The sequence below is a fragment of the Salmo trutta genome, chromosome 1, assembly GCF_901001165.1.
Source record: "Salmo trutta chromosome 1, fSalTru1.1, whole genome shotgun sequence".
Taxonomy (NCBI): domain Eukaryota; kingdom Metazoa; phylum Chordata; class Actinopteri; order Salmoniformes; family Salmonidae; genus Salmo; species Salmo trutta.
In genome coordinates this window covers 41,521,300-41,593,388 of record NC_042957.1, presented here as the reverse complement: position 1 = coordinate 41,593,388, position 72,089 = coordinate 41,521,300, and the positions used below count along the sequence as shown (strand labels likewise).

General features: G+C 43.3%; 2 protein-coding genes, 3 long non-coding RNA genes and 1 other non-coding gene across 7 annotated transcripts in view; 4 read left to right on the top strand and 2 right to left on the bottom strand.

Moving 5' to 3' along the window:
* The window catches only part of LOC115196028 (heat shock protein HSP 90-beta-like), an 11,445-nt gene extending 1,282 nt beyond the window's left edge, over positions 1-10,163 (bottom strand). Inside the window, exons 1-10 of one of the 2 annotated variants that reach the window (XM_029756502.1) lie at positions 10,009-10,163; positions 8,632-8,775; positions 8,179-8,385; positions 7,927-8,086; positions 7,017-7,150; positions 6,571-6,870; positions 5,873-6,038; positions 5,456-5,646; positions 3,431-3,578; positions 3,052-3,320 (exon numbers count right to left, since the gene is read on the bottom strand). In XM_029756502.1, coding sequence (XP_029612362.1) covers positions 3,052-3,320; positions 3,431-3,578; positions 5,456-5,646; positions 5,873-6,038; positions 6,571-6,870; positions 7,017-7,150; positions 7,927-8,086; positions 8,179-8,385; positions 8,632-8,775 — 1,719 coding nt within the window. In that variant the 5' untranslated portion in view covers positions 10,009-10,163. Of the gene's footprint in view, positions 1-3,051; positions 3,321-3,430; positions 3,579-5,455; positions 5,647-5,872; positions 6,039-6,570; positions 6,871-7,016; positions 7,151-7,926; positions 8,087-8,178; positions 8,386-8,631; positions 8,776-10,008 lie in introns of those variants that run through there. The other variant, XM_029756494.1, reaches the window with a different exon arrangement.
* A 15,158-nt stretch (positions 10,164-25,321) lies between these two features.
* LOC115196038 (uncharacterized) lies at positions 25,322-28,500 on the top strand. The gene is made up of 3 exons (XR_003878796.1): positions 25,322-26,150; positions 26,249-26,346; positions 28,062-28,500. It is a non-coding gene; the product is annotated as an uncharacterized LOC115196038 (long non-coding RNA).
* Positions 28,501-36,521: 8,021 nt separating this feature from the next.
* Positions 36,522-39,885, top strand: LOC115196017 (piggyBac transposable element-derived protein 4). Its single transcript, XM_029756472.1, has 2 exons — positions 36,522-37,376; positions 38,043-39,885. The coding sequence occupies exons 1-2, from the start codon at positions 37,192-37,194 to the stop codon at positions 39,772-39,774; spliced, it is 1,917 nt and encodes a 638-aa protein (XP_029612332.1). The 5' UTR covers positions 36,522-37,191; the 3' UTR covers positions 39,775-39,885.
* On the bottom strand, positions 37,863-38,079 carry LOC115196023 (uncharacterized). Its single transcript, XR_003878795.1, has 2 exons — positions 38,022-38,079; positions 37,863-37,933 (listed from the first exon to the last, which is right to left on the bottom strand). It is a non-coding gene; the product is annotated as an uncharacterized LOC115196023 (long non-coding RNA).
* Positions 39,886-40,192: 307 nt separating the features above from the next.
* On the top strand, positions 40,193-41,062 carry LOC115196016 (uncharacterized). The gene is made up of 2 exons (XR_003878794.1): positions 40,193-40,442; positions 40,766-41,062. It is a non-coding gene; the product is annotated as an uncharacterized LOC115196016 (long non-coding RNA).
* Positions 41,063-58,099: 17,037 nt separating this feature from the next.
* On the top strand, positions 58,100-58,171 carry trnag-ucc (transfer RNA glycine (anticodon UCC)). Its single transcript has one exon. It is a non-coding gene; the product is annotated as a tRNA-Gly (tRNA).
* Positions 58,172-72,089: the final 13,918 nt, after the last annotated feature.

The window sequence follows — 72,089 nt, the reverse complement described above, 5'->3', positions numbered from 1 at the left end:
GAAACGCTGCGTCAAACTCACAAGGTCTTCTAGTCGCTAGGTAATGGCATAACCTCCTGGGGACGAAAACTACATTGACACACTGGACAGCGTCACAACCACACGAGCCTAACAGGACACTTCAATCTACATGGTCAAAGGACTCACCAGGGTCAATATTAGCTTATGATGAACTATGGCACCTGTTCACAACCAGAAATAAAACGTCAAATTGTCAATCACCAAAATTCCAGAGCACAGAAAGAGATTAACCTCTCTAGGGCCGGCGGGACGAAATCGTCCCACCTACGTAACAGCCAGTGGAATCCTGTGGCGCGTTATTCAAATACCTTAGAAATGCTATTACTTCAATTTCTCAAACATATGACTATTTTACAGCATTTTAAAGACTCTCGTTAATCTAACCACACTGTCCGATTTCAAAAAGGCTTTACAACGAAAGCAAAACATTAGATTATGTCAGCAGAGTACCCAGCCAGAAATAATCAGACACCCATTTTTCAAGCTAGCATATAATGTCACGAAAACCCAGACAGCTAAATGCAGCACTAACCTTTCATGATCTTCATCAGATGACAACCCTAGGGCATTATGTTATACAATACATGCATGTTTTGTTCAATCAAGTTCATATTTATATCAAAAACCAGCTTTTTACATTAGCATGTGACGTTCAGAACTAGCATACCCCCCGCAAACTTCCGGCGAATTTACTAAATTACTCACGATAAACGTTCACGAAAAGCATACATTATTTTAAGAATTAGATACAGAACTCCTCTATGCACTCGATATGTCCGATTTTAAAATCGCTTTTTGGTGAAAGCACATTTTGCAATATTCTAAGTAGATAGCCCGGCATCACAGGGCTAGCTATTTAGACACCCAGCAAGTTTAGCCTTCACCAAACTCCGATTTACTATTAGAAAAGTTTGATTACCTTTCCTGTTCTTCGTCAGAATGCACTTCCAGGACTTCTACTTCAATAACAAATGTTGGTTTGGTCCCAAATAATCCATAGTTATGTTCAAACAGCAGCGTTTTGTTCGTGCGTTCAAGACACTATCCCAATGGTAAATAAGGATTACGAGCACGGCGCATTTCGTGACAAAAAAATTCTAAATATTCCATTACCGTACTTCGAAGCATGTCAACCGCTGTTTAAAATCAATTTTTATGCCATTTTTCTCGTAAAAAAGCGATAATATTCCGACCGGGAATCTGCAATTAGGTAAACAGACTAAAGAAAATAAAGCATGGGGTCGACTCTGGCACGCGCCTAAGCCCATTGTCCTCTGATCGGCCACTTGTCAAAAGCGATAATGTTTCAGCCTGGGGCTGCCTCGATATCGTTCAGCTTTTTCCCGGGCTCAGAGCCGTAGGAAGTGTCACGTTACAGCAAAGATCCTCAGTCTTCAATAAACAGAGGCAAGAACAACAACAACTTGTCAGACAGGCCACTTCCTGCATGGAATCTTCAGGTTTTTGCCTGCCTTATGAGTTCTGTTATACTCACAGACACCATTCAAACAGTTTTAGAAACTTAAGGGTGTTTTCTATCCAAAGCCAATAATTATATGCATATTCTAGTTACTGGGCAGGAGTAGTAACCAGATTAAAATCGGGTACGTTTTTTTATCCGGCCGTGTAAATACTGCCCCTTACCTTGAAAGGTTAACCTGTTAGGGCTATAGGGGGCAGTATTTTTGATTTCAGATGAAAAGCGTGCCCAGAGTAAACAGCCTAATACTCAGGCCCAGAGGCAAATATTTGCATATTATTAGTAGATTTGGATAGAAAACTCTGAAGTTTAAAACGGTTTGAATGGTGTCTGAGTATAACAGAACTCATATGGCAGGCAAAAACCTGAGAAAATTCCAAGCAGGAAGTGGCCTGTCTGCAAATTTGTAGTTTTGGTTCTCTATTGAAACTACAGTATTCTTCTCTGGGCAGAGTACAGGAGCACAGTTTGTCAGTGGCCTGCCTGGTGACTAAGAGATTGGAGATGCGCATTCACGAGACCACGCCGTTTTTTTCTTTTCGTCTTTGAATGAATACACTATTGTCCGGTTGGAATATTATCGCTATTTTACAAGAAAAATACCATAAAAATGTATTTTAAACAGCGTTTGACATGCTTCTAAGTACGGTAATGGAACATAGAATTTTTTTGTCTCGATATGCACTCATGCAGTACCCTTTGGATAGTGACCTGAACGCATGAACAAAACAGATATTTGGACATAAATACAGATTATTTGTAACAAAAACAACATTGTGTGGAAGTAGCAGTCCTGAGAGTGCATTCTGACGAAGATCAGCAAAGGTAATACAATTTTTATTATAGTAATTCTGAGTTTAGTGAGCCCCGAACTTGGCAGGTGTCAAAATAGCTAGCCTTGATGGCTGAGCTATGTACTCAGAATATTGCAAAATGTGCTTTCGACGAAAAGCTATTTTAAAATCTGACATAGCGATTGCGTAAAGGAGTTCTGTATCTATAATTCTTAAAATAATTATGTATTTTGTCAATGTTTGAGTAATTTAGTAAATTCACGGTGGGGATACATTTTCTGAACATCACACGCCAATGTAAAAAGCTGTTTGATATAAATATGAACTTGATTGAACAAAAAACATGCATGTATTGTATAACATAATGTCCTAGGGGTATCATCTGATGAAGATCAAAGGTTAGTGCTGCATTTAGCTGTGTTTTGGGTTTGTGACATACATGCTTGCTTGAAAAATGGCTGTGTGGTTATTTGTGTCTATGTACTCTCCTAACATAATCTAATGTTTTGCTTTCGCTGTAAAGCCTTTTTGAAATCGGACAATGTGGTTAGAATAACGAGAGTCTTATCTTTCAAATGGTGTAAATTAGTCATGTTTGAAAAATTGAAATTGCATTTGAGGTTTTGCATTTCGCGCCACGCGGTTCCACTGGCTGTTGAATAGAGTGGGACGGTGACGTCCCACCTAGCCCATAGAGGTTAAAGTCATGGGCATTTTTGTTATCGCAGAAAGCACAGGTTGGTTCCCCTCATTTACCTTCTCTACTTTCTTGTCCAGGATCTCCTTCATGAGCTTGCAGAGGTTCTCAAACCTTGTCTTGTCCTCCTCCATCTTCTTCTTCTCCTCCTCATCTTCAGGCAGCTCCAAGCCCTCCTTGGTTACAGAGACCAGGGTTTTACCATCAAACTCCTTCAGCTGCTGGACGCAGTACTCATCGATGGGCTCCGTCATGTACAGGACCTCGAAGCCACGCTTGCGCACACGTTCCACAAAGGCGGAGTTGGCCACCTGGTCCTTGCTCTCACCTTAAGAAAAATTACATCAGTCAACTTCTGTGTCTAAGTGATTAAATTCAATGACTGCTATTGGGCTTGGAGCTCAATGTTATGTTGACTGAATGTGTAACTAGACACACCGGTTATATAGTAGATGGATTTTTGATTGTCCTTCATGCGGGTGAGGTACTCTGTGAGGGAGGTCAGCTCATCTCCGGACTGGGAGCTGTGGTAGCGCAGCAGCTCGGACAGCTTCTTGCGGTTTTGGGAGTCCTCGTGGATCCCCAGCTGCAGAGAAACAATTACCATTAGTATAACTTGGTAGTCAATAGGATTTACTACACATTCAACTTTTGCCTGGGGAACTGTTCTATGTAATCATTTAGCTACTGAAGTTTAAGGTTGTGGCTCTTGAAGCCAGTCTAAATATATAGTCAATAGTTCTTCGAAACACTAAATAGGGATGATACTGGTTTGGAACCGCACAATGACTAGCCCCACTGGGTATGTGGAGAGCTTATAATATTTAAGAAATTGGGCAAACTACTAGGGATTGCTTGATTAGTCTGGGAACATGTCGGCCAATATTAGCCAAAAATGCCAATGCCCAGTTTAACGCCAACGTGCAAAACCAATGTAGGTATGCATGTCAGCTTTTGACATAACAAAAAAAAAAAAAAACAGCGCTTCACAGGACAAAAGCAGAAATACTAAGCGCACACTTCCAACAACTAAACAACTTCAAGTCAAGCAGTCATTTGAAAGACTGAACATTTCAGCGAGACCACTAAAAACGGCAAGACAATGGAATTCATTGCCCTTGACAAGCAACCGTCTTCTGTTGTGGATGTTGGCTTTCGTCGACTGGCCGAGCCCCCGGTACACACAATTTCTCAGATGTTGCTCTACCAGAGTTAGTTTTGTCAAAACGTACATCTATGAGCGTCACGACTGACATTTGGCCCAGTGATGTCAGCCTCATGAGCATGCCGAGTCTGACAGCACAGTGGGTCGATGAGGATTTAGTACTGAGGAAGCCATATTGCATGCTCAAGAATGTGCTGGATCTCAAACCGCTGCTGCCATTCGAGAACATGAACACTCCTAGCACCATTCGAACAACTGACTCGACAAGTGCATTCTTCAGAATGCACTCCCACTTGTGCATTCAGAATGCACAAGTGGGAGTGCATTCTGAAGAATGCACTTGTCGAGTCAGTTGTTCGAATGGTGCTAGGAGTGTTCATGTTCTTATAGTAAATCTGAGTTTGGTGAGGGCCAAACTTGGTGGGCGTCAAATTAGCTAGCCGTGATATCTACTCAGAATATTGCAAAATGTGCTTTTGCCGAAAAGCCATTTTAAAATCTGACACCGCGATTGCATAAAGGAGTTCTGTATCTAGAATTCTTAAAATAATTATGTTTTTTGTCAACGTTTATTGTGAGTAATTTAGTAAATTCACCAGAAGTTTGCGGTGGGTATGCTAGTTCTGAACATCACATGCTAATGTAAAAAGCTGTTTTTTTTATATATAAATATGAACTTGATTGAACAAAACATGCATGTATTGTATAACATAATGTCCTAGGAGTGTCATCTGATAAAGATCAAAGGTTAGTGCTGCATTTAGCTGTGGTTTGGGTTTTTGTGACATATATGCTTGCTTTGAAAATGGCTGTGATTATTTTTTGCTGGGTACTCTCCTGACAAAATCTAATGTTTTGCTTTCGCTGTAAAGCCTTTGAAATCGGACAATGTGGTTAGATAAAGGAGAGTCTTGTCTTTAAAATGGTGTAAAATAGTCTATTGTTTGAGAAATTGAAGTATTTGTATTTCGCGCCACACTATACAATTGGATATTGGTGAGGCGTTCCGCTCCCTAACAGGTTAGTATAGTTTTCTTTGGCAAGGAAAATATCGGTATGGACAAAAATGTCTTATCGGTGCATCCCTACAAACTACATCGCTAGACTTTTTTTACGAAAATCAAAAGGCATCTAAGTCCATGCGCCACTTTAGGTAAACTTTGGTTTAATCACATTTATGCATTGAAGAATACCAGATGAGAGCAAATGTGGCAGAGGACAAGTTTGATACTAGTAGCAAAACAATCTTTGCTCAAGAAATTCTGATCCCCAAGTTCCTACCCATCTCCCAAAGTTACCTTGAGGTTCTTGGAGAAGCCATCGTAAAACTTTTTGTAGTTTTCCTTGTCCTCTGCCAGCTCACCGAACAGCTCCATACACTTCTTGACGATGTTCTTGCGGATGACCTTGAGGATCTTGCTCTGTTGCAGCATCTCTCGGGAGATGTTCAGGGGGAGATCCTCAGAGTCCACCACACCACGCACAAAGTCTGCAGGGGGAGAAAGAAGTAATTCAACTTCTTTATCGATTTCCATTACAGAAATTGCTGTATATAAACACACGGCTACAGAGAAGACAAGCAGCCAACCATTTCAGAGGGGCATTATCTGCGCTTGCCATTAGCCTACATGTGAAGAAACAATGCTGCATTTGCAGTTGGTGGCATTGAAATTATACATGGCCAGGGGGGCAAAGTGGCAGCCTAGGCTACTTACTCAGGTACTCCGGGATGAGCTCTTCACAGCTGTCCATGATGAAGACCCTCCTGACATACAGCTTGATGTTATTCTTCTTCTTCTTGTTCTCAAAGAGGTCAAAGGGCGCGCGGCGTGGGATAAAGAGCAGGGCGCGGAACTCCAGCTGGCCCTCCACTGAGAAGTGCTGCAAAGGGGAAGAAGCAGGTGAGGGTTACTACACACCCATCAGCTTATCCTGCACTTAGACCTGTTTGTGCTGTGTAGCCAACTCCCACAATCATAGGAGTTACCCAAACCCCCCCCCACAAAATTGTCACATGCACCAAATACAACTGTTGTAGACAACCATGAAACGCTTGCTTACTTCAACAATAGAGTTTAAAATTAAAACACTAACAAGAGGAATACAATACTCCCTGTATAATGCTCATTCTTGTGTATGAGACCAATGTGCAGAGGTAAGAGGTAGATATGTACATGAAGGCAGGGTGAAGTGACTAGGCATCAGGATAGTAAAATAAAACAGTAGCACCAGCAAATGTGTAAAAGTGTGAGTGTGTATGTAATGTGTATGCATGCGTGTTTGTTGGGTCAATATGCGTGTTACACGAGTGTGTATGTAGTGAATGTGTAAATAGTACAAACAGATCTGGAACCAGGCCATCATTTAGGAATACCATTTTGACATCGTAATTTATACATGTTAGTGATAGTACCTTGACTGCAAGGTGGTCCTCCCAGTCATTGGTCAGGCTCTTGTAGAACTCCCCGTACTCCTCCATGGTGATGTCATCAGGGTTCCTGGTCCAGATGGGCTTGGTCTTGTTCAGCTCCTCCTGGTCAATGTACTTCTCCTTGATCTTCTTAGTCTTCTTCTTGTCCTTGGAATCCTCCTCATCATCTGAGCCCACGTCCTCAATTTTGGGCTTGTCCTCAGCCTCCACCTTTTCCTCCTTCTCCTCCTCCTCCTCCTCAGCCTCATCATCACTGATCTCTTTTTCACGCTCCTTTTCAACCTGCACACACACACGAGCAATTTTGTTTATTTAAAGCCTATAATAAAAGGGAAAACTTCCCCTTACTTTAGTGCCCTCAACCAGTCCTACATAAAATGTCACCAATCACACTTTAGTTATAAATACTCCCATAATTATATACTCACGAAAAGTGTGATGGGATATCCAATGAACTGAGAGTGCTTCTTGACCACCTCCTTGACCCTCTTCTCCTCAACATACTCAGTCTGGTCCTCCTTCATGTGCAGAATCACCTTAGTTCCACGCAACATGGGCTCCCCTGAAAATGAATTAAACAACCACCATTTGCCCATTTCAGCATCACTACAATAGACATACTTTAATAACACCTATTATTAGGGCTGGCACAATAACAGTCATGTATATACTTTTACTGGCATTTTATTTGCATGACTGTCTTAGATATTTTTGGGGTGGAACAAACAGCTGACTGAAGCCAGGGCGGCCGGGCATTTGTGCGGTTGAGTTTGTTTCTGCTGTAACATGGACTTCACAACATGATGAAACTGTTGATCCTTGCTGAAACACAAGGTGATGTAGCAAACAAGTATCTGGTTTCCTATGCAATAGAATGGTCCTGGAACCTCTAACCCTGGCAATTTGACTCACGGGTACACTCGCAATCATTTCCATGGTAAATGTAGAACACTTGCTCAAATTATGTTATCTGAGGGGGCTCATGCAACAGAATGTATTTTTGTCATGTCAGTTGAATCAAGTCACAGCACCTATTGATGGGTAAAGTCTGTGCTTTCATTTCCTGCTTTTCACCTATGGGTACACTCGCAATGGTTGCCAGTCCACCCATTATGCCATCATTGACTTGCATGGGGAAACCCATTCTATTTCTAGGGAAGCACATGCATTCTAGAGGAGAAATGTGTGACCGTGGTCATTTGGCTGACCAATTAGTCAGCTGAAATTACATGACCCAATGATCCAATCTCAAAACAATGCAGAGGCAATTTATGTTTTTCATGGTTTTGTACATTTTGCAAACCCACCCGCATACCCTTCATTGGGTGAGACACATACCACTGTCGACCTTGACTGTGAATGAGCCTCCGGCTGAAGACTCCCAGATGTACTGCTCGTCATCATTGTGCTTGGTGATGACGGTCACTCTTTCTGCCACCAGGTAGGCGGAGTAGAATCCCACACCGAACTGCCCAATCATGGAGATGTCAGCTCCAGCCTAGCAAAGACAGAAAAAAATGGATGACTCAAACATTCAACTGAATAGTATGAGGCATATTATTGAATATTGCTGTAATGCAATGGACATACTTGCAGGGCCTCCATGAAGGCCTTGGTGCCAGACTTGGCAATAGTTCCCAGGTTGTTGATGAGGTCAGCTTTGGTCATGCCAATTCCAGTGTCGATGAGGGTCAGGGTACGGTCCTCCACATTGGGGATGATGTCGATCTTCAATTCCTTGCCATTGTCCAGCTTGGTGGGGTCCGTCAGACTTTCATAGCGGATTTTGTCCAAAGCCTGAAAGATATTGAACAAAGCAGACGACAGCATCTAAGTATCTGGAAAAGTCCAAAGGGGTATTTTATTACATACGCAACCTCCATCACACATCTTTTTCAAAGTTGTAATCATCCTTATGCACTGAAATGTGTTTATTGTATGGATGCTCTTGCTGGATGCTAAAGTATTACAAAGTCACTGTACAGTTAGTGTCAACAATTAGACTGATTGAACAGCATGATGGATCCCTAATAAAACTCTTACATCTGAGGCGTTGGAGATCAACTCCCTGAGAAAGATTTCCTTGTTGGAATAAAAGGTGTTGATGATCAGGGACATGAGCTGAGCAATCTCTGCCTGGAAGGCAAAGGTCTCAGCCTCCTCCTCTTGGCGCATTTCTTCAGGCATCTGGGGGCAAAAGCAATGTTAAGAAATTCCCAAATGACCATATATCACAAGTACAGAATTAAATTAAGCACATGCATTCTAGTGATTGTTGTTAACAACAAGTTGAGTGAATTGCTTTCAGTAGAAATGTCCCCCATAGTTCAGTCATCAAATCCCAACAGTTAATTGTCATGCCAATCTGGCCACATGATGCATAATTTTATAGTGAATTAACACAAGCAATTCCATTTTGGGGACTTTGAACAAGTGTTCTCCACAATCAGTTGTATTTCCTCCTGATAAAGACCAACTACCGGATGTTGAGGAACCATCCAACAACATGGCGACATCCTGGAGACAATGGACGTCGCCAGCACGTGGTTTACGAACTCGGTGAAAGGGTCAGGAAATCCATAAAGAACTCTCCTCCAAATTGACTTCCAGAACGTTAACTGAATTAAAAACGTTATATCGCACGTAGTTATCAAGTCGCTAATTCCATGGAAAGGCGACGACGATTCAGCAATGCAAGACATGCACGAGGAAATAACTAGTTAGCGTGTCGTTGCGCAAAGTCATGCTGCCGATGTCCAGACTGTACAATTAACGTTATTGCAGTCGAAAAAGGACCAGGTCACCGATTGTAGCAAATGTAACGTAATTTGTTAGCTACACTTTTGCACAACCAATTGCAACTTCAGGGCAGTTCCAATGGCCACTAAAATGACACTGCATCAATTTAAGTGTCAGAAGCCATGCAAGTGTAGCTAGTGTTAACGTTAGCTGCATTACCCAACAATGAAAGCTAGTAGCATTATGCTGACAAAGTCGTTGACAGTTTGAAGGCCAATCCAGTTAACGATACGTTCTGTCATCTAATCTTACTCAATTCACATTAACCTCAATTTGCCTTAAAAAGTTAAATTAGCCAACGTTAGATTGGCTAGTTAGCTAATACACAGCAAGGCAGAATCAGTTGTCACAGTGGATGTGGTGACTGACATTGCCGGAAAGGCTAACTAGATAATTTAGTGTACAAATAAGGAAAATAAAAGCATTCTGTAATTAAAATGTACCTGACGTTTGTAAACTAGTTAGCGCGCCTGCTAGTTACCGAATCGCACATTCTCGAAGACTGATGATAGGCTAACGTTATCCAACTAGCATGAGGATGACTTTTGAGCGCTGATTTGATAAAGGCAACAATATTTGAGTACGTAGACGAGCTTTAGGGTTAAGACAGTATGTACATACCTTTATTTGTTCCGTTCACGTCTCTTGAATAAAATGCTACCAATATCACCAGTCCCCTCGGCTCTATGACGCAGGAAACTAGAAAGGGATTTGCTTTTAAAAGATCTTTATACCCTCTTGTGTTTTTGACTGTGCGGGGGTATCCATCCGCAGCACTTTGTAGCGGCGTCTCATTTACGAACCCCATACATTCAAGTTAAAATGCATGTAAATTCCTGTCACGTTAAAAATAAATATGAATATCTTAATCGAAGTGATTGTTATTTTCCCACGTTCTATCATGATGATGATCTTCATCCATTTCCATCTGCAATTTCCTCAGCATGCACTCAGGTAAATTATCAGAAACATCTTTGGGAAAGTCTGTTGACAGTTGTTTGAACTGCCGACTTTTGATTACATTGCAGGATAGACTACAGCTTTATTTAAAGCAAATATTCACATTTAGTAGTGGACAGACTGCATAGAGAAGCACATGATTTAATACCGTAATGTCACATTTTGTATCAATCGGACTGTGTAGTCAAGTTGCCACATAAAATATATAAAACACAGTGGAAATTATCGTTTTAATCTCGCGGAAGAATATAAATCAGCTCTAGTGGCTGTACTTCGTTTTTTCCAGCACTTTCCATGAAAAACCCGCCTAAAAACTGACGTCACGTGCTTGTCAAACGTAGTCCTAGCTAGTTACCACAGTCACAAAGGGTCGTAAAATTGTCTCCAGTGTGTCAGAGTGGGTAGTTCGTAAATTCAGAGCCTTTCGCTCTCGGAGCGTACACTGGACGCTCTGGCCGAGGAGAAGGATTGATCCGAGAGTTCTGACCTCACAACGGCAATGAAGCACTCAAGCTAACTGGCTAAAGTTGGCAAGCTTGCTAGCTACTTCCAGACACAAACAAGCGAACACCTGACTCTGACCATTTTACTCGCCCAAGCAGAGTTGGTTAGGCTGTTTTCATATTATATACAATAAAGCCCGAGGGGGTTGTTTCAGTATGATATATTGGATAAAGTAATAAAGACAGACACCAATGTCTAGTTCAATAGCCTTGTTCATGCATTGTACAAATCCCTACACGCAGAGTCCGGGGAACAGTCCGGCTAGTCGATTACCTATCAACTAGACTCCGTAACATCATCCTTTTCAATAGAAAGTGCAAACATAATAGCATAACATTAAATTCTTAACAATCAAGTCATAACAATTAAAAACGCATGACATTTTCTTTTTACTTCAGTTGTCATCTTCCTTTCTTTTTAAATGTATTTTTTTTTTTTAAATAAACAGGAGGACAAGTTAACACAGTCTCTTGCTTACAGAGTAAGCCTGTCCGGTGGCTTGCACAGCCGACCCACCCGTGAGTAAGTATGGGCTCTGACAGGGGTAGGATTAGGGCCACGAGCTGGAGAGCTTGGTGGGGTAGAAGCCTCACCTTCAGTTGGCTCATGTCTCAATTCTGCACCTCTTACCCTTAGGCCTGGACTGTGATCCAGCTCATCTAGGTGAGTGTATGGCGTGTTCTGGTTTGTCTGCTCTGCTACGCGCAGATCCACCCGATTGCGACGATAGAGGGAGCCACCAACATCCACCAGGTAAGAGCGTGGTGCAACTCTCTGTAGGCACGTGCCCAGCCTCCAAAGTCCTGTGTGGTCTCCCGGCAGCGGTTTCATCCTTATCGTTTCACCCACCTCCAGCTCTGGTAGGTCTCGAGCAGTCCGGTCGTAGAAGCACTTAGCGAGCTGCTTTCTGTGACGCAGTTTGTCCGTGACGCCAACCATGACGCAGGGCTCAAGTAGCTTGTTAGCTACGGGGATGGCAGTCTTCAGACGTCTGGACAGAAGGCGTTGTGCTGGGCTGCTGTCCATGTTTTCGGTGGGTGTGTTCCTACACTGTAAGATCGCTTTCCATGGGTCGTTGCTGTCGCGCGCGGCCCTGCTTAACAGGTTTTTTGCAATCTTGACAGCTGACTCTGCCTTGCCATTTGCTTTTGGGTGTCTTGGAGAGGAGGTCACGTGGTCAAACTCCCATTCTGAGGCGAAACGCTTGAACTGTGCAGTGAATTGTGGGCCATTGTCCGTGATTACCTTGTCAGGCTGACCTTGCCTGGCAAACTGCGCCTTGCAGCGCTTTATGACCGTTTCTGCAGACAAGTCAGGGAGCAGTTCAATTTCCCAAAAGTCAGAGTAGTGATCAACAATGAGAAGATAGTCCTTTTGTCTATGGCTGAATAAGTCCATGCTGACGATTTGCCAGGCCCTTGTGGGTAGTTCGTGTGACATCATGGTTTCCTTTTGCTGTTCATGAGCGTACTCGTTGCACGTGGTACAGTTGCTGACAAAGTCTTTAATTTCTGCTTGCATGTTTGGCCAGTATAATGTTTCACGAGCCTGGCGGTAGCATGCGTCACCTCCAACGTGACTGGAGTGTATGCGGGTAAGCATCTCTGGACGTAGTGATTTGGGAATAATGACCTTCTGACCTCTGAACAAGACGCCATTTTGCACGCTGATCTCATCTCGAAAGGTCCAGTATTCTCTCACTGTGAAAGGTGTCTCCTCTTTCAGGTATGGCCAACCTGCGAGAGCCATGGACTTCAGTGATTGTAGGTGTTCGTCCTTGTCAGTGTGTTGCCTGATCTGGGCTAGGCGGTGATCTGTGACGTTTAAGTAGTCTGCCTGATTGATCTGTTGAACATCTTGTTGTTCCTGCTGTAGCGAACAGATGGCCTGCCGCTGATAGGCAGTGCCTCTGCCTGTACATTGTGCCGTTGCCCTGCTCAGTGTGTCGCTGATGTACATCTCTGGTCCTGGCTTGTAAATGACCTTCAGGCTGTAGTTTTGCAGAGTCAGGAGCATGCTTTGAAGCCTCTTGGGCGCGTTGAGGAGAGGTTTACTGAATATGGCAATGAGTGGTTTGTGGTCAGTTTCAGCGGTGACCAGCTCTCGACCATATAAGTAGTGATGGAATCGCTGGCAGGAGAAGACGATGCTGAGGCACTCTTTCTCAATTTGTGCATAGTTCTGTTCGGTGGGGGTGAGCGCTCTCGAGGCAAACGCAACGGGTTGGCCTTCCTGCATAAGGCAGCATCCAAGTCCCCTTTGGCTGGAGTCACTCTGGATTGTGACAGGCTTCGTGACGTCGTAGTAGCGCAACACTGGCATGGATGAAGCCAGAGATTTCATCTCCTGCACCGCGGCCTCGTGCTTGGGTAGCCAGTGCCATGGTGTGTCTTTGTCCAGCAACCGGCGCAGAGGCTCACAGACTGCTGATAGGTGTGGCATGAACTTTGCAAGATAGTTTGCAAAACCGATGAGACGCTGTACGCCTTTTGCATCAGATGGGTTTGGCATGTCGAGGATCGCTCGGACCTTGTCTGGGTCCGGCTTCAGGCCTTTTGCTGAAAGAATGTGGCCATGGAAGTGAACGTCTTTCACCTTGAACTGTAGCTTCTTCAGGCCAAGACGAAGCTTAACTGATCGACAGCGCTCCATCAGTGCCAGGAGCTTCACATCGTGGTCGCGTTCTGCTTCATCGTCTGTGTCACCACAGCCTACGATCAGGACATCATCGGCGATGGTTTCAATGCCCTTGAGCCCAGCCAGTAACTCGTGCTGCTTGCGTTGGTATATCTCAGGTGCCACTGAGACACCAAACGGGAGCTTGAGCCAGCGTTTCCGACCCCAGGGGGTCCAGAAGGTAGTCATGAAGCTGCTTTCTTCGTCCAGCTTGCATTGAAGGAATGCATCTCGGGCATCCACCAAGGTGAAAATCCTGGCCTTGGGAAGCTTGTAGAGGACATCCTCTAGTGTCGGCATGATGTAGTGGGATCGTTTCAGTGCTTGGTTCAGATGCTTTGGGTCGATGCAGACCCTCAGCTTCTCTGGTTTTTTCACTATGACCATATTGCTGATCCAGTCAGTTGGTTCGGTCACAGATGTCATGTGGCCATCGGCCTCATACTTGTCCAGCTGGGCCTTCACAGCCACTTTCATTGCAATGGGCACATTGCGAGGAGCACACTGGACTGGAGTGATGCTCTCATCCACTTCAAAGTGTACCTCCCCAGGCACTGATTCAACGGGCATGTTGAATACATCGTCATATCTGCTGAGTAGTTGTTCTTTGGACAGGGGTCCATGCTGGACATGATCCACAACGTGCAGGTCATTTGGTACAGTGAACTGCATCAGTCCCAGGCGTTCGCATGTAGAGCCTGAGAGGAGAGGATGTTGACTGGTTTTCACAATCTCAAACTCCAGCTTGTGTTTGCGTCCCCGAATAAGACATTCGGTCTCAAAGGTGCCCATAGAGCTCATTAGCTCTCCTGAGTACAGCTTTAGTCTAGTGTCGCTGGGCAATAGATGTGTGTCAGGTGCCAGATTGATTTTGTCTTTGTAGCTCATTACATTGCATGTAGCACCGGAATCCAGTTGACATTGTTGTTGCTTGTTGTGTAATCGTAGTGTCACAAACCATTTCTTCCCTCTTGAGTGTACAGCCCCAATGGATTCATGCATGTAAATGTCACTTTCACTGTTCAGCTCTGAACATGGAGTGATGTCATCAACACAGTGAATCTTGCCCTCACTCACCCTTCTTTTGCTTTTGAGACACACTTTTGCAAAGTGATTATTAGTTCCACAAGCTCTGCATGGTTTTCCATAGGCAGGGCAGTGCTCTTTGCCACGTGTGTGCGTATTCCCACAGTATTTACATGCTACTGGGCTCTCTGTGTTCACCGTTCGTGGTGAATTACTCTGCCTCGATTGGTTTTGCCTGAATGTCTGCCTAGCAACAGCGTGAACAGTATCAACGTTGGAGCGTGGTGTTTCGATTTCCATTGCTCTCATTCTCATGTCAGTGACTTCGGCAGTGCGGCACATTTCGATGGCAGTTACTAATGTTAAGTCCCTCTCTCTCAGTAGACGCCGGCGTGTATCCTCATTTGCAATTCCCAGTACTATTTTGTCACGAATCAATTCATCTTTCAATCCCCCGTATTCACAAGTGGCGGATTTTTCTCTCAAACGGGTTACAAAGTTGTGTACTGACTCACCCTCTTCCTGTTTGCAGCTTCCGAAAACGAACCGCTCGTAAATTACGTTTCTGGCGGGTTTGAAGTAATTCTCCAATGCATCCAATAAAGCCTTTGCATCACACTGTTGTCGCGCTGTGAGGGTGAGATTGTGCCGGTAGATATGCCTGCATTCGCTGCCCATTAAACTCCTCAGAGTTGCCGCTTGTACCTCGTTGGGTTTCTCATGTAGACCGGTCACCAGCGCATAGTCCTCGAATTCATCCCTAAAATTGTCCCAATTAGTATTCCAGTCCCCTGTGAGAACCATGGGATTTGGTGGCGGAATGTTCGCTGCCATAGCGATGGAATAGGAGATTTCTTTGCCTTCAGTCATCGAGGTAGGTAGTGATGCTAGCTAACCAGCTAACAACTAGTTGATCAGTGTTGTGAGTAGGAATCGGCGTGTGTTCGCATATGGAACGTAACCGCGCCTATACTGTACTTAGCTACAAAAATAACAAACGTGTGGTTTTCGAGCCACTTCTGATACCATGTTTCAGTATGATATATTGGATAAAGTAATAAAGACAGACACCAATGTCTAGTTCAATAGCCTTGTTCATGCATTGTACAAATCCCTACACGCGGAGTCCGGGGAACAGTCCGGCTAGTCGATTACCTATCAACTAGACTCCGTAACAGGGGTGGGGTATATGGCCAATATACCACGGCTAAGGGCTGTTCTTATGCAACACGGAGTGCCTGGACACAGCCCTTAGCCATGGTATATTGGCTATATATCACATACCCCTGAGGTTCCTTATTGCTATTAACTGGTTACCAACGTAATTAGAGGAATTAAAATTAATGTTTTGTCATACCCGTGGTATATGGGTACAACAAATCAGAATTCAGGGCCCGAACTAGTGACTAACCGTGCTGCTGGCAACAATGAAAGTTTTATTTTTGCTGAAGTTTACTGACAACAGTCATATTCAACAGGTGTTGCGTGTTTGCAAATTCATCAGTTATTCTGCACTCTGGCACAATCAGTGCTCTGAAATCAGAGTAGATAGACAGAGTGAATTTATGAAGATAATTATATCCTAAAAATATATGAAAACAAAAATTAAGGTTAGGTACAGGGTTAGCATTGTGGTTAAAGTTAGGATTAAAGCCAGACTCAGTACAATTCTCATTTACAATTGCGACCTGGCCAAGATAAAGCAAAGCAGTTCGACAACATACAACAACACAGAGTTACACATGGAGTAAAACAAATATACAGTCAATAATACAGTAGAAAAATAAGTCTATGTACAATGTGAGCAAATGAGGTGAGATAAGGGAGGTAAAGGCAAAAAAAGTCCATGGTGGCAAAGTAAATGCAATATAGCAAGTAAAACACTGGAATGGTAGATTTGTAGTAGAAGAAAGTGCAAAGTAGAAATAGAGATAATGGGGTGCAAAGGAGCAAAATAAAATTAATAAATACAGTAGGGGAAGAGGTAGTTGTTTGGGCTAAATTACAGATAGGCTATGTACAGGTGCAGTGATCTGTGAGCTGCTCTGACAGCTGGTGCTTAAAGCTAGTGAGGGAGATAAGTGTTTCCAGTTTCAGAGATTTTTGTAGTTCGTTCCAGTCATTGGCAGCAGAGAACTGGAAAGAGAGACGGCCAAAGGAGGAATTGGCTTTGGGGGTGACCAGAGAGATATACCTGCTGGAGCGCGTGCTACAGGTGGGTGCTGCTATGGTGACCAGTGAGTGGAGATAAGGGGGGACTATACCTAGCAGGGTCTTGTAGATGACCTGGAGCCAGTGGGTTTGGCGACGATTATGAAGCGAAGGCCAGCCAACGAGCGCGTACAGGTCGCAGTGGTGGGTAGTATATGGGGCTTTGGTGACAAAACGGATGGCACTGTGATAGACTCCATCCAGTTTGTTGAGTAGGGTATTGGAGGCTATTTTGTAAATGACATTGCCAAAGTCGAGGATCGGAAGGATGGTCAGTTTTACGAGGGTATGTTTGGCAGCATGAGTGAAGGATGCTTTGTTGCGAAATAAGAAGCCAATTCTTGATTTAACTTTGGATTGGAGATGTTTGATGTGAGTCTGGAAGGAGAGTTTACAGTCTAACCAGACACCTAAGTATTTGTAGTTGTCCACATATTCTAAGTCAGAACCGTCCAGAGTAGTGATGCAGGACAGGCGGGCAGGTGCAGGCAGCGATCGGTTGAAGAGCATGCATTTAGTTTTACTTGTATTTAGGAGCAGTTGGAGGCCACGGAAGGAGAGTTGTATGGCATTGAAGCTTGTCTGGAGGGTTGTTAGCACAGTGTCCAAAGAAGGGCCAGAAGTATACAGAATGGTGTCGTCTGCGTAGAGGTTGATCAGAGACTCACCAGCAGCAAGAGCGACATCATTGATGTATACAGAGAAAAGAGTTGGCCCAAGAATTGAACCCTGTGGCACCCCCATAGAGACTGCCAGAGGTCCGGACAACAGGCCCTCCGATTTGACACACTGAACTCTATCAGAGAAGTAGTTGGTGAACCAGGCAATGCAATCATTAGAGAAACCAAGGCTACTGAGTCTGCCGATGAGGATGTGGTGATTGACAGAGTCGAAAGCTTTGGCCAGGTCAATGAAAACGGCAGCAAAGTATTGTTTCATATCGATGGCGGTTACGATATCGTTTAGGACCTTGAGCGTGGCTGAGGTGCACCCATGACCAGCTCTGAAACCAGATTGCATAGCGGAGAAGGTGCGGTGGGATTCGAAATGGTCGGTAATCTGTTTGTTGACTTGGCTTTCGAAGACGTTAGAAAGGCAGGGTAGGATGGATATAGGTCTATAGCAATTTGGGTCAAGAGTGTCCCCTCCTTTGAAGAGGGGGATGACAGCAGCTGCTTTCCAATCTTTGGGAATCTCAGACGACACGAAAGAGAGGTTGAACAGGCTAGTAATAGGGGTTGCAACAATTTCGGCAGAAAATTTTAGAAAGAAAGGGTCCAGATTGTCTAGCCCGGCTGATTTGTAGGGTCCAGATTTTGCAGCTCTTTCAGAACATCAGCTGAATGGATTTGGGAGAAGGAGAAATGGGGAAGGCTTGGGCGAGTAGCTGTGGGGGGTGCAGTGCTGTTGACTGCAGTAGGGGTAGCCAGGTGGAAAGCATGGCCAGCCGTAGAAAAATGCTTATTAAAATTCTCAATTATAGTGGGTTTATCGGTGGTGACAGAGTTTCCTATCCTCAGTGCAGTGGGCAGTTGGGAGGAGGTGTTCTTATTCTCCATGGACTTTACAGTGTCCCAGAACTTTCTTGAATTTGTGTTGCAGGAAGCAAATTTCTGCTTGAAAAAGCTAGCCTTAGCTTTTCTAACTGCCTGTGTATATTGGTTTCTAACCTCCCTGAAAAGTTGCATATCACGGGGGCTGTTTGATGCTAATGCAGAACGCCATAGGATGTTTTTGTGTTAGTTAAGGGCAGTCAGGTCTGGGGAGAACCAAGGGCTATATCTGTTCCTGGTTCTAAATTTCTTGAATGGGGCATGCTTATTTAAGATGGTGAGGAAGGCATTTAAAAAATATAACCAGGCATCTACTGACGGGATGAGGTCACTATCCTTCCAGGATACCAGGGCCAGGTCGATTAGAAAGGCCTGCTCACTGAAATGTTTCAGGGAGCGTTTGACAGTGATGAGTGGAGGTCGTTTGACCATAGACCCATTACGGATGCAGGCAATGAGGCAGTGATCGCTGAGATCTTGGTTGAAAACAGCAGAGGTGTATTTAGAGGGCAAATTGGTTAGGATGATATCTATGAGGGTGCCAGTGTTTACGGCTTTGGGGTGGTACCTGGTGGGTTCATTAATAATTTGTGGGAGTTTGAGGGCGTCAAGCTTGGATTGTAGGATGGCTGGGGTGTTAAGCATGTCCCAGTTTAGGTCACCTAGTAGCACGAGCTCTGAAGATAGATGGGGGGCAATCAGTTCACATATGGTGTCCAGAGCACAGCTGGGGGCCGAGGGTGGTCTATAGCAGGCGGCAACGGTGAGAGACTTGTTTTTAGAGAGATGGATTTTTAAAAGTAGAAGTTCAAATTGTTTGGGTACAGACCTGGATAGTAGGACAGAACTCTGCAGGCTATCTCTGCAGTAGATTGCAACACCGCCCCCTTTGGTCGTTCTATCTTGTCTGAAAACGTTGTAGTTAGGGATGAAGATTTCAGAGTTTTTGGTGGACTTCCTAAGCCAGGATTCAGACACGGCTAGGACATCCGGGTTGGCAGAGTGTGCTAAAGCAGTGAATAAAGCAAACTTAGGGAGGAGGCTTCTAATGTTAACATGCATGAAACCAAGGCTATTACAGTTACAGAAGTCATCAAAAGAGAGCGCCTGGGGAGTAGGAGTGGAGCTAGGCACTGCAGGGCCTGGATTCACCTCTACATCTCCAGAGGAACAGAGAAGTTTGAGGATAAGGGTACGGCTAAAAGCTATAAGAATTGGTCGTCTGTGACGTCCGGAATAGAGAGGAAAAAGGAGCAGGTTTCTGGGGGTGAAAAAATAGCTTCATGGTATAATGTACAGACAAAGGTATGATAGGATGTGAGTACAGTGGAGGTAAACCTAGGCATTTAGTGATGATGAGAGAGATATTGTCTCTAGAAACATCATTGAAACCAGAAGATGTCATAGCTTGTGTGGGTGGAGGAACTGAGAGGTTGGATAAGGTATAATGAGCAGGGCTAGAGGCTCTACAGTGAAATAAGCCAATAAACACTAACCAGCACAGCAATGGACAAGGAATATTGACTTTAAGGAGAGGCATGCTTAGCCGAGTGATCAAAGGGTCCAGTGAGAGTTAGATAGCTAGCCGAGCCATAGGTAGCAAGCTGGTAGAAGATGGAGGAGGTCTGTTTTTAGCCACCTCGTGCGATTCCGTCTGTAGATTAGTGGGGTTCCGTGTGGTAGGGGGGACCAGTCCAATTGGCAAAATAGTTAGTTATAGTGGCCCAAGAAAATTGTCCGATAGACCTATTCAGATAGCAGCCGATAAGACAGCTAACGATTAGCGGGCCGCAGATGGGCATTCGGGTTACGTCGCGACGGAGGGGCCAGTTGGATAACTCCCTCGGGCAGATAACATCGGTGGTCCAGTCGTGAAGGCCCGATGGGGCTCCGCATCGGCAGTAAAACGGGTCCGGATAGGTGATTGTAGCCCAGGAGAGGCTGATGGAACTCTTCAGCTGGTTAGCTCCGGAATAGCCCAGGAGTGGCTGATGAAACGCTTCAGCTGGCTAGCTTCGGAATAATTTATGTTAACTCCAGGACCAACGTTGCCAATAGTCACTCAGGTAGCAGCTAGCTAGCTGCAAGATCCAGGTGTAAATGTCCAGAGCCTGTGGTAGAAATCCGGGGATATGGAGAGAGAATAGGTCCGGTAAGCTCTGGTCTGAGTCGCGCTGTACAAAATTTGGCGATAGCTTTTTGAGCTAATGGATAGCTGAGGACCGCTAACCGTGGCTAGCTGAACTACAACGTTAGCCAGTGAACTGGCTAACCTCTGGCTAGCTTCTGTTGTGGATTTCAGATTTTAGGTAAATAATACTTTTATTTTTTAAATTGGTGAGGCGGGTTGCAGGAGAGTGTTTTGAGGTTGAGTTTTTAGGAAAAAAAATATGTAAAAAGATATGCGAAGAAAATATGTAAATATATATATACACGGGACACGACAAGAGGAAGACAAAGGACGTCTGAACTGCTACGCTGTCTTGGGATCAATAATAACAATAAATAGGTTGTTATCAATAAAATGTCACAATAAGGTGCAGAGCGTTCAAGTTGCCTGCTTGGTGGCAAGAAGACAGACCCCCAGCTCTGCTAAAACCACTGACAACTAGCTATATCCAAATATTGTTTGATGTGCTTGCTATGTTTGGTGATGACAGAAGTTTGACTGACAACTTTACCAGGTTGCAGACTTGCCGATGTCAAGCTCTGATGAAGCAAGCTAAATTACATACATACATTTTTTTTTAAATAGTACAGTGCTTTTCAAACATAGTACAGTGCTTTTCAAACAATCTCAAAGTGCATAAAAAGTAAAACAGCAAACAAAACATTTAAATTATGGAGATTGAAAGTCTCAGTCGGTTTGGGATTAAGTTGAGGCAGTTTGGGCTGGAAAGGCAGTGGAGGTTCAGTGGAGGGGCATCGATGGAACAGCTAAGGAGAAACAGAGTGACATTTTATTCTCTCTCTCTCTTTCTACCGCACCTGCTGTCTTGACCTAAATGCTAAACTGACATTTATTTTACACCTGAGGTGCTGACCTGTTGCACACTCTACAACCACTGTGATTATTATTTGACCCAGCTGGTCATCTATGAACATTTGAAGAACGATCTGGCCTTAATGGCCATGTACTCTTATAAGCCAGAAGAGGATTGTCCACCCCTCAGAGCCTGGTTCCTCTCTAGGTTTCTTCCTGGGTTCCTGCCTTTCTAGGGAGTTTTTCTTAGCCACCGTGCTTCTGATGTAAAAAGGGCTTTATAAATACATTTGATTGAGTCTGGAAAAAAAAACTGAGCTCTACAACAGGGCACCACACCTGCTGGTCAGTCACTCCATAGGCACTTCTCTGGTTCTGGTCCTCCATTTCCAGGAATGTAGCACTCACCTGGGTGATGTCACTTGTTGTTAACATGTTGTTTTCTTAGCTAGCTAGCTACATGCCAAATGGATAGGCTACCCTTGCGTATCTGAAATTATATGATCAATTGATGTTTACTGATCATGAAAAGCATGCAGTTACTTGCTATATAACTCTGACAATAGAACTAAATGTGGAAAATCGGAAATGTGTAGTTCTGACTGTGCTGTTCAAAGAGGTGATGATAGTAAAACCAAATAATTAGCTATAGCATTTATTTAACAGTCCCTTGAAAAACGGCATGTAGTTGTCAATGGTTTTAGCGGAGCTGGGGGCCTCCTTGCCCTCCAGCAGCCAAATCGAACTCTCTGCACTGTATTGTGATGTTTTGTTGATAGATTGGGCAGCAGCGTAGCCTAGTGGTTAGAGCGTTGGACTAGTAACCGAAAGGTTGCAAGATTGAATCCCCGAGCTGACAAGGTACAAATCTGTCATTCTGGGGCAGAAAATAAGAATTTGTTCTTAACTGACTTGCCTAGTAAAATAAAATAAATAAATAGAGACCTATTGCGGGTCAGATTTCTCCAGGGAATTATGACTTGATAATTTCTCACGCACGTCATATTTGTTCCTTTGATCCATCTACGACTACAACAACACATCAACAATAGGCTACATATATAACTATATCCCGCTCATTACAAACAAGACTCATAATAAATTAGAGTTGAGTGATACAGAAAAAAAGTGTAATTGTCGTAATGGTTAATAAAATTGGCTCCTGCCTGTCAGTCCGTCTGTGCGACAGCTGACAAATGCCCACGAGCGGAGATTAGGAAACACTGGCGGGTCTGTCAGTAAAAAGTTGCTTTGATGCTAGTTTCAGCTTCTGATTGAAAACTGGAATTGTGTGCAATTTTCATTCAGCAAGGAATTGAGAATATTTTCCTAGTTGGACCATATTTCAGACTCCTCAGCACGACCAGTGCCAGGGTAAAGGACATCACACGCTGTTTCCTTAGCGAGTACCACTTCCTCCCGATTTGGTCCATATCTATAATTTTTTATATTTGGGCTTGGGGAGGGTATCAAGTCAGGTCGAGTCATTGGTGTTAAAGTCAAAGTCGAGTTGCAAGTCATCATATTTGTGACGAATCTCGAATGACTCGAGTCATGTATTTAGCTTGCTGACCTTAGTGAGCTAAATGGTTAGCATTGTCGCTAGCATGACATGCTAGCTAGCTAGCTTAATTCCGGCCTTGCTTGCCATGGCATTGACTATTAGCTAGCTTTTAATACGATCAGGCAAACTAAAATTCCTGCTAGGTAACTTGTTTCAACTCTGATTTTCTAGATAAAGTTAGGTAGCTAGCATTCGAAGGCTGACTGTTTTCAAAAGTGTATTGTGTAGTGCAAACATTTATGAAGAATCAAGCTATAATGGTAATTTGTGTAATGTCTGACTACTGCAATACTTCTTGTCCATGTGCTAGCTAACAGCAACAAGCCCAGATGAGCTAGCTAAATGTTGTGTAAGGCAGGGTTGCCAGGTCAAGCTAAAATATCTAGCCCAATGACCACTCAAAACCCTCACAAAAGCAAGACAGGGGTTGTCATATCTATACAATAAACCCTTTTTCCAAGACATTATCGAGCCAATTAAGAAGGAATATCATAGTAACTTGTAACGACTTTAGAATTTTTTTTCGGGTTTCATCAAAATAATAATTATTGCAAGCTATGACGTGACGTAATTAAGGAATTTGAATATGTGGCAAGAGAAAAGATAATTTGCCCTTATTAAACTCGCCAGATAATTTTCCATCAATGGATGTCGATTTGACTGCTATGATTAAGCTATAAGGCACAAGGGGTATGATATAGGGCCAATATACCACAGCTAAGGGCTGTCCTTAAGCAAGACGCAACGTGGAGTGCCTGGATACAGCACCCCCCAGGGTGCCTTATTGCTATTATAAACTGGTTACCAACGTAATTATAATAGTAAAACGTAATGTTTTGTCATATCCGTGGTATATGGTTTGATATACTACGGCTTTCAGCCAATCAGCATTCAGGGCTCCAACCAGGTTTATAATTTTAAATAAATTCTCTTTGCGCATGTGCATAACTATAGATACATCCGACAGGAGAGATTGAGTGATGAAAGTTGGACAGAGGATCTCGAAATCTCTGAGCAAGAAACACTTGGATGAACATAATAAAATTAATGTTAAGCTATGTGCCAGATGTTAAGACTACAAACCGTTATAAATGGCCCATTTGCGAGATTGACTTGTCATGTCAATAGGCATAGGCTACAGACTAAAATCTGGGTTTATTATTGTTTTGATCATGTGGACTGGGATATGTTCCGGGTAGCTTCTGAGAATAACCTGGTGACTGAGTTCATCAGGAAGTATATAGGTGATGTTGTTCCCTCAGTGACTATTAAAACTTACCCAAACCAGAAACCGTGTAGAGATGGCAGCATTCGCACAAAAAAGTGAAAGCGCAAACCACAGCATTTAACCATGGCAAGGTGACTGGGAATATGGTCGAATACAAAGAGTGTTGTTATTCCGTCAGTAAGGTGGAAGTTCTCATGGTATCGAGTGAGTGTTTATTAAACCAGATAGTGCATCTGTTTATGTTAAAGCTTAAAAGCTGTCATGAGGATTGATGTGTATGGACCTCGTTGAACTGGGGAATGTGTTTGAAAATTTCAAAGAGTATGGCCCCCCTGTTGTAATGAACTTAGGGCTGTTGTATATGCCAACAGTAATGTCTGGGGTATTGGACAGCCACACTATAAGTAAGCACTGTCAACACTACAAACGACCTTGATAAACCCCTAAATAAGAGATTAAAATAAACCCAGAACACTAAAGAGGAAATTGAGAGAGTGTCTCAGAGAAAAGGTTTTTCCCGAGCATCTCATTTACCTTCAAAGAGGTTGAAATATCAGGCTCTCTCTCGCTCTCTCTGTCTAGATATCTGTCTGTCTCAGAGAAAGGCTTCAAGGAAAGAGGTGTGTGTGTCTCTGCAATTCTGTATGAAACAATTCAAAATTAGGGCGTCATTTGCACATAAGGCTCTCAACAAAAAATAACAGGCATTATTTCCTGAGGATGTGGGGGATCAAAAGTAAATCCCACAACAACCATAGAATATAGCTAAGGTTTAAAAACAATGTTTTTTTCTAAACAATACCAACACTTTCGGGTCAATTGCACACAGGTTGTCTCCAAAAATTAAAACATTTAAAATAAACAGGGGGTAACCCCGGTCTGTAAGTTCATTCCATACTATGACTCCGTTAGGACACAGCTGCTCATCTGCAAGCCTATACACATGGAGAATTTTGAAGGTAAGGATGTGAAAATAATATATTAGATTAGATTTTGTGTCCGTTAGGTAGTTTGTAGGAATTGTTTGATATTACCTGTTAGAAATTACTGCTCTGTTTGGAACTCTCTCTCTCTCTAATAAGGTTTCCTCAAATATTAAACCGTTGTTATATATGGTTTTTACAGATATTCTAAAAGTGGAGGACATCAAATTTTCAGGTATGTTTTTGTCAACTGTATATATTTTTTAAAGTTAAAATGTACATATTTTGTATAAATGTATTTTAATATTATTTAAAAACGTCTATAGGATACCCGACATTTACACAGCTGCTACTGGGAATAATTGTTGGATGCTACCGGGAATAAATGTTGGATCACCCAACATCAGCTGTTATAATCATCTCTGATGAGGAATCAGAGCAAACAGCGGCCGGTTCTTCTTTACGCAGCCCTACGGCCAAAAGCTATTTTCGACATAAGGCCAAAAATAAAATGCGTAATAATCTTTTATACATTAAACAAAAAGTGTGTACACTATTTTAAAAAGCTAATCATGTGTTTACAGCGGACAGAACCCCAACAACAATACCTGAAGCATTATTGACTCTACCTATGAACGACTTCGGGGGTGCTGAAACAAACGATATTCTACCGTTCTGTATGGCCGGCGCTGGTGTTTCTTTACACAGCCCTACGGCCAAAAGCTATTTTCAACATAAGGCCAAAAATAAAATGCGTAATAATATTTATACATTAAACAAAAAGTGTGTACACTATTTTAAAAAGCTAATCTTGTGTTTACAGCAGACAGCCCCCCAACAAGGATACATGATGCATTAAGGACTCTACCTATGAATGACTTCGGGGGTGCTGAAACAGACGATATTCTACCGTTCTGTACGAACGGCTTTACCATAACTCCAAACAACACAAGAAGCACAGCTTTAACACATAGCTACACACCCCCTGGAACCTCCACCCAAGCGCTATATAATCTAGCACCTAAGGCGCATCACAATACTTTGGCAGAAGTGCACCGCGCAGAATCACCCCGGCCCGAGAAGGGTGACTGGTCTGAAAATGATAGGATTCAAGAGCATGCTCTCTATGGATATGGTAGGACCAGTTATAATTTTTTTTATTAGTTATACATTTTTTGATAGAATATGTTAAAACAATGTCAAATAATGTTTTTTTTTTGACTGCAACGATAGCTATACAAACCATGCAGAATCTACAAAGCCAGAGGACATTGGGATAGGACCCGCGTTATCCAGGATTCCTCAGAACAGCAGGCGACAAAAAACCTGAGGTAATTTAACTAAAACCCCACGACCTAACAAAACTGTGTTAATATACTGCTCAAAAAAATAAAGGGAACACTAAAATAACACATCCTAGATCTGAATTAATGAAATAATCTTATTAAATACTTTTTTCTTTACATAGTTGAATGTGCTGACAACAAAATCACACAAAAAGAATCAATGGAAATCCAATTTATCAACCCATGGAGGTCTGGATTTGGAGTCACACTCAAAATTAAAGTGGAAAACCACACTACAGGCTGATCCAACTTTGATGTAATGTCCTTAAAACAAGTCAAAATGAGGCTCAGTAGTGTGTGTGGCCTCCACGTGCCTGTATGACCTTCCTACAACGCCTGGGCATGCTCCTGATGAGGTGGCGGATGGTCTCCTGAGGGATCTCCTCCCAGACCTGGACTAAAGCATCCGCCAACTCCTGGACAGTCTGTGGTGCAACGTGGCGTTGGTGGATGGAGCGAGACATGATGTCCCAGATGTGCTCAATTGGATTCAGGTCTGGGGAACGGGCGGGCCAGTCCATAGCATCAATGCCTTCCTCTTGCAGGAACTGCTGACACACTCCAGCCACATGAGGTCTAGCATTGTCTTGCATATGGAGGAACCCAGGGCCAACCGCACCAGCATATGGTCTCACAAGGGGTCTGAGGATCTCATCTCGGAACCTAATGGCAGTCAGGCTACCTCTGGCGAGCACATGGAGGGCTGTGCGGCCCCCCAAAGAAATGCCACCCCACACTATGACTGACCCACCGCCAAACCGGTCATGCTGGAGGATGTTGCAGGCAGCAGAACGTTCTCCACGGCGTCTCCAGACTCTGTCACGTCTGTCACATGTGCTCAGTGTGAACCTGCTTCATCTGTGAAGAGCACAGGGCGCCAGTGGCGAATTTGCCAATCTTGGTGTTCTCTGGCAAATGCCAAACGTCCTGCACGGTGTTGGGCTGTAAGCACAACCCCCACCTGTGGACGTTGGGCCCTCATACCACCCTCATGGAGTCTGTTTCTGGCCGTTTGAGCAGACACATGCACATTTGTGGCCTGCTGGAGGTCATTTTGCAGGGCTCTGGCAGTGCTCCTCCTGCTCCTCCTTGCACAAAGGCGGAGGTAGCGGTCCTGCTGCTGGGTTGTTGCTCTCCTACGGCCTCCTCCACGTCTCCTGATGTACTGGCCCGTCTCCTGGTAGCGCCTCCATGCTCTGGACACTACGCTGACAGACACAGCAAACCTTCTTGCCACAGCTCGCATTGATGTGCCATCCTGGATGAGCTGCACTACCTGAGCCACTTGTGTGGGTTGTAGACTCCATCTCATGCTACCACTAGAGTGAAAGCACCGCCAGCATTCAAAAGTGACCAAAACATCAGCCAGGAAGCATAGGAACTGAGAAGTGGTCTGTGGTCACCACCTGCAGAACCACTCCTTTATTGGGGGTGTCTTACTAATTGCCTATAATTTCCACCTGTTGTCTATTCCATTTGCACAACAGCATGTGAAATGTATTGTCAATCAGTGTTGCTTCCTAAGTGGACAGTTTGATTTCACAGAAGTGTGATTGACTTGGAGTTACATTGTGTTGTTTAAGTGTTCCCTTTTTTTTGAGCAGTGTATATTAATATATCTGAAATGTATTTGAAATTGAAATTTTTATGTAATATATATTTTATTTTTAATACCCTATTTTGTATATATTTTCTTTCAGACTCCTCCCGGGCGTATACCGACACAGAAGGCCCAATATGTTGAGAGGAAGAGGCCGAGGAGGATTTCGGCACCCAGGACATACATAGTAAAACATTGAAACCTGATGATTTCAACGCTGTAAATGACAAGGCTGAGGAAGAAACAATATTCATTCAAGATATTCTAAAACTGGAGGACACCGAATTTTCCGCTATGCCTTTATGTCAATTGTATGTATTTTTTAAGATAAAATGTATGTATTTTGTATAAATATATTTTAATATTATTTAAAAACGTCTATAGGATACCCAGTTGCTACCGGGAATAATTGATTTGGGTCATCCAACATTAGCGGTTATGACTATTGAAGATGCAAAAAGGGGTTTTAAGAAATAGATTTGTTTGATTGACAGATTTGTATTATTATTAAAAAAATAACATAATTATTATTATCATAATCTTTATTATTATTATTATTATTATGTTACAGGCGAGACGTACCCAGAAATGTCAACGTCTTGTCAAGTGCTCAAATCTGTACAGCAGCCCCATATAATCACGTACAGTTGCGCCAACTTACAAGAATGTGTTTACCAGGCAGTGATAAAAACATTTTAAATGAGCTCTAATTCAAACATACAAAGATATAAATTTGATACAATTACCCCGTTAAAACTGTTGTTACAATATCACTTCTCATTGTGTACATTTCAAGGTTTCACAAACATAAAACAACAATCTAATGAATGTTTCTCAGACTAACACACTGATGAGTATCCTATTTACTAAAGAACAATCACTAAGACAAAACACAAAAAATTGTAATATAATCTGTATTCATGTCATTCTATACTGAAAACAGGTACATTCTGAAAGAGGGGGATTAGAACCCAAAGTAATAATGGTAAGAAAGATCATAAAAGGTCATTTCAGATTCAAGTTTAGGGGGTAATAACTTTAAAGAAACACCTATTCACACTATGTGGATTATAAACATGTACAGACATCAAGGTGTAACAGGGATGAATGGCTATTCAATGTACAACAGTAGTCTTCTGTAACAAGCAATACGTATTAAATATGTTTACATACATCCATGACTGAATGGTTTCACAAACTTCTTTATAGGTTTTGTAAGTAAATTGTAACAGGCCTCATTCAGCAGTCTAGAGATTATAACCTAGAGACACCAAAACATCAATGTTTAGAGAAGCTTGGAGATTATTCCACATGTAAGGGGCAAAGAGCTGATTTACTTAACTTTTTAAGCTATAGGAGGCAGTATTTTCATTTTCGGATGAAAAGCGTGCCCAGAGTAAACTGCCTAATACTCGGGCCCAGAGTCAAATATGTGCATATTATTAGTATATTTGGATAGAAATCACTCTGATGTTTCTAAAACTGTTTGAATGATGTCTGTGAGTAGAACAGAACTCATATGGCAGGCAAAAACCTGAGAAAAATCCAACCAGGAAGTGGGAAATCTGAGAATTGTAGTGCTTCTTTTGAATCCCTACCGAAACTACAGTGTCTTGTGGGGTCACGTTGCACTTCCTAAGGCTTCCATTGGCTGTCAACAGCCTTTAGAAACGTGTTTCATCCTTCTCCTGTTACTGGGCAGAAAATAAGAGCTCAGTCAATGAGTGGACTGCCTGAGGACAAAGGACTTGGTGATGCGAGAGCCCGCCAGCGCGCCCGCCAGCGCGCCCGCCAGCGCGCCCGCCAGCGCGCCGTTCCTTCTTTTTCTTCTTGAATGAATACGCTATTGTCCGGTTGGAATATTATCGACGTTTTATCTTAAAAAGACCCTAAGGATTGATTGTAAACAACGTTTGACATGTTTCTACGAACGGTAATGGAACTATTTGACTTTTCATGTCTGGATTTACGCTCGCGTGTTATGCCTTTGGATAGTGATCTGAACGCACGAACAAAACGGAGGTATTTGGACATGAATATGGAGTATTTCGAACAAAAATAACATTTCTTGTGGAAGTAGGAGTCCTGGGAGTGCATTCTGACGAAGATCAGCAAAGGTAAGAGAATATTTATAATACTAATTCTGAGTTTAGTTGACCCCAGAACTTGGCGGGTATCTGTATAGCTAGTTTTGATGGCGAGCTATGTACTCAGAATATTGAAAAATGTGCTTTCTCCGTAAAGCTATTTTAAAATCTGACACAGCGGTTGCGTTAAGGAGAAGTATATCTATAATTCTTTCAATAACTGTTGTAAATTTTATCAACGTTTATGATGAGTATTTTTGTAAATTGATGTGCACATTCACCGGTAGTTTTGGTGGGAATACATTTTCTGAACATCACGCGACAATGTAAAATGGGGTTTTTGGATAGAAATATGAACTTTATCGAGCAAAACATACATGTATTGTGTAACATGAAGTCCTATGAGTGCCATCTGATGAAGATCATCAAAGGTTAGTGAATATTTTAGCTGAATTTTTGGTTTTTGTGATGCATGTCCTTGCTTGGAAAATGGCTGTGTGGTTTTTCTTGGGAAGTTTATGTCCTAACATAATCTAATTTTATGCTTTCGCCGTAAAGCCTTTTTGAAATCGGACAATGTGGTTAGATTAACGAGAAGTTTATCTTTAAAATGTTGTAAAATAATTGATTGTTTGAGAAAATGAAATTATGAGATTTTTGCTGTTTTGTATTTCGCGCCATGCTATTTCACTGGCTGATGAATAGTGTGTCCCGCATTTCTTTGTACTTTAATTCATTCAATGATATATAAATGGTAAATATGATGTTCGTATATACGGGCTCACTGTGACACCACGCAGGGCAGACAGAGAACTAACTGTCACACCCAAAGTTCTTCGTTAATACTCTGACAGAGATAGTTCCTGCTTCAGAACCGGCCTGTCAGAGTAGAGGCTGAGTGTGGTTTAGACTTACTCAGCCTATCGTAGGCGCACAGGCTGGTCCCAGCCTCCTGGCGCATCACTGTTGCCAAGCATAGTTGTCTTCTAGCTTATCTTCGTGTGTGTACCCGAGAGTCAGACACCCAAGGACAGTGTCTGTTTTTATGCTACAGTTTGGACAGTTTCTGCTTTTGTGCTACAGCTATCTTCCATTCTACCAGTCCCCCACGTACACATGTCCTTGAGTGGTTCCACAACCAGGCAGTGTGTGTGTGTCACAAGTCTACTCAGCCTACACCCTAGCTGTCCAGCAACCCTCCAGTTAGTCACGTCTATTCTATGTTAATAGAATACAAACCTATTATGTTTAACATGAATGTATTCATATGCTATGCAACACATCTAGTTTAATAAAATATAACCCAACACTTAAAAGTACCACAGCAGCCCACAAGATTGTGGATGACAGAAGACCTCCTGGGTGGTGTCAGTTTCTTAAGGCCCTGGCAATCCTCAACATTCCCCTCTCGGGTGTACCAAACTATAAGCGTTGTCAACAGATTAAAACTTTAAAACAAAAATCTTCAACGAGCTACAGCACCCCTAAAGATGTTCTTGCAACCCCTCCCCCCTTTGAGAGGGCTGATGATAACTCATTTACACCCCTGAATGTCTCCGGACCTTTTCCTAATCCTGATCTCTCAGGGTGGTTAGACTTTTGAATGACTTTTGATTGCAAGATTCAAAAGGCACTCGCACATCTGAGCAGTCTTGTTGCAGGTGCATGGCAACAATTAAAGCAATTAAAACAGGATGAAAGAAACCGCACACTGCTCTTGATAGTATCACTGGTATTTAATAAGCTTACGTATCGGCCCAACGGCCTTCGTCAGAGCTTTTGTGAATTTTCGAAAACAGCACCTCTATGTAGACCTAGCCCCACCCACATCCGTTCCACATATGGAAAGGAGTTGGAGGCTAAGGAAAAATAAAAAAGTGCTACCAAACATAACAATATGCATTTCACAAATATTACAAGTGTATAGACAAGACGCACCAAACACGTCCATAAAATCACAACGAGGACATAGCAAGTTTTCATTAATCATTGGGTACATCATACGAAAAAAACTAAGTAATCTTAAATAGGAACATTTTTTAGATTCACAACATAACATACATAGGCATTTCATCATTAAGTCCTTTAGGAAATAATGTCTGGAGGGTGAAAATCCAAAAACATTCTCTTTTGCTCAGAGTATTATTAATATCACCTCCCCTGTCTGATATCTTGACTTTCTCTATGCCACAAAATCTAAAGGTAGAAATGTCATGCTTTAGGTCATTAAAATGTACTGCGACTGGATAATCCCTGTCGTTTCTCCTGATTGAACTTTTGTGTTCACTAATTCTCTGTTTGAGAGAGCGGGAGTTTTTATGTTTGGTAGCACTTTTTTATTTTTCCTTAGCCTCCAACTCCTTTCCATATGTGGAACGGATGTGGGTGGGGCTAGGTCTACATAGAGGTGCTGTTTTCAATTTTTTTTTTATATTTTCTAACAAAACAATCTACGACGCTATCATTACTTCTTAATCATCATTATAAAGAGACATAACATCTTCAAAAGAAACTCCACGGGCTCTTTGGCAAAGGTAGAATACACAGTGTTGACCACATGTAGTGGAAATCTTGTACTTGTTTGATGCTGTAGTAGATCTTTGATCCATTTTTTGGTCAAAAACTGTTTAATAGATGTGGGGAAGTGTGAAAATACCGTGGGGAAAAAAAATAGATTTTTCTTCCTCCATCTTTTAATGTCACAGCTAGCCAATGTTCACCCGGCTTGTGTTTAGGATAGGTATTGACAATAAACATGGCCGGTCGCTTCTTCCATTTCTCAATAGGTAGTTCATCACAAGCCCATACTCCACAAAATTGTTTTCCAATCAAACGGCTCATGAGACCTTCTAGCTCTTGGGTATTCATGTATTTGCTCAACGATCCTTAGTATCTTAATAATAATCCACTAAGACTTGTCTTCGGGCATTCACTTCCAAGATTGAATCAGAGCATTACATTTTACATTTGAGTCATTTTAGTAAACAATCATGCTAACTGTACAAGCTAAAGGTGTATGGAAACGCATTTCCAGCCGGAGGTTACCTTGGGACACCACAGACAGATTTCCTGAGGTGTCATCATCAGGTGATAAATTGAATACATACAATATGTAACCCTCTTCAAAATCATTTCTGTCAATAGGTAAAGAGAGATCTTTTAGATGCCTCCCGGTAGCCAGGAATAGATTGTAAAATCCTCGCACCGATATGTTGTTATTAAATTGTGGTTGGAAAGCGTTAGCAGGGACTTGATGACCATCCTGACAGAGAGCTACACACTCTGCATTGAAATGTTGAAAATTAAAGTTTTTTTTATGTAAGCTGCCCGTATTAGAGGCGTGATCAACCAAGCCTATAACGATGTAGCGGGGAAAAGGGCCTGGAAAAGGTTTTCTTGACAACAGATTCTACTTCCCACTGGTATGCTAAATGTTTTCATGGTAATTCTTTGGAGAGGGTAAAGGGCATTTCTTTTCATCAAAGCCTGTAAATGACCCAGACGAACATCTGGGTACAGACACTTTTTTTTATAAAAAGCGTAGCCCCCAACACTTTTAAACTAAAGTTACCATCTTGGGCAGACATCAGACAAAACTCATCCTTGGCCCTGGTTAATTTTAGCCTTATATCAACCAAATTTAAGAATAAACGTTCTTGAAAGAAAATGTCAGAGTGTATAGGCCCTAGCAGATGAAACTCTCGAGATTCAGCACAGTAGCGAGCACGTGCCTCCCGTCCTTTGTTATCACCGGTGGTGGGATCTATGTCTTCCATAGATGCTCCTGCAGTATCCTTGCTAAACAGCCCGGCACTGAATTGTGTCTTCAGAGTGTCTTCGGAGTAGTTTAGTAAACATTCCAGGATAGCCCTATAAGGATATGTGGCACTGCTTTGACAAATAAGGCATTCACCCAAAGTCACATCCACTTGGGAGAAGATGGCCGACAAGGGGTAATTAATGAGACTCCCTTTGGCATCATTTGCAATATTAGTACCATCTCTTTTGGTCACTTTGAGACGTACAGTGAAGGAAAGAAGTATTTGAACCCCTGCTGATTTTGTACATTTGCCCACTGACAAAGAAATGATCACTCTATAATTTTAATCGTAGGTTTATTTGAACAGTGAGAGACAGAATAACAACAACAAAATCCTGAAAATCGCATGTCAAAAATGTTATAAATTGATTTGCATTTTAATGAGGGAAATAAGTATTTAACCCCCTCTCAATCAGAAAGATCTCTGGCTCCCAGGTGTATTTTATACAGGTAACGAGCTGAGATTAGGAGCACACTCTTAAAGGGAGTGCTCCTAATCTCAGCTTGTTACCTGTATAAAAGACACCTGTCCACAGAAGCAATAAATCAATCAGATTCCAAACTCTCCACCATGGCCAAGACCAAAGAGCTCTCCAAGGATGTCAGGGACAAGATTCTAGACCTACACAAGGCTGGAATGGGCTACAAGACCATCGCCAAGCAGCTTGGTGAGAAGGTGACAACAGTTAGTGCGATTATTTGCAAATAGAAGAAACACAAAAGAACTGTCAATCTCCCTCGGCCTGGGGCTTCATGCAAGATCTCACCTCATGGAGTTGCAATGATCATGAGAACGGTGAGGAATCAGCCCAGAACTACACGGGAGGAATCTCTCAATGATCTCAAGGCAGCTGGGACCATAGACACCAAGAAAACAATTGGTAACACACTACGCCGTGAAGGACTGAAATCCTGCAGCGCCCGCAAGGTCCCCCTGCTCAAGAAAGCACATATACATGCCCGTCTGAAGTTTGCCAATGAACATTTGAATGATTCAGAGGACAACTGGGTGAAAGTGTTGTGGTCAGATGAGACCAAAATGGAGCTCTTTGGCATCAACTCAACTTGCCGTGTTTGGAGGAGGAGGAATGCTGCCTATGACCCCAAGAACACCATCTCCACCATCAAACATGGAGGTGGAAACATTATGCTTTGGGGTGTTTTTCTGTTAACCTCTCTAGGATATGTGGGATGAAATTGTCCCACCTACGTAACAGCCAGTGGAATCCTGTGGCGCGTTATTCAAATACCTTAGAAATGCTATTACTTCAATTTCTCAAACATATGACTATTTTACACCATTTTAAAGACAAGACTCTCGTTAATCTAACCACACTGTCCGATTTCAAAAAGGCTTTACAACGAAAGCAAAACATTAGATTATGTCAGCAGAGTACCCAGCCAGAAATAATCAGACACCCATTTTTCAAGCTAGCATATAATGTCACAAAAAACAAAACCACAGCTAAATGCAGCACTAACCTTTGATGATCTTCATCAGATGACACCCCTAGGACATTATGTTATACAATACATGCATGTTTTGTTCAATCAAGTTCATATTTATATCAAAAACCAGCTTTTTACATTAGCATGTGACGTTCAGAACTAGCATACCCCCCGCAAACTTCTGGTGAATTTACTAAATTACTCACGATAAACGTTCACAAAAAACATAACAATTATTTTAAGAATTATAGATACAGAACTCCTCTATGCACTCGCTATGTCCGATTTTAAAATAGCTTTTCGGTGAAAGCACATTTTGCAATATTCTAAGTAGATAGCCCGGCATCACAGGGCTAGCTATTTAGACACCCACCAAGTTTAGCCCTCACCAAAGTCAGATTTACTATAAGAAAAATGTTGTTACCTTTGCTGTTCTTCGTCAGAATGCACTTCCAGGACTTCTACTTCAATAACAAATGTTGGTTTGGTTCAAAATAATCCATAGTTATGTTCAAATATCCTCTGTTTTGTTTGTGCGTTCAAGACACTATCCGAAGGGTAAATAAGGGTGACACACCCGACGCGTTTCGTGACAAAAAATGTCTAAATATTCCATTACCGTACTTCGAAGCATGTCAACCGCTGTTTAAAATAAATTTTTATGCCATTTTTCTCATAAAAATTCCGACCGGGAATCTGTGTTTTAGTACAAAGAGAGAGAAAATAAAAACATGGGGTCGCCTCATGCACGCGCCTCAGTCTGATTGTCCTCTGATAGACCACTTACCAAAGGCGCTAATGTTTTTCAGCCAGGGGCTGGAATTACATCATTCAGCTTTTTCCCGGGTTCTGAGAGCCTATGGGAGCCGTAGGAAGTGTCACGTTACAGCAAATATCCAAGTTTTCAATAAACAGAGTCAAGAAGCTCAAGGAATGGTCAGAGAGGGCACTTCCTGTACAGAATCTTCTCAGGTTTTTGCCTGCCATATGAGTTCTGTTATCTTCTTGACGTGCTGATCCCGTTAGCGGGATCAAATTCGACAACATCCGGTGAAATGGCAGAACTCTACATAAATAGTCATATTAAACGTTCATGAAAATACAAGTGTCTCACATTCTTCAAAAGCCTAGAATCTCGGTAATCTAACTGCCTTGAAAGATTTTTAAAAGGATTTACTGTGAAAGCATATGATGCGATTATCTGAGTAGAGAGCACCATAACAAAATGCTAATTCAACCAGCACATGCGTAACAAAATCACAAATTGCAATAAAATAAATAATTTACCTTTGAAGATCTTCTTCTCTTTGCAATCCCAAGGCTCACTGTTACATAATGAATGGTCTTTTGTTTGATAAAATCCATTTTTATAGCCTAACACGAAACATTTTGTCAACCGCTTGTATCGTGAATTCAGTCTCATTCAACTTTCTCTGAAGCATTCGACGTAAATACACTCACTCAACGTGTGTTTCTCTAGTCAAGTTAGGGTTCACTGCAATCAACTGGTTGTTTGTAACACAATCACCCTTGATGGTTCTTTTTGTGGGACCTATTGACCAAAAGAAACCGATTTGCAGACAACATGTAATGACCTCATTGTGCACCAATTATATGAGCGCTGTTCCTTTGATTGACTGTTTTGTAACCCAATGACCACTGATCCTCTTGAAATCTAGCTGGGTAGATAGCCAATGAGCTGAGGTAAACGGCAATATGGGATGTTTGTGTGTTGGAAGACCAGCTCAAGTAGTAAACTCATGCGTAAAGACGGCCTTTCGCCATTGAAGACTCATCGAGGAAGGAGCCACGCTTGTTGCGCACAGCAGTATTTCGGTAAAACGCATCATTAGCTACTTTTTATATCGAACATTATGGCGACTAAATCAGGGAAAGCTAAATCCAAGTCTAGATATACAGATGTACACCAGATTATTGAGGAAATAGATAGGGAAAGTGAGACAGAGTTGCTCCTGGAAGAGGATTCAGCTAGCGAGCATAGCTACGACTCCGAAATGGAAGACTATTTTCTGCACGGAGAGGACGTTGCTTTGGACTGGTAAATTCTTCTCATGCTAATGCTGTTGTTTGAAATTAATAATATCAAATATTATTCGTGATTTTTAACATTTTATTTGCAATATATAAAAATGTAATGAAATGTGTAAAGTACTCATTGGCTATACATTGTGTTTGGGGGTATGTTTGTATGTATGCGTATGACCCATAGACTATGTGTGTATATATATTATATGTATATATATATGTGTGTGTGTGTGTATATATGTGTATATATATATTTATATGTGTATGTATATATAAAATAAATATATAAAAGAAATAAATATATAAAATATATATATATATATATATATATAAAATAAATGGAATGGAGTAGAATATTAGAGGGAGCATGGCTGAGATGCATGTGTCTGCCACTCCACCCCAGCCCCACATGAAAGAGGGCTATTTGAGGCTGTTGAGGGGAGGGGAGGGCAGGCCCACAACAATGGCCAGAGTGAAATGGAACAGCACTTCAACCTAGTGACTGACTATGTTCCCTGTACTCTATATATCTGTTTATTATAGCTGGGCTCATGCGTGAAACTATTCTACCTGAACTTTTTTCTTAGTGACTGACTATGTTCCCTGTACTCTATATATCTGTTTATTATAGCTGGGCTCATGCGTGAAACTATTCTACCTGAACTTTTTTCTTTCACAGTGCCTCAGACTCAGATTGGGAGCCCCCAATGTCAAGGTGTCCATCCCCCACTGAAGCTGGTCCATCCAGCCGGACCCCTGCTGTCTCTGGCTCCACACCTCCCGGGCCATCTAGAGGTGTGAAGGCACTAACGAAGAAGCGCAGGAGGGGAAGTGTGCAACCTGCCAACAAAGGGGCAGACGGGCGTTGGCACACTGTCCTCGAAGCAGACGTGGAGCCACCTCAACCAACGTTTAGGCCGAAAAGGAAGCCAGGACCCCAGCTGAACATGACTGCAGGTTATAGCCCCCTTCAGCTTTTTCAGTTGTTTTTCACATCATCTGTTGTAGATTCTCTCGTGTCTAACACAAATAAGTATGGGGCAAAGATGCAAGCAGGCAGAAAAGTAGCATGGAAGCCCATTTGCATGTCTGACTTTTTCTGCTACCTTTCACTGGTCATCTACATGGGGCTGGTGAAGCTGAAATCCCTGACCGACTACTGGAAAACATCATCTCTGTACCAACTGCCTTTCCCCATGACTGTCATGTCATGCAAAAGGTTTCTGCTTCTCTCACGGGCACTTCATATCAGCGACCCAAAAGATGATGAAGAGAATGACAAGAAGAAAGGCACAGCAACATTTGATAGACTCTGCAAAATAAAGCCTCTCTACCTCAGCATTGTTGATGCCTGCAAGACCTACTTTCAGCCTGCACAGAACCTGTCCATAGATGAGAGGATGGTAGCCTCAAAGGCCAGAATCAGCCTCAAACAATATATGAGAAACAAACCAACCAAGTGGGGTTACAAGCTGTTTGTTTTGGCTGATTCTGTGTGTGCCTACACTTGCAATTTCTTTGTTTATGAGGGGAAGAACACTTGTGCTACCGGTAAGGGACTTAGCTACGACTCTGTAATGGAGTTATTGGATTTTCAACTGCTGGGGAAGGGCTACAAACTGTTTGTAGACAACTTCTACACAAGCCCTACCCTGTTTACAGACCTGAAGAAGCGGCATGTATGGGCTTGTGGCACCATTCGCACCAACAGGGCGGGCTTTCCGAAGACAAAGGTGAATGACATGCCTAAGCGGGCTGAGCGGGGTAGCATGCGATGGATCCGTGAAGATGGCCTTCTCTTTGTAAAGTGGATGGATACCAGAGAGGTGGTGATGTGCTCAGCAATCCACAAATCCTTCAGTGGCGATCACGTCGTCAGGCGGGTGAAGAGCGCTAATGGGGCATGGACCACAAAGAATGTCCCCATTCCAGCTGCTGTGAAGGACTACAACAAGAGCATGGGCGGTGTGGACCTGTCGGATGCGCTGATAGGCTATTACAATGTTCTGCACAAGACAACAAAATGGTACAAGACGTTCTTCTACCATTTCATCGACATTGCTGTGGTGAATGCATTCATCCTACACAAGGAACTTGCTAAGAGCTGTGGAAAGCCACAGCGAGCTTTCAGAGAACTGCTCATCAGGGAGCTTGCTGACTACAGCACCACTGCACCTGTTGCACCTGTTGTACCTGTCCCTTCTGCTGCTGCAACAAGTGTTCATCTGCCCAAATTTATTTCTGCAGGCATGGATGTGCCTCAGGGCCAAAAGGGCACAGCATGGAGGCGTCGTTGTGTTCTCTGCAAAATGAAGTCCCCCATCACCTGCACCACATGCTTGGTGACCCTTTGCTTTACAGCAGAAAGAGACTGCTATGGCACATGGCATAAGCAGCACAATATTGTGTAGAGGACGTAGGGTCTTCCAAATATTGAAAGTGTGTAAATGGGGCCACAGTGTCTCCTGACCCCTCCTGTCTCAGCCTCTAGTATTTATGCTGCAGTAGTTTATGTGTTGGGGGGCTAGGGTCAGTCTGTTACATCTGGAGTATTTCCCTTGTCTTAGCCGGTGTCCTGTGTGAATTTAAGTGTGCTCTCTCTAATTCTCTCTTTCTTTATCTCTCTCTGAGAACCTGAGCCCTAGGACCATGCCTCAGGACTACCTGGCATGATGACTCCTTGCTGTCCCCAGTCCACCTGGCCGTGCTGCTGCTCCAGTTTCAACTGTTCAGCCTGCGGCTATGGAAACCTTACCTGTTCACCGGACGTGCTACCTGTCCCACCTCCACCCGGCACAGCCAGAAGAGGACTGGTCACCCCTCATAGCCTGGTTCCTCTCTAGGTTTCTTCTTAGGTTCCTGCCTTCTAGGGAGTTTTTCCTAGCCACTGTGCATCTACATTGCTTGCTGTTTGGGGTTTTAGGCTGGGTTTCTGTATATCACAAACTGATATAAGAAGGGATATATAAATACATTTGATTTGATTTGTAAATAGTTACCCGTGTTTTTTGTACATTTATATAATAATTTTTTTCATTTTTTCAAAAAAATGTTTTGGGTGTGTTACAATACCATTTAGGTATTTTGTGCTACCTGTCCCACCTCCACCCGGCACAGCCAGAAGAGGACTGGCCACCCCTCATAGCCTGGTTCCTCTCTAGGTTTCTTCTTAGGTTCCTGCATTCTAGGGAGTTTTTCCTAGCCACTGTGCATCTACATTGCTTGCTGTTTGGGGTTTTAGGCTGGGTTTCTGTATATCACAAACTGATATAAGAAGGGATATATAAATACATTTGATTTGATTTGATTTGTAAATAGTTACCCGTGTTTTTTGTACATTTATATAATAATTTTTTTCATTTTTTCAAAAAAATGTTTTGGGTGTGTTACAATACCATTTAGGTATTTTGTATAGTTATTTGCTTCAAAATGTATAACTTCACCAATTTGGCCACTTGGGTACATTTTGGGAACTTGTGTGGGACACCTGGGTGACTTCATGCTAAATTGGATGTAGCACACTCATTCCGGAAGTTATCATTCTGAAACTTTGCACAAGTACTGTTGCCCTGTTCTGTTTTTCACTGAAATTGTTCCCATCATCATATCTGACTGTTTGTTTTTTCTTGTTAATTTTAAAGATGATGCAACAACAATAAAAAGAAAAAACGGATGGTTTTTTCTTTGTATTTTCTTCTACCAGATCTATTGTGTTATATTCTCCTGCATTCAATTCACATTTCCAAAAACTTCAGAGAGTTTTCTTTCAAATGGTACCAAGAAAATGCATATCCTTGCTTCAGGGCCTGAGCTACAGGCAGTTAGATTTGGGTATGTCTTCAGGCGGAAATTGAAACTAAGGGGGGGGGAATTTGAAGAGGTTAAACTCACAGACACCATTCAAACAGTTTTAGAAACTTTAGGGTGTTTTCTATCCAAAGCCAAAATGATATGCATATTCTAGTTTCTGGGCAGAAGTAATAACCAGATTAAATCGGGTACGTTTTTTATCCGGCCGTGAAAATACTGCCCCCTATACATAACAGGTTAACAAAGTTTAGCGGTAGATTTTTGGATTCCTTTCTCTGCATGTTGAACGAGTGGATTACTCAAATCGATGGCGCCAACTAATGTTAGGGTTTAACCAAATATTTGTTTGCATAACCAATATAATACAACTATTTAAACCTATATAATAAAATTAGTTCTGGTGCATAACTTATGAATACTAATGCTAAACATAAGAGGTTTATATTGTATTAACATAGATTGAGCGACATATAATAGACATGACTAACTGGAGGGTTGCTGGCTAGTAGTGTAGGCTGAGTAGACTCGTGACACACACACACACACACACAATGCCTGGTTGTGGGGCCGCTCAAGGACAGGTGTATGTGAGGAGGGGAGAATGGCTGTGGCACAAGAACAGGCACTGTCCTTGGGTGTCTGACTCTCGGGTACACACACGAAGATAAGCTAGAAGACAGCTATGCTTGGCAACAAAGATGTGTCTAGAGGCTGGGACCAGCCTGCACGCCAACGATAGGCTGGAGTAAGTCTAAACCACACCCAAGCCTCTACTATGACAGGCCCTCAGGGAGAAGGAACTACGTCTGTCAAGAAGTATTTAAGGAAGAACTTATGATGTAATTTCAGTTCTCTGTTTGCCCTGCGAGGTGTTACAGTGAACCCGTATATACGAAGATTGCATTTACCATTTATTCTGCTTGACTAATTCTATTAATAAACAGCTGAAAATATATTCAGTAGCCTAGTGTTAAATTTTGTTCTGATACCAGAATTGAATTGACGCAGCCCTTACAAATGGTGACCCCAACGTGATTCTGGTAGAAGGACTTCGCTGGAACTTGTCCGGCCGATTGGCCATCGCTGTCGTCGGATGGTGTGTTTCACAAATCCTGACCGGTCAAACAAAAGGTAAGCAGACACCTATTGTGAATAACTAAAGTTCTGCATATTGGCATTATCCAAATTTATTTTGTGAAGCACCTGTTTGATGTAAGTGATTAAATTGTGGAACGTCCACCTGTTATATTAATCATTTGATTTTGAAACGATTTTGAGAGTTGTGGTGTGATAAATGCAATCTTGAAACCGATCGATCATTGATGATATAACAAGTGAATGTAATGTACTAGGTATTGAAGTACCAAGTGTGTATGTGGTTGGTCGGCGTACTTAACCGGAATGAGTGTGGATGGATGTAGGTATAACAACAATTGTAATGTACTAGGTATTGAAGTACCACGTTTGAGTGTGGCTGTCAAGTCTGGGACTGGTAGCAAGACTGAATGAAGATTGGGAGGCCAACCTAATCGTATGACTGAAGTACATTAGATACTAGTCGGCGTACTGTATCAAGTGTGAATGATCTATGGATAAAGGTGTTATACTGAGGAAACCACTGAATGACTGAAGTACATTGGGTATTAAGTCGGCGTACTAATACCGAGTTTGAGTGACCTGCGGGTAAATAAGAGGTCGGGGACGGTCGACCTGAGTTATATCATCTAGCGCTGGGGACTTAAATAACGTTAGGAACGTACGTTAGAGACGTAAATTAACATTGATAGTTAGGTTACCATAGACTGAAATTGAATATGACCAACCAGGAGACCGAGAGGGTGCTGAAAGCACTGAAGTGCACTGAATGGGGGTAGAGACGGGAAAGAGTGGAAAAGGAGGGGATGGTCAGATCTTCTGGAGGAGCAAATCTAGGTCTGATTATCCATTGAAGAAGGGAAACCTAATATGGCGGAGTGAGATACAGATATTATTGTCAAAAGTTACAAGGAGCAACAGATAAATAGGCCGTTAAGTAGGGCTTTACGACCCCTGGAAAATAGCTTATAGTTGCATACGTATGCGACCTAATGTCCGATCAAAAGTCACCTCTATAGATAAAGTTTCAAGAAAGAGATACACATAGATTGTACAACACATAGACACATTGGGAAATTTCCACAGGGGTAAGAGGATAATTGCGTGTGAGATGGATATGAAGGTCAAAAGCCATATATATACATGTGAGACCTAATGAATCTATCAAAAGTCATGAAAGAAATTATTCTGGGATCCTAGAGGAAATTACCAGTAGGACATGGACACAGGAAAATACAGCACACACATAGAGATTAATAGCAAGTACACACCGATTGTAATTGAATCAGAGTTAAAAAAAAACTAAAAAAAACACATAGAATAAAAGATCATTTAATAGGAATACTCATTCTAAAAATTCTAGAGTGGGAAAAGGAGCAGAATAACTACTATAAATAATTTAACAAACATGGGTAGTAAATTCTCAAAGGAGGTGCAGGAATTTACGGGAGATGAGCGATACATGTAATTTTATTTTACAGGGACAATGCACATTAAACACAGTTGTGTATAATGGCAGGGTATTCCTAGCAAACATAATGGGCCTGTTTGCAGACAAACTGAAGGGGTTTTAAGGTTTTAAGCAATCTTGGGTCAAATTAGTCAAATAGTACGTTAAAATATGGGGTTTCATAGATTGGAAGTAAAATATTTTAGCCAAGGGTATGTTCAATTAAAGTACACAGAACCGTTGAGGAAGTTTAAAACAAATTATTAATGATTTGAGGAAGTACAGTGGAGTTATTATTAGGTTTTGTTTCTAGCAACGTTTGGGTTTCTGAATCAGTGTAGTATAAGGAATGATGACCAAATGTTCGTGGTTATTTTATGGAAAAAGGAGCGCTCTTTGGGAAAAATTCCTAGGGACAGGATATCTTAAAGGGGTATACACACATGGCATTTTGAAGTTTTGTTTTCTGAGTTTTAATTAAACACGTGAAATTCTTTTGATAGGGAATGTTCTGGGAACCTGGGATACAAAATGTAGATGAAGTTCTTAGCCTTCATTTGTCTAATGTAGTAAGAAACACGGTTCTGAAAGGGTGGTATGACTTTTGACCCCTCTGGTGACTTTTCCTTTTGTGGTCTGATCAGCCGCAATGAAAAGCCATTTGGATGGTGAATTTAAGGTCATTTGTGATACTGACTTTAAGGAAATTTGTAGAACTGATAATTATGATGGAGTTAAAGTTCTTAGACGCAATTGATAATTTGAACCAATGAGAAGACTGAATGACGATAAGGGTACAATAATTTTTCTTTGTGGAGTAGTTCAGATTAGTCATTTTGATCTGATTATGTTATGTGAATATCGTTTCATAATTAGGGGTATTTTTACATGATCTAGATAAGTTTATTTTCCCTTAGGAAGTCAGCTGTGGTTGAATTCAGTGGAAGAGATTTAACACAACAAGGCTGTGGAATTAATATAATAGTATTATTATATTTTGTTGTTGAATAAGTTTAATAATGGTAGACTTATGTCAAGTACTAGGATATATTCTAAGCCAACGGGACAGGAATATATGACATCTGTAGGTGATCCAGGATCATTGAGGGTATCGAGATAAATTTAAGTAGCTATGGAATAAGACAGCAGACGGAGAAGTCCTCCCCTGCACTACTGAGACCTTGATGGGTTGGAAGTAGCAGGAGGAGAGCATAAGCCAGGAAGAGAAGATAAAAGGGATGCAGAAGGATTAGATAACAGTTAGTGAGTGGAGACCAGCATAGTTAAATTATAAACAGGTGAGGACAGAAATAATACTGGGACAGACAGAAAAGACATAATAAGAATAAAAGGGAATTTGGTGCACTTAGCTTATATTAATTCATGGAGAGACTATCGGCTCCATTGGTTTAAAAAATATATATATTTTTAAGTATGAAAAGTTAGGGGGAGAGGCATGTATTTTAGTTTTGATTTTAAGTTTATGTTTGGTAAAATTCGCTAGGAAAAAATCTGATAATTTTGTTGAAAGTAGTTGTTAAATCTTAAAGAAGATAAGACACTTGACAGAGAATTGTTACAGGGTAGCTAAGGATGAATGCCCAAGGGAGAATTGGACATGTGGAAAATGAAAGGGGGCAATCCTACAAGAGAAGGGCTGACATAAGGATAATTGACTAACCTTACCAAAGACACTGTTTAGATATGCAGCAAAATTGATACATGGCTTGAGCCATGTATAAATAGGTGGAGTATGGTAGAGCAGGCGATAGAACAGGTTAGGATAATTACTTAAACAAATTGTTTGTTGTAGAATATCCATTCCAACATTTGGAAATGGACTTATTGAACTATTCCGAATTGAGGGGAAGAAGGGGTGTTTAACAATAATAGATAAGTATAGCAAATGGGTAGAAGGGTTCCCAACTTACTTGGTGGACATGATTATGGTAACTAAAAAATTAGGTCAAGAGATTATCCCTAGAGTTGGTTTACTAGGATCTATCTCTTTAAATGATGGATGACAGTTTAGCTAATCAGGTAGAGCCTATAGAATGCCAGAGTTAGAGATACCAGAACTGGTAGACATAGAAGTTGAAGAAATACTAGCAGAGCACATGAGAAGACTGTTTGTTAACCAAACCCGTATGTCCAAGATTTTGTGTCCAACAGGTGAATTACAGGAGAAGGTGATTCACTCGATCCAACCAGGAGACTGGGTGTGGATCCAGTCCCTGAGGAGAAAAAACTGGAAGCAACACCGTTGGGAAGGCCCATACCAGGTTCTGTTAAACCATTGCCTTTGCCATTAGAGAAGCTGAGAGAGTCACTTGGGTCCACGTTATCCACTGCAAGAAGGTATGTACACATATGAGCACTGCCGATCACACAGAGTTAGGAGAAGAACCGAGTACCAACAGGGTCTGGGGGTTACCTCCTTAACGAAGATTTCCTATCCCGACCGTTCATCACTGTGTGTGCTCCTAGAGGTGTGAGTATGGGGTGGTACCTAGCAGAGTGACTAAGGGCAGGAAAGGGTTGGCGGTTTTGGGGAAGAGTAGAGACTCTGAGCTGCATCATAGTCTAATCTTTCTGATACATTCAGATCCACCACCTTCTGGTACTAATCATATGATACCGTTGTAATTGAGAAGAAGTAAAATATGAACTATATAATACACTGATGAGTGATGTACAGAATAAGGAATCAAAAAAGATCAGGATGTAGGTTTAAGGTAAACATTAAACAGTTTCCTGGGGAAGCAGACAACTGTACAGGAATTGGGGTTGGCCAGATTGAAGTACTCAGCCAACCCACCTCGCTTCACCTAAATTCCGGATGAATACCAGTGTTATAGATACAAGAAGGGCACCAAGAACTTAGATGATTCTAATGACTGAAAGGTAATTGGTAATGTGACTGACTTAGGTTTGAAAGATGAATAGAACATTCTTAACCTCACAGCACCTATAACTGATGAAGGGTGGGCTAGTACCAGCAAAGGACGCATACGACAGAAATTACCACGAAGGGTGGTTAGGAACTTGCGCCCTGGGGTTATAGGTCCAACCAGTTCGAATTAGTCATCAGAGGCCAGTTATAGGAGGCTAAAATAGGCACAGGAGGAGTTTTGACCAGGATGGGAGTAGCTTTGTCTCGACGGATGCTATTGGCATCCTCAGGGAAGTTCCAGATGAATACAAAGCTATGAATCAAATATGTGAAGGCTTTACACTACATTATTTTGGTGGTTGACAATAAATAAAAATATGGATGGGATTAATGACATCTTTTATAATCAACAGAGATTCATGAATGAAACCGGGGATGCAGTAAAGAGGTTCTCTGACCAATTATCCGCCACCCCCCTCATGACCTGGTAAAATAGATTGACTCTCGATATGTTATTGGCAGAAGAGGGCGGTGTAGGTAGAATGATTAGGTTCATTGCTGTACGTACATTCCTGATAACACAGCTCCAGATGGATCAGTGACCAAGGCCCTGGCTGGTCTAAACAATTTAGCTCAAGAGTTAGCAGAAAACTCCGGGTGGACACTGCACTCACGGGGTGGTTCGATAGTAACTTTGGAAAATGTAAAAATGTTATTATCATTGTGGTGTGGGCTGCTTTCACCTGTATGAGTGTGTTTGTGTTGTGTGGTTGTTGTTTGGTTCCGTGTGCGAGAGGTCTCATTTCCAGGGTTCTGGAGAGATCGATAATGGAGCAGATGGTGAGATACGGACCGAGTCAAAGTTCAGATCAGTGGGACGACAAATACCTACCGCCGAGCCTGGTGGAGAATTCATTCAGTTATGAGGAGCCCATGATAAGATGAGACCATCTTTAGAGTTTCCTGAATTAGTTTGATTTTGTGTGAAATTTCTGAATCCAATAAAAATAGATGTGTTGTAATGTATGTGAAATATTTAGCCAATCGGGTGGATGTAATGAAAGGTTTGACTAAAAGATTTCACTCAGAAACCTGTCATGACGTTGGCCTGTGGGTAAGGTTTATGACCCCCCCATAAATACCTTTCTCCATTCCCCTCTCTCTCTGACCCTACTGAAGGACTTGAATAGCCTGTGTTAAATATAGAGAGTCTGGGAACATCAAACATGGGGAAAGGAACCATCTTTTGATAATAAAACCAGTTGGAAATATGCTTGATAACGTAATGAGTATGTATGTCAGTTCATTGTTATCTGAGACATTATGATTGATGACAGGACGACATAAACTTTACCTGAGAAAGTATACACCCTCTAGTTATCAGAGTCACATGGAATTGTTATGCAATTGAAATGTTTGATATTGAAATTGTTTGTTAGGAGATTAAATGTAATTTTAGCTTCCCAATGAGAGAATTGGGTTTTCATAAGGAAAGTGCCCTGCCGATCAGTGGCCAACCCTGTGAAGAGACATGGGGTTATAAACGATGGGGCGCCTCCTTCCCCCCTCTCCACTATATAAGTCTTTGACGAAAATACATTCACGTGTTCCAGTACGTGAGGACTGCAGCCTCTACGTTAGAAGGACAGACACATATCAAGAACAGAACTAAGCCAACCTCGGCGTGAGCTATGGTATGAACTGGTATGAACTTTGAGCTTATTCACTACAGAAGTGATACTTCCTAGCCGTTGAGTTAGCCGCTGCTAACGTGGGCTAGGAAAGGACGGACGACGGATCCAGTCTAACAACCAGACGAAGATACCACCACGTATCCATTACCACTACAGGAAGATCTGTTGGCCAACCCGGCCAGCATCTACGACCAATCTACCGAAGCGCAGCTCAGAGTAAATATTTATTGCATTTTCCTTTTCCAAATGGGCGGTAATTTAGAATGCATAAGATAATGTATTTACGATAGCATAGCTGCTGTTTCTTTGTTCCTAAATCTTCCCGCTCTTTCATTCAAGCCCAACCCCCTTTTCCTTTGTGTAACCAGCCATGATACAGGCTCCGTCCACTAGGACGTTTTCTGTATGACATCATTGTATTCTGTGTATTTGTAATTCTGTGTGATTAGTTAGGTATTTAGTAAATAAATAATTAAACCCAATTTTACAGTGCCTTCTCCACTGTTAGCCCAGAGTATACTCTGCTTCCTAAGAATTTAACATTGTTCAATGATCCGAAAAGGGTCTGAACAGACATTTATGGCGCCCCCTGAGAGGACTCTAAAACTAAGACGCACGTTGGGTCAATGTGATAACGACATATGGAGCCCCCGTGCGAGGAATCTAAAATAGGATGAAGCTTTCATTTTGATTCAGCCTATATAAAATTGAAAAGCAGATTACATAATATACCAAGTTGATTATATACATTATGGGAATTGTAGATCGGAATTATTGGTGCGTGTGTGCTCTGGAGAATCGCCTCAGTGTTGTGCTCTGAGGTAGTCAGTGGGTAGCATACCCTATACAGTTCTGTATGAGGGCTGATAAAGCTATCTGATAAATAGCGCGTTTGGCCAAACGCTGGGCTATTTCTGCCTCGCGCGTTTCAGACGCGTGTTGGCTAGGTCATTATTAATTTCTCGAGCGAGGACAAAGACCCAGCCGATTGAAATTTAGGAGAGATTAGCTTGACCAGTTTATAAGTATCTCTCTGTCTGTCTCTCGCGTTTCGATGCGAGGAGACCACGGTGCATTTTGTTGTTTACCGCGAGTTCCGGTTAAAACATCGTCAAATATCGCCGAAAAGGGTTTGAACATAATACGTTATAAGTAAAACCTTTCCCTTGCCAAGGGAATCCTATGTGAGCATTTTTCAGGCATCAAGTAGCATTAGCTTGCTCGAGATGCTAAGCTAACAAAAGGGAAAACAGCCATTTTGTTTGTGCCACATTGTAATTCATCCGACTTGCGGAACGAAAGTCCTGCCCTGGGTACTTCCGTTGATTTCAACGTGTGCCAGCAGACTCCCCTATGAGAGTCACCAGTACTTTTCTTCAAATAATTAGTCAGGTGACACTCAAGTCGTTACTCATGATATCCAGACGGATATCGATGTCTTATTCAATTGAACTAATAAGTGAAATTGCCAGATTTACATTCTCAAGTGGATCTTTTACAAAAAAAAAAAATATCCAAATTGATGAGTTTTCTAAATGAGACATTGTAATCTTTTTCCACATTAACCTAGATGAATAAACCTCTCAGGTTAATTAAAGTTTAAATCCCAAATAGCCTATACAGGTTTGATTTATCATTAAAATTGATCAATCAGTAAAATTTGGTTTTTGCAAAACCCATTCAGTAATCCAGTACTGACAGAAGTCCCGCCCCAGCGGGAATCCCATGTGGCTTCGGCCCAAGGAAGAAGTGTACCATAGTGGGAAGTGTGCCAACATTTGATCTACTGTTTACACTTATGATATCCAATCAATGGAGATGGTATGGATTATCATCTCATTCAATTTAATAAGTTAAATTGTTGAACATACCTTAATGTTCTTCCAATCAAATGAGACACTTTTAAAACTTCTCATATTAACCTGGATGAAGCAACCTCTAAGGTTAATTCAAGTGTAATACCCAGATAGCCTACCCAGGTAGGATTAATCATTGGCATTGATTAATTAATTCAATTTGCTTTTGCAAATTCATTCACATCCAACTTCCACATTACTGGTACAGTACTGATGGTTCGTCAACATCTATAAATAGATTAAACTTGTCTTTGCAGCTTCCAATGAATTCCAACCCAAACATTGAATAAAATAGGAACATTTTTCCTCAAAATTTTTCTAATAATGTGCAAGCTACCAAAGGAGGTGGTCACCACTCCTCCACTAATTAGTGAACCTCCACCCATAAAAGGATTGATCTCTGACCTTAGCAGCGATACCAACGTTAATTATGCCATTTGTGAAAAATCAGCCGAAATTGCGAACGCTGTCCAAAATCAACCATCAAACACAGGCTTTGTGACGGTTCTCTCCACTTTAGCACTTATGTATCGCCATCAAAGGTTGGCATCGATCCAATACCACAGTGCACAGCTGAAGCACGTGCAAGACATGGCTAACATGAGGGCAAAGGTGGAGAGAACTGAGCAACTATTGACAAAAGCAGGAAATGAAAACATTCTGCTAGTCGAGGAACTGCGTTTGAAATCGGAACAATTAAAAGTAATTGCAAATACTTATGACGATGAACGAGCACAAACTCTTGAACAAAATCGTCATCTGCAGGAACAACTCGATTTAGCCAAAACTAAATACGATGATGTCCACGCCAAACTAGATAAATCTGAAGAGTTATCTACAAACAGGAGCGCTCAACTGGACAACATGCATGCTGTTTTGTTGAATGTTACTCAAAATAACACGGTGCTCCTCAAAGCGCTGCAGACCAAAGACGATCAGTTAATGAACACAGTGACAAAGTTGGATGATAAATCAGCAGAACTTATTGAAGTTGCTGACCAAATGAATGATGAGAGAACTCAGGTGATGAGGATGGAAATATTGATTTCTAAGCAAGCAGAGGAAATCTCATCACTGAATCTCTCGCTCCGTACTCGAGACCTCTATCTGCAAACCATGACAGATAAGTTTGAGACCGAAAGGAGCAGGTGTGACACTCACGTGTCCAAAATTGGTACTCTAAGCGCTCAAGTGGACTCTGCAATGCAGCAGAAGACCACCCTTAGGTACCATCTGGAGGAAGTCCAGAACGGTCACGCTCTACAGCATGACTACCCATCCAAGCAACCGGAGTCCGGTACTCAAAGGAGTGAAGATGATAGGTTTCAGACATTGCCTCCATCATGTGTCCCTCAGTCTTCTCCTCTTGGCCTGTCGGCCCCAATTTCTCCACAGGATGAGGCCAATCCTCTCCGCCCGCTTGGTGCGGAATACAAACTCGTCAAGAATTTCCCCACCTTTGACCCCGTTCCAGGTCAGCCAAACGATACTGAGACGTTCCTAGCTGACATAGAGGACGCGTTGGGCGGCTACCCGAACGCTACGGGTTCTGACAGGGTTTACCTGTTGAAGCGAACGTCGAATAGACACGTGACGAGGTTCATTCGCCTACAACAGCAACACGTGCTAAATGACTACGCTAAACTTGCCACAGTTTTGAAATTAGAATTCAGTGGTTCTGCGACTTGCAAACACGATAGCTCACTGGCTAACACGGTCAAACAAGCTCGGAACGAACACCCACAAGCTTTCTATCATAGGCTTCGTTCAGCTTACTTTGGCCTACTCACGGAAACAGGAATGGAAGAGCTGTTACCATTCAAACAAATGTTTCTGTCGAACATGTATCCCACCTTCATTACCTACTTGGGCCCTGCAGCCCACGTTGGCTTGCCTATCTTACAACTCAGAGAGCTTGCAAGCACAGCTTTTGAGGCATCAAAAGCTCGCAACGCTAAGAGCCCTGACCACTCGGTTTTGAAGTTTAACCAGGAGCACTCACTCCAGTTAGAGGGTGCATTATCAGGTATTGGAGCGTCGAGAGATGACGCACAACAACAGTTTCTACCACGAAACCATGATTCCAATAACCTCCGCAGTCGAAATAACTGTAAAGTACGTAGCCATCAACATGACTACCGCTACAATCGACCCGTTCGCTACGTTCCTGCACCCAACCCACAAAAAGTGTCAGAGCACAAGGGTAACAAAGGGTAACAAAGGGTTGAAGGACGATCAAAACGTAGACCAATGTTCTCCAGAAGTCCCACTATGGGAAGAACTTAAGCGAGAACAATTTGAGAAAAGGGTAAAAGATAAGTCACAAGGACTAGACAGGGACTAGACAGGGAATTACCGGACACCAGGTCCGCAGGAATTAACACCCATAGCAAGGACGTTAAAGTTCAAATTTCTCCCGCTCTCATTCAAGACCCTATCCAGGGCCCGCTTGATCAAGAAACAAGCCCCCGGGCTCTGTCTATAGACTCTGATACAAAAGTTGCGAAGAATAAGGTCAAACGCTTCGTTAAAGCCAAGCCCACTCAAAATCGGAAAAGTCAATCTGCTTCCATCTTGAACAGACATGGCACATCACGTCGTTGCGAACGACCACTCCACTTTGTGGGGAATATGTCCACTAACCACGAATCTAAACGGCCATACCTGGAAACAGTCCTGGAGGACTGCTTAGCTTGTCATGCGCTAATTGATTCGGGTGCGACAATATCACTCATCTCTCAAACATTGTTTGATGATCTCAAAAGGGCTTTGAAGCCAACTAAACGTTGGTTAAAAGTGGAACGATGCGACACTATACTTCGAGGGGTCACTCAGACTACCTCGCCTCTCACATTGAGAGTCATGCTGAAACTACACTTCCAGGATGTATCGCTCGTTCACCCTGTGTATGTTACCAGCCTCGAAACTGTAACCCTGCTACTTGGAGCAGACTTGATGGATCGGTTACTCCCACTGATGGATTGGAAAACCAACCAGGTATGGTCACAGGCCACAGTGCCTTCTCCACTGACCACACTGTCTTCCCCTAACGCTAGCTGCAATGCAGTCATTCATGAGGGGTATCTGTCAAAAGCACCCCTTGGGAAAAAGACGTTTAGAAACCTCTTGGTGCAGAATCCGATCCAAGGAGATATTTACCTCTTGGGGATGTCATTCGAAAACATAATGTTAAATTTCACTGCTATGCGGACGACACACAGCTGTACATTTCAATGAAACATGGTGAAGCCCCAAAATTGCCCTCGCTAGAAGCCTGTGTTTCAGACATAAGGAAGTGGATGGCTGCAAATTTTCTACTTTTAAACTCGGACAAAACAGAGATGCTTGTCCTAGGTCCCAAGAAACAAAGAGATCTTCTGTTGAATCTGACAATTAATCTGGATGGTTGTACAGTCGTCTCAAATAAAACTGTGAAGGACCTCGGCGTTACTCTGGACCCTGATCTCTCTTTTGAAGAACATATCAAGACTGCTTCAAGGACAGCTTTTTTCCATCTACGTAACATTGCAAAAATAAGAAACTTTCTGTCCAAAAATGACGCAGAAAAATTAATCCATGCTTTTGTTACTTCTAGGCTCGACTACTGCAATGCTCTACTTTCCGGCTACACGGATAAAGCACTAAACAAACTTCAGTTAGTGCTAAATACGGCTGCTAGAATCCTGACTAGAACCAAAAAATGTGATCATATTACTCCAGTGCTAGCCTCCCTACACTGGCTTCCTGTTAAGGCAAGGGCTGATTTCAAGGTTTTACTGCTAACCTACAAAGCATTACATGGCCTTGCTCCTACCTATCTTTCCGATTTTGTCCTGCCGTACATACCTACACGTACGCTACGGTCACAAGACGCAGGCCTCCTAATTGTCCCTAGAATTTCTAAGCAAACGGCTGGAGGTAGGGCTTTCTCCTATAGAGCTCCATTTTTATGGAATGGTCTGCCTACCCATGTGAGAGACGCAGACTCAGTCTCAACCTTTAAGTCTTTACTGAAGACTTATCTCTTCAATAGGTCCTATGATTAAGTATAGTCTGGCCCAGGAGTGTGAAGGTGAACGGAAAGGCTGGAGCAACGAACCGCCCTTGCTGTCTCTGCCTTGTCGGTTCCCCTCTTCCCACTGGGATTCTCTGCCTCTAACCCTTTTACAGGGGCTGAGTCACTGACTTACTGGTGTTCTTCCATGCCGTCCATGGGAGGGGTGCGTCACTTGAGTAGGTTGAGCCACTGACGTGGTCTTCCTGTCTGGGTTGGCGCCCCCCCCTTGGGTTGTGCCGTGGCGGAGATCTTTGTGGGCTATACTCGGCCTTGTCTTCGGACGGTAAGTTGGTGGTTGTAGATATCCCTCTAGTGGTGTGGGGGCTGTGCTTTGGCAAAGTGGGTGGGGTTATATCCTGCCTGTTTGGCCCTGTCCGGGGGTATCATCGGATGGGGCCACAGTGTCTTCTGATCCCTCCTGTCTCAGCCTCCAGTATTTATGCTGCAGTAGTTTGTGTCGGGGGGCTAGGGTCAGTCTGTTACATCTGGAGTATTCTCTTGTCTTATCCGGTGTCCTGTGTGAATGTAAATATGCTCTCTCTAATTCTCTCTTCTCTCTTTCTTTCTTTCTCTCGGAGGACCTGAGCCCTAGGACCATGCCTCAGGACTACCTGGCATGATGACTCCTTGCTGTCCCCAGTCCACCTGGCCATGCTGCTGCTCCAGTTTCAACTGTTCTGCCTGCGGCTACGGAACCCTGACCTGTTTCACCGGACGTGCTTGTTGCACCCTCGACAATTACTATGATTATTATTATTTGACCATGCTGGTCATTTACGAACATTTTAACATCTTGACCATGTTCTGTTATAATATCCACCCGGCACAGCCAGAAGAGGACTGGCCACCCCTCATAGCCTGGTTCCTCTCTAGGTTTCTTCCTAGGTTTTTGGCCTTTCTCAGGAGTTTTTCCTAGGGAGTTTTTTCCAGCCACCGTGCTTCTTTCACATGCATTGCTTGCTGTTTGGGGTTTTAGGCTGGGTTTCTGTACAGCACTTTGAGATTTCAGCTGATGTACGAAGGGCTATATAAATAAATTTGATTTGATTTGATTTGATTACGATATCTCGACACATTCCATCAGCCAATCTGATTGACCATTCTTTTCATGATTTCGAGCCAGCTGTCTCTGTGAATGAGCAACTTCCCTCCATCTTGCAGTCGTGCAATACGGTAGTTGAGATGAACTTCTCTTGCCCCTCGGAAACTTCCGCAAGCACTGCGGCCGTCTCAGCAAGAAAAACATTGATGCGCAGAGTACACTCTGCTTCCGATGATACACCTTCTGCTTTGTTGGGGACTGTCCCCCCTTACAATGACACTAATGGTGTCAGTCCAGCAACTGACCCGATGACTCCCACTGGTGAAACACTTTGCGATATCACAGACCGATATCCTCGTCTCCGTTTGCAGGTACTGAAGAGGTTGCCACACGCGGACGCGGTGGTGACTGACAGACCTCGACAGCCACTGAGGGTGTTGAAGCACAAACACCAGGAGATTTGGTTGAAAGGTTACAGCCATTCTCATAATAACGCGGCCACTGACAACTCGTACATAGGGTCCGACCTTTTCGTTTGCGCCTCGGACACCAACACCACCCGCTGGTGGGGGGGTCCCGAGACACAAAGGGGGGGAATAGTAGCCCAGACCCATGATGAGCCTCATCGAGGCCGGTGGGGGGGTCGAGACTACGGACAACACCGTACGAGGCCGCCAGAGCATAAATCAAATCTAGTTGTAAACTCCCCTATGAGAACAGTGAGGAGCAGACAGGCCCCTAGACAGGGATTATCTTAGAACACATCTAAGATAGTTCTGAGGTGTACCACACTGGTCGTAAAGGAAGTCCAGTGGACTTGTCCACCTCCAAAACAAATGGCAACAATAGTCATTCCTTGCCATGTGTAGGTTCAACTACAATACAACTAGTAATATGCTCCAATCATGTGTTCCGGTAGATAATATTTCAGAATAAATCGGTAGGATAACTGGACCCCTTGAATACCAGTACCAATACCACAGTCAGTCCAGCAACACTCAGTAAGAGGATTAGTAACCTCACAAGTTAAATTGCTATTGATAATAGCGACATAGGAGTCACTCAGAGTGCAACACGGGGAAGGGAATCTCCAGTGCACTCTTCCAATGGTTAGCACATGCCACTAATAAATAGAACCCTCCGTTCAGGAGAAAAGTTATTAGAAGTCATGAACCATGATCACACCACGTACGACTGGTCTAATACTTAGAGTACTTCCGTCGTGAGGTTAGCTCCTCCGTGGATAACATAGCTATGAAATAGACTTCATACCTAACGCCACTACAATAGTGGAAGACACCGTGACTTGTAGAAAACTACTACAGACTCCCTTGACACCAATTCTGACTGACCTCCAGGCATTGACCTGAAAATTACCTGACTACGTCAGACTCATTCTGAACAAGTTGTAATCTGCCAGGATACTTGGTTTTCTTCCCTTGACATGCGCGATTGTGTAAGCATAAACGCACATGCACAATGGAACATCCAATTAGGATTTATGCTAGGATCACTTAAGGGTCCAAGCAAAATATCAGCCTTAGTAAAGTTGAACATTTACTTCTAGGCCTTTGACTCTACAGCACTCACCAGTTTTCTAACCAGAAGTCCATAGGTCATCCTGTAGACTGCCCAAAACTAGTGCCTTACAGCTGTAGACTTATCATATAGTTGTCAACTTAGGATAGTACCCTAAGCGCCACCCCGCAAATTAGGAAAGCCCTAGATATGACATTAGACAATGCCATGATAGGGTCATTTTGCCAAGACCATGGACGTAGATAGAATACAGTCCAATTAGATGATTAAGGTGGCATAACTATTTTGTTTTGTTTATGCTTTCATTAATTTTGTTTCATTTTCTTTGGCACATAGAAAGTGATAGAGCCATAAACAACTCCCCCATACAACCATCAGTTAGTGTCACAACGCCGCTCATTTGGGAGGAAATGTAATGATATATTTCATGAGTGTGTGTGCGTTGTTAACCTCTGCCTAAGTTACTGCCCAGATATTCCAGTCTGGACGACCAGACGACGGGTCCGGAACGGCGATCCCAATCCGGACATCCACTGCCGAGTCATGGAACGGACATCTTCATTTGCAGAGACCCTACCCGGGTCGACCACCAGAGGGGGGACTGCAATAGCAACCACCAACTGGACATCTGCTGCCCAGCCTTGGAGCGGACTTCTTCATTTGCAGACACCCTACCCGGGTCGACCGCCAGATGGGGACCACAACGATGATCCACAACCAGGACAACCCACGTTCATTTTTATGTTGGTTTACAACATGCAGGTTAATCGCAAGATTGAACCCAACATGGGGGGACTGTCATGACGTTGGCCTGTGGGTAAGGTTTATGACCCCCCCATAAATACCTTTCTCCATTCCCCTCTCTCTCTGACCCTACTGAAGGACTTGAATAGCCTGTGTTAAATATAGAGAGTCTGGGAACATCAAACATGGGGAAAGGAACCATCTTTTGATAATAAAACCAGTTGGAAATATGCTTGATAACGTAATGAGTATGTATGTCAGTTCATTGTTATCTGAGACATTATGATTGATGACAGGACGACATAAACTTTACCTGAGAAAGTATACACCCTCTAGTTATCAGAGTCACATGGAATTGTTATGCAATTGAAATGTTTGATATTGAAATTGTTTGTTAGGAGATTAAATGTAATTTTAGCTTCCCAATGAGAGAATTGGGTTTTCATAAGGAAAGTGCCCTGCCGATCAGTGGCCAACCCTGTGAAGAGACATGGGGTTATAAACGATGGGGCGCCTCCTTCCCCCCTCTCCACTATATAAGTCTTTGACGAAAATAGCATTGGTGGTATAGTGGTGAGCATAGCTGCCTTCCAAGCAGTTGACCTGGGTTCGATTCCCGGCCAATGCAGAGCCTGAGAAATTCACTAGTTTCCAATTTGTAAGTCGCTCTGGATAAGAGCGTCTGCTAAATGACTTAAATGTAAATGTAAATGAAAATACATTCACGTGTTCCAGTACGTGAGGACTGCAGCCTCTACGTTAGAAGGACAGACACATATCAAGAACAGAACTAAGCCAACCTCGGCGTGAGCTATACAGAAGTGATACTTCCTAGCCGTTGAGTTAGCCGCTGCTAACGTGGGCTAGGAAAGGACGGACGACGGATCCAGTCTAACAACCAGACGAAGATACCACCACGTATCCATTACCACTACAGGAAGATCTGTTGGCCAACCCGGCCAGCATCTACGACCAATCTACCGAAGCGCAGCTCAGAGTAAATATTTATTGCATTTTCCTTTTCCAAATGGGCGGTAATTTAGAATGCATAAGATAATGTATTTACGATAGCATAGCTGCTGTTTCTTTGTTCCTAAATCTTCCCGCTCTTTCATTCAAGCCCAACCCCCTTTTCCTTTGTGTAACCAGCCATGATACAGGCTCCGTCCACTAGGACGTTTTCTGTATGACATCATTGTATTCTGTGTATTTGTAATTCTGTGTGATTAGTTAGGTATTTAGTAAATAAATAATTAAACCCAATTTTGTATTGCTGATTCAACTTGTTAGCCAGGGTTCGTGAAGATAACCAAGAATTTACAACTTTCATGATGAGACTGAAAATAACATAAGGGTTAATATTGACTGCTATCGATGTAAAATATTACTAAGTATTTTAAGAGTTTATTCGGAAGATAACGGCTCTATAAACGTTCTTCTGTGGTGCCCCGACTTTCTAGTTAATTGCATTTACATGATTAGCTTAATCAGGTAATATTAATTACAGAGAAATAATTTTATAAGTTAGCATGTCATATCACTTAATCCGGCATAGCCAAAGACACGACAAACCTTATAACCTGTTGAAATGTATTCGAAATACAGCTATAATAATGGGTTAAAAACTATATTCCTGTAACGTTCGTCGTTATAGAGGGACCAAGGCGCAGCGGAGGTTTGGTTCATCATCATTTTTATTAGAACGGTGAACCAGCAAAACAATAAACGATACCATGAACGAACAGCTTCACAGGCTACGAATAGCAATGCAAATACAATTCCCCACCAACAGCGTGGGGGAAAATGAACTTAAATGAGATCCCAATCAGAGACAACTAGCGACAGCTGTCTCTGATTGGGAAGACAGAAACCAACATAGAAATACTCCCCAATAGAGCCAACACAAGGCTCCAACGCAAAACAGAAAACAAACACAGGAAAACCACCCAACATAAACCACCCTGACCCAAAACACCTGAGTTCACCCGGTCAGGGCGTGACAGTACCCCCCCCTCAACGGTGCGTACTCCCGGCGCACCAAACTTAAGTCTATTAGGGGGGGGAATCCGGGTGGGCGCCTCACCCTCGGTGGAGGCTCTGGCCCCGGGCGTGTTCTCCCCCCCGCCTCCACCTTAGCCCTACCCCTCTGGCCCGGACTGGACCACTGTGGAGCGGCATGCCCAGGCTCTGGAGCGGAGCCGTCGCCCGGAACAGGATTGGGCACCGGTGGACCGGACCCGGGCCGTGCCGGACTGGGAACACGCACCACTGGTTTGGTGCGGGCAGCAGGGACGGGCCGGACAGGACTGGGGACACGCACCACTGACTTGGTGCGGGGAGCAGGGACGGGCCGGACAGGACTGGGGACACGCACCACTAACCTGGTGCGGGGAGCAGGAACGGGCCGGACAGGACTGGGAACACGCACCTCTGACTTGGTGCGGGGAGCAGGAACGGGCCGGACAGGACTGGGGACACGCACCACTAACCTGGTGCGGGGAGCAGGGACGGGCCGGACAGGACTGGGGACACGCACCACTAACCTGGTGCGGGGAGCAGGGACGGGCCGGACAGGACTGGGGACACGCACCACTAACCTGGTGCGGGGAGCAGGGACGGGCCGGACAGGACTGGGGATACGCACCACTAACCTGGTGCGGGGAGCAGGGACGGGCCGGACAGGACTGGGGACACGCACCACTAACCTGGTGCGGGGAGCAGGGACGGGCCGGACAGGACTGGGGACACGCACCACTGACTTGGTGCGGGGAGCAGGGACGGGCCGGACAGGACTGGGGACACGCACCACTAACCTGGTGCGGGGAGCAGGAACGGGCCGGACAGGACTGGGGACACGCACCACTAACCTGGTGCGGGGAGCAGGAACGGGCCGGACAGGACTGGGAACACGCACCACTAACCTGGTGCGGGGAGCAGGGACGGGCCAGACAGGACTGTGAACACGTACTGGTGCCCTGAAGCGTGGAGCCGGTTTAGCCACTCGTCCTGGCTGGATGCCCATCCTAGCACGGCATGTGCTGGGCATGTCCACCGGACGTACCGGGCTGTGCGGGCGCACTGGCGACACACCGCGCAACTCCGCTTCCCGTGGCCTGGAGCGGGGAGCAGGGACGGGCCGGACAGGACTGTGGACACGCACCGTGGGCTTGGTGCGGGGAGCAGGGACGGGCCAGACAGGACTGTGAACACGTATAGGTGACCTGTAGCGTGGAGCTGGTTTAGCCACTCGTCCCGGCTGGATTCCCATCTTAGCACGGCATGTGCTGGGTCTGTCCACCGGACGCACTGGGCTGTGCGGGCGCACTGGCGACACAGCGCGCAACTCCGCATACCAGGGCTCCTCCTCCAGATCTTCCCTCTGCAGGTCCTCAATCAACTGCCTCATCCTCGTCTCTTCCTCCGCCGTCATCCCCCACGAGAGCAGTGGTCTGGGCTCTTCCTCTGCCCTACCGGACCACCCCATTAGCCCCCCCCCCAAAATTTTCTTGGGGCTGTTTTCCGGGCCTCCTCGACCGCCGCCTGCGACTCCGTCTACCGGCTGGCTTTTCCTCCTCGACCTGGGAGTCCGTCCGCCAGGGTCCTTTCCCCGACATGATCTCCTCCCAGGTCCAGAACTCCTTTCCCTCGCGAGCCCATCTCTCGCGCTCCTTTTCCTCCCGCTGCTTGGTCCTGGTTCGGTGGGGAATTCTGTAACGTTCGTCGTTATAGAGGGACCAAGGCGCAGCGGAGGTTTGGTTCATCATCATTTTTATTAGAACGGTGAACCAGCAAAACAATAAACGATACCATGAACGAACAGCTTCACAGGCTACGAATAGCAATGCAAATACAATTCCCCACCAACAGCGTGGGGGAAAATGAACTTAAATGAGATCCCAATCAGAGACAACTAGCGACAGCTGTCTCTGATTGGGAAGACAGAAACCAACATAGAAATACTCCCCAATAGAGCCAACACAAGGCTCCAACGCAAAACAGAAAACAAACACAGGAAAACCACCCAACATAAACCACCCTGACCCAAAACACCTGAGTTCACCCGGTCAGGGCGTGACAATTCCAATACTGTGTGAGTAAGACACTGTTACCAGAATGAGCAGGGCAGAGTTGATAAGACGACTTTGGGAAGGGAACAGGAGAAGAAGCCTCCTTAAGTTAGGGAGAGTAACAACGGCCTGGGAACGGCTAGTGGGCAGGAGATTAGAAGACAGGTGGCAAGGTTGATAAGGAATGTATGTGTACTGTGGGAAAAATACAGCCACCTAAAGCTGGGTTGAGTTCTTTACTGATGTGTGTGTAACAGAGATTTGTTAACTATACTCGCACTGCACTGACAGGTATGGCTGAGCAACTAGAGGCTACCACTAGAACCGCTAGACAAAATAGATTGGAGTTGGATATGATATTGGCTAATAATGGGGGGGTGTATAAAACGTTTGGTGAACAATGCTGTACTTTTATCCCTAATAACACCAGCCCTATGGTAGCATTACCAAAGCCCTACTGGGACTTGACAAGCTAGCTATCTGCTGAAATGAAGGGTGTAGCAGGGGTATACGAGGGGAATTGGCTGAAACCTTTTTTGGTAAGTACACATCTATGATGGTTACTGGATTTCTGACCCTAGTGCTTATGTTCCTATTATTTATGTGTTGTGCTGCCTGTATAATCCCTTGCTTGAGAAAATATCTTACAGATGTTGTCAGAGCAACCGGTATGATGCCTTTGAGGGAAGTGACCTTGGAGGACACTGAATCCAGCTCTGGGCAAAAGACGGGTCTGTCTGAGGACGATCCTTGGTTTACTGTTGAGGAAGTGGTCGAATAAAGCTTATCCAAAATGTTCTCATATGTATTGAATGTAGTGACAGGTGGATGTAAGGGTTTTAAGTTCTGGGACAAAACATGTTAGGTGTAGCCACTGTCGCAAAAAGGTCTTCTTTTTATACGTTTTTTAAATAATATGTTCTGAATTTATCCTGTGTACTATTTGTCTTTCCTTATGTGAAGGTATGAAGTTCCTGGGTGGCTGGTAGTCAACCTAGTACAAGTGAGGTGTAGCCGGAAGGACTTGAGGGTTTCTTAACTAATCATCTAATCATTAAAATGGGAATTTAAAATTGTGTTGAGTGACACCCTAAGGGGTGTCAAAAGGGGGAATCTCAAAATTTCCCTGAAATTTTAAGAACTTATGTATTCACACCTATCAGGTGTGAAAATGGGGATTGTTAGGGTTTAACCAACTATTTGTTTTGCATAACCAATATAATACAACTATTTAAACCTATATAATAAAATTAGTTGTGGTGCATAACTTATGAATACTAATGCTAAACATAAGAGGTTTATATTGTATTAACATAGATTGAGCGACATATAATAGACATGACTAACTGGAGGGTTGCTGGCTAGTTGTGTAGGCTGAGTAGACTTGTGACACACACACACAATGCCTGGTTGTGGGGCCGCTCAAGGACAGGTGTATGTGAGGAACTGATAGAGGAAAGAATGGCTGTGGCACAAGAACAGGCACTGTCCTTGGGTGTCTGACTCTCGGGTACACACACGAAGATAAGCTAGAAGACAACTATGCTTGGCAACAAAGATGCGTCTAGAGGCTGGGACCAGCCTGCACCCCAACGATGGGCTGGAGTAAGTCTAAACCACACCCAAGCCTCTACTATGACAGGCCCTCAGGGAGAGGGAACTACGTCTGTCAAGAAGTATTTAAGGAAGAACTTATGATGTAATTTCAGTTCTCTGTTTGCCCTGCGAGGTGTTACAGTGAACCCGTATATACGAAGATTGCATTTACCATTTATTCTGCTTGACTAATTCTATTAATAAACAGCTGAAAATATATTCAGTAGCCTAGTGTTAAATTTTGTTCTGATACCAGAATTTAATTGACGCAGCCCTTACACTAAACAGACCTTTTTGGATATAAAGAAGGATATGAGTAATGCACGATATGTAAAAATTATTAAAGTGGCATTATTAAAGTGACTAGTGATCCATTTATTAAAGTGGCCAATGATTTCAAGTCTGTATGTAGCTTCTCGGTGTTAGTGATGGCTGTTTAACAGTCTGATGGCCTTGAGATAGAAGCTTTTTTTCAGTCTCTCGGTCCCAGCTTTGATGCACCTGTACTGACCTCGCCTTCTGGATGGTAGCGGGGTGAACAGGCAGTGGCTCGGGTAGTTGTTGTCCTTGATGATCTTTTTGGCCTCCCTGGCCACCACAGTACTTTAGGTGCCTTTTGGCAAACTCCAAGCGGACTGTCATGTGCCTTTTACTGAGGGGTAGCTTCCATCTGGTCATTCTACCATAAAGGCCTGATTGGTGGAGTGCTGCAGAGATGGTTGTCCTTCTAGAAGGTTCTCCCATCTCCACAGCGGAACTCTGGAGCTCTTCTAGAGTGACCATCGGCTTCTTGGTAACCTTCCTGACCAAGTTCCTTCTACCCCGATTGCTCAGTTTGGCCAGGCAGCCAGCTCTAGGAAGAGCCTTGGTGTTTCCAAACTTCTTCCATTAAGAATGATGGAGGTCAAAGTGTTCTTGGGGAACCTCAATGCTGCAGAATTGTTTTGGTACACTTCCCCAGATCTTATTCTTGACACAATCCTGTCTCTGCGCTCTACGGACAAATCCTTCGACCTCATGGCATGGTATTTGCTCTGACATGCACTGTCAACTGTGGGACCTTATATAGACAGTTGCGTAACTTTCCAAATCATGTCCAATCAATTGGATTTACCACAGCTTGACTCCAATGAAGTTGTAGAAACATCTCAAAGATGATCAATGGAAACAGGATGCGCCTGAGCTTAATTTTGATTCGCATAGCAAAGGGTCTGAATACTTATGTAAATAAGGTATTTCTGTTTTGTTATTTTAATACATTTTCTAAAATAAAAATAAAAAAGTTTTCGCTTTGTCATTATGGGTTATTGTGTGTGGATTGATGAAGATGTTTTTTTTGTATCCACTTTAGAATAAGGCTGTAACGTAACAAAGTGTGGGAAAATTCAAGGATTCTGAATACTTTCCGAATGCACTGTATGCTTCACCGAGTTGTGGCTGAACGACGACACAGATAATATACAGTTAGCTAGGTTTTCTGTGCATCGGCAGGACAGAACAGCTACGTCCGGTAAGACGACAGGTGCAGGCGTGTGTCTATTTGTTGAAACCTGTTGGGGCTAGGGGGCAGTATTTGCACAGCCGGAAAAAAACGTACCCGATTTAAACTGGTTACTGCTCTTGCCCAGAAATGAGAATATGCATATAATTAGTAGATTTGGATAGAAAACACTCTAAAGTTTCTAAAACTGTTTGAATGGTGTCTGTGAGTATAACAGAACTCATATGGTAGGCCAAAACCTGAGAATATTCCATACATGAAGTGCCCTGTCTGACAATTTGTTGTCCTTCAGTTGCATCTCTATCAAAAATACAGCATCGCTGCTGTAACGTGACATTTTCTAAGGCTTCCATTGGCTCTCAGAAGGCGCCAGAAAGTGTAATGGGGTGTCTGCTGTCTCTGGTCGAAGAACAGCAGGAGAATTTGTGAGTGGTCAGCCTGGGGACAGTGACACTGGAGATGCGCGTTCATGAGAATTCTCCATGTTTTTCTTTCAGCCTTTGAATGAATACAACATCGCCCGGGTTGGAATATTATCGCTATTTTAAGCGAAAAATTGCATAAAAATTGATTTTAAACAGCGTTTGACATGCTTTGAAGTATGGTAATGGAAATTTTTGAAATTCTTCGTCACGAAATGCGCTCGCGCGTCACCCTTCGGATAGTGACCTGAACGCACAAACAAAACAGAGGTATTTGGATATAACTATGGGTTATTTGGAAGCAAAACAACATAGGTTGTTGAAGTAGAAGTCCTGGGAGTGCATTCTGACGAAGAACAGCAAAGGTAATCCAATTTTTCGAATAGTAATTCTGAGTTTGGTGAGGGCCAAACTTGGTGGGTGTCAAAATAGCTAGCCGTGAATATTGCAAACTGTGCTTTCGGTGGGTATGCAAGTTCTGAACATCACATGCTAATGTAAAAAGCTGTTTTTTTATATAAATATGAACTTGATTGAACAAAACATGCATGTATTGTATAACATAATGTCCTAGGAGTGTCATCTGATGAAGATCATCAAAGGTTAGTGCTGCATTTAGCTGTGGTTTTGGTTTTTGTGACATTTTTTTTATTTTAATCTTTATTTTAACAGGGAAAACAGACTGAGACCTGGATCTCTTTTACGGCTGTGCCCTGTGTAAACATGTTGACATATACAGTTTTAGGCATACAGACAAGAACATTTCAAACATACAAAACAAAGACACAATTCAACAGAAACAATCACAGATAACATCATATTGATCCTCCATAACATTTTTAAAATGGGCAAGGGACACCAGAGTGTCTAACTTAAGTTGGATCTGCAGTTTGTTCCATAAATAAGGCGCAAAGGAACTAAAGGCAGTCCTACCCAACTCTGTGGAGACCGCAGGAGTCTCTAATGTAATCCACATCTGTGATCTGGTTTTAAAATGTGTATATCTAGTGGAAATTAATGATGATATATATGGAGGTAGTTTTAAAAGAAGCGCTTTATAAATAAACAAGAGAGCATGTTGCGCTCGCCTCACAGATAGAGAGGCCCAACCCACATGTTGATAAAGGATACAGTGATGAGTTTTGTAACTATCACCCGTGATAAACCTGAGTGCACAATGGTAAATAGCATCCAGTGGTTTTAATGTGTTTGCCGATGCATGCATATAGATAATATCACCATAATCTAAAACGGACATAAAAGTAGCCTGCACAATTTGTTTTCTATTTACAAAGGACAGACAAGCCCTGTTTCTATAAAGGAACCCTATCTTGAATTTGAGCTTTTTTCCCAATTCAGTAACATGTTTTTTAAAAGAAAGCCTATCATCTAACCATACCCCTAAATATTTATATACAGAGACCTGTTTGATTTGAGTACCATCCAAGCTAGTGATTACAAAAGTGTTTCTAACTGAGAGTTTAGACCTAGAAAAAAACATGACATTTGTTTTCTTAGCGTTTAAAACAAGTTTAAGCTGTAAAAGAGACCCCTGTAGTATCCTAAAATCAGACTCCAACTGCATTAAAGCTTGGTCCGCTGTTGGAGCAATAGAGTACATCACTGTGTCATCTGCATATAAATGGAATTTACAATATCTGACATCACCAATGTTGTTTATATAAAGTGAGAACAATAGTGGGCCAATTATTGAACCCTGAGGGACCCCTTTAAGTAACTGTAAGGAGTCAGACTTGACCCCGTCGACCATGACGGCCTGAGTTCTATCTTTAAGATAGTCATAAAACCATCGGCAGGCATCCGTGCCCACTCCTATAGATGACAGCTTACTCAAAAGGATAGCATGGTCTACAGTGTCAAAAGCTTTTGACAAATCTACAAACAACGCAGCACAGTGCTTTCTATCATCTAAGGCATTTGCAATATCATTTACAACAAGCATAGTGGCCGATGTGGTACTGTGTTTAGATCTAAAACCAGATTGATTGGTGCTAAGAATACTGTTAGCAGAAAGAAAAGACTGTAACTGTTTGTTGACTATAGATTCTATGATCTTTGCCAGACAAGGGAGCCTAGAGATGGGTCGATAGTTATCCAAATCACTACCGTCACCTCCCTTATGTAATGGCAAACAAAAGCTGCTTTCCACACCTTAGGGATAATTCCTGTGCTTAATGTTAGATTAAAAATGTGTGTCACTGAACCAGCAATGATAGGTGCAGCACACTTAAGTAAGAACGGGTCTAAATTGTCAGCGCCTAAGGATTTCTTAGTATCAATAGCACACAGGGCAGCTAGAACCTCTGCTTCGGTTATTTTCTGGAAACTATAAACAGGGTTACCATTTTTCAGAGTAACGGTTGAAAAGCAAGATGAAAAATCAACTAACTGGCCAGTGCCACAATGGCCACTTTTCCTTTCAAATAAAAAACCAGCAGAGATGAAATGCTTATTAAAAGCATCACAAATATCCTTTTTTTCACTTAGGATACAGGAATCTGAGGTAATTTGCTTAGGAAGAGAAACAGCAGAATTCCCCCGTTTCAGGGAATTAACGGTTTTCCAGAATTTTGCAGGATCTCCTGCAGAATCTGTCATAGCATTAAGGAAGTAATTTGATTTTGCCTTTTTGACAGCTGCAGTACATTTATTTCTCAATTGCCTAAAAAACAGCCAATCAGCTGGAGTACCTGTTTTCCTCGCCAAGGCCCAGGCCCGATTATTTTGCAGGAAAAGACCTGATAATTCAGGAGAGAACCAAGAACTGGTTCGGTTTCTTACTCTGTGTTTCTTAAGCGGGGCATGTTTATCAGACATAGAGGTAACAATAGAAGAGAAAAAAGCAAGGGCTAAAACCGGGTCCAGAAAGCAGCAAGTGGATAAAAACTCAGAGTGATATAAGTCAAGGGTAAAAGCTTGCTGTGAGAAATGTTTATAATTTCTCTTAGAGATTATACAGGGATCAGAGTGTTTCAGCCTGGTATCTCTAATACAAGCAATAGGGCAGTGGTCACTGATATCATTTGCAAAAACCCCACTGGCTGTGTATTTATGGGGGGTATTTGTTAGAATAATGTCTAGTAGAGTAGATTTTACTGGGTTCTTAAAGTTGGGACGGGTTGGTTTAGTTATCAGCTGAGTTAGATTTAGCTCAGTACAAATGTCTTTTAATTTATCGGATACTGGTGAAAGCCAATCCAGGTTAAAATCTCCCAAAATCAGTAATTCAGAGTTTGCATAATTAGACAGTATATCAGATAATTTGCATAGAGTACAAGGAGGAGCTGAGGGGGGGGGGCGATATACCCCTCCTAGAGTTAAACGAGCATTATTACCAAGTACCAAATTTAAAACTAGACATTCATATTGCTTTGGGACAGAGGTTGATGTGGACACAGAAACATTTAGGCAGCATTTTACATAAATCGCGATACCACCACCTCTACCAACTCTGTCAGCTCTATAAATATTGTACCCAATCAACTGAACATCTGAATCAGGCACAGAATCACACAGCCACGATTCAGATACAACCAATACGTCAACATTTGATTGTGAGACCAACATTTCAATAAAGTCCAACTTTTGTATCAGGCTTCTAGCATTCAAATGAATTATTCCAATGCCATTGCTACAGGAATTCATATCAGATGGAGTATCCAAGGTAGCACCTGAAGCTGCACTGGATGAGCAATAAACCATTCTAAATGCGGTCTTCCACTCGTCTCCATCTCGGATACGCACCAGGTTATACGCGCTCCTGAGATCTAGTTTGGTGAAAAAGCGCGCCCCGTGAAATGACTCCACGGCCGTAGCAATGAGAGGTAGTGGCTAACTGAACCCCACTGTGATAGAATTTAGACCTCTATAGTCAATGCACGGACGCAGGCCTCCCCCCATCTTTTTCACAAAAAAGAAACTCGAGGAGACGGGTGATTTAGATGGCCGAATGTATCCCTGTCTCAAGGATTCAGTGACGTATGTCTCCATAGCCACTGTCTCCTCCTGCGACAGAGGGTACACGTGACTTTTAGGAAGGGCTGCGCCAGCCTGGAGGTTTATCACACAATCCCCCTGTCGATGGGGTGGTAATTGAGTCACCTTTGTTTTACTGAAGGCGATAGCCAAATCGGCATATTCAGAGGGGATGTGTACAGTGGAGACTTGGTCTGGACTCTCCACCGTGGTTGCACCGATGGAAACTCCTATACACCTACCTGAGCACTCCCTCGACCACCCCTTAAGAGCCCCCTGCCCCCATGAAATCTGAGGATTGTGAGAGGCTAGCCAGGGAAGTCCCAGCACCACCGGAAATGCCGGGGAATCAATAAGGAACAGGCTGATACTTTCCTCATGACCCCCCTGCGTTACCATGACCAGTGGCACTGTTTCCTCCCTTACTTGGCCAGACCCTAGTGGTCGACTATCTAACGCGTGCACGGGGAAGGGTTTGTCCAGTTTAACCAGGGGAATCCCTAACTTATCAGCAACACTTCGGTCCATGAAACTCCCAGCTGCGCCTGAATCGACTAGTGCCTTATACTGGGAGTGAGGGGAAAACTCTGGGAAGAAAACAGAGACATACATGTGATCGACAGGGGCTCTGAGTGAGGTTGGTGCTGACTCACCTGGGGTTTCGATGGAGTGCTCTGCCTGCCATCTGAGTTCCCGGGAGGACCTCTCCAGCACCGGTCCGCAGTGTGTCCTCTACGGCCACAGTGGGTGCAGGAGAGGCCCCCCCCTCCGGTCCTCCAAGCAGCAGTCCCTCCAAGCTCCATGGGCGTTGGAGCAGGAGGGATGGGAGGTGGAATGAATAGGCCCCGATCGGAACGTCCCCGGGCAGCTAGCAGGTTGTCCAGCCTGATGGATAAATCAATTAACTGGTCCAGCGTGGTGGTATGGTCCCGGCAAGCCAGCTCCCGGCGGACGTCCTCACGTAGACTACACCTGTAGTGGTCAATCAGGGCCCGCTCATTCCACCCCGATCCGGCGGCCAGAGTCCGGAACTCCAGAGCAAAGTCCTGAGCGCTCCTCGTCTCCTCTCAGATGAAATAATCCCTCGCCCGCCGCCTTGCCCTCCGGGGGATGATCGAATACCGCCTGGAAGCGGCGAGCGAACTCTGGGTAGTTGTCTTTCGCGGAGTCTGGGCCCTCCCAGACGGCGTTGGCCCATTCCAGGGCTCTACCCGTGAGGCACGAGACGAGGACGCTCACCCTCTCTTCATCGGAGGGAGAGGGCCGGACGGTCGCCAGGTACAGGTCCAACTGGAGCAAAAACCCCTTGCACCCAGCGGCCGTCCCGTCAAACTCCCTGGGAGCCATTATCCGTATGCCGCTTGTACTGGGTTCGGTTGGATTCGGTAGGGGCACAGGGTGATGAATTGGTCCTGGTGGGGGTGATGGAGCGACTCGCTCCCAGCTCTCCAATCGGGTCAGCACCTGGTCCATGGCCGTGCCCAGTCGCTGGAGGAGGCTGGCATGTTGGGAGACTTGTTCTTCCATTGACAATGTTCCTGTCCCTGCTGACTCCATATTTGGTGCGGGATTCTGTCACGAGCGGAATGAACAGTTTAAGGAGTGAGTCAAGCGCAGGAGACGGAGGTCCGTGACAACGAACTTAATTTAATAAGTCCACGGGCAAGATTCATATACAGCTGGGAGCATAACAGTCAGAAAGAATGACTAAAAGAAGCTCCGCGCAAAAGGCAGACGGGGCACAGCCCGACAACCCCAATGCCTAGATAATATACGTAACACCACACGTAACAACGAACAATCCCGCACAAATCCTAGCTAAACACAGACAGACTAAATAACCCCCCCACTAATGACAAACACAAAACAGGTGCAAACAAAAACAGACATAACTAATAGACACTGAAACACAGATCGGTGGCAGCTAGTAGGCCGGCGACGACGACCGCCGAGCGCCGCTCGACCGAGGAGAGGCACCCCCTTCTGTGGATGTTGTGACACCGTTCATATTATCAGTGTCTTTCCACACAGTAATGAATCCGAAATAATGTACACCCCTCTCAAAAATGTTTGCAAATTTATAAAAATATCTACATTGAATGAATATGCATTTTATAATAAAAAAATATATATTATACAATTATAATATATATAGGCTTCTAATTGTTATTACAGAAAATCATATTAATCGAAATAATGAGTATGTAACAGTACAATATACCCAGACAAACAGAAAATTGTTTCTTCAGCCTCTTCAATTGGCCTGTCTTTCTTTCCTACCCCCTTCTCTGTCAGCAGCTCCCTTCAGAAATTTGCGACCACCTCTTGGAGGTTCCCCTCTGTTGCCTCTTTTGTAGAGGGGTTCTTTCTTATCGCTCCTGAAATCACAGAACAATTTTTATCAATATTTGTTCTTCATGAAAGAACAAGATCAAGAACTATTTAAACACATCATGTTTCAGATTCAGTGTCCAGGTTTAATCAAATATATCTATATTACTAGAAAGTGAATTCATAGATTAATACAAACTTACTGTGAACAATGCTTTTAAAAGCTAGCTGTGAAAGAGATCTTATGTCCCAAGCCGGTCCAGTTACAAAGCCTGGACAGGTCGTTGGAGACAAGGCAGGCAAACATCCTCCTCACTGAGTCTTTGACGGACTTGCCCCCTTTAGCAGCCAAAAACCTCACCTGTAAAATAAATTGTCTATAGAGCAGAATCTACAGGTCAAGTCCCTCCAAAGAAAAGCAGTGGGGAGCTCTTCCCAGTCACAGACTTCATAAGCACCCAATTACTTAACATGTACAATATCCCAATATTTAATCCCATCGACAGAGCCCCAACGATGATAAAAAGTGTCGCTGTCCAAAAACCTCTGGTGTTAACTGTATGTGCATGTGTGATACCATGTTCTTGCCAATTACCAATTTCATTCCCAGCAAGCCGATGTTCAAGCTTCTCC

Bases quoted from the DNA above. Each gene is read 5' to 3' on its own strand.
- LOC115196017 (XM_029756472.1), top strand. From the start codon at position 37,192: ATGGCGACTAAATCAGGGAAAGCTAAATCCAAGTCTAGATATACAGAT. The intron at 37,377-38,042 runs GTAAATTCTTCT...TTTCTTTCACAG, and splicing joins GAGGACGTTGCTTTGGACTG to TGCCTCAGACTCAGATTGGG.